The 72089-nt window shown below is 29.1% G+C and overlaps 1 protein-coding gene across 1 annotated transcript; it reads right to left on the minus strand.

Moving 5' to 3' along the window:
* Window positions 1-30044: 30044 nt before the first annotated feature.
* On the minus strand, window positions 30045-56766 carry LOC107439505 (G-protein-signaling modulator pins). The gene is made up of 13 exons (XM_016052134.4): window positions 56485-56766; window positions 54257-54490; window positions 52848-52983; window positions 50387-50529; window positions 49486-49609; window positions 47445-47560; window positions 44651-44915; window positions 42368-42482; window positions 40532-40611; window positions 38205-38345; window positions 36988-37237; window positions 32502-32758; window positions 30045-30921 (listed from the first exon to the last, which is right to left on the minus strand). Exons 2-13 carry the CDS (start codon window positions 54478-54480, stop codon window positions 30601-30603), a joined length of 2172 nt encoding a protein of 723 aa, XP_015907620.1. The 5' UTR covers window positions 54481-54490; window positions 56485-56766; the 3' UTR covers window positions 30045-30600.
* Window positions 56767-72089: the final 15323 nt, after the last annotated feature.

Raw genomic sequence — 72089 nt, forward strand, 5'->3', positions numbered from 1 at the left:
AAAGCGGTCTGCTAATCCAATTAACCTTGAAGTTAACTGTTAGGAAACCTTCTCTACCTTTATGAGTTAGAAACCGCTTACAACAGGTATGTTACAAAGTCGTGAATGCAACTATGCGATTTTGTATTCATTTTCAACTATCGTGGTTTCAAAATCGTAAAAAGGAAATTTAACTGCACTTGTGAGTTTGAGTGTTTTAGTCAATGGACATTAGAGTCAGGTTGTGGTTGAGTTATATCTTGTCAAGTAAACCATTAAATATGGTTTAATCAGATTTTCTAGTGGTGCCATCTCTCGTGAGAGATGGAAAATACTATACTTTTTCGCACTAAGTAGCTCTGTAGTGCTACCATTCATGCGTGACTGAGTGCTTTATATTCCAATAGTCCAAGGTCCCCAACTGAGTTGTACAGAACACAGAAGACTCTTCCTGTGTTGAGGTAATGGAAAAAATATTGTGACAATACTGGAATTTGAAGCTCCGTTCAGTTAGTCATGAAGTTGACACATTAGCCATCTCGACTAAAGTATCTACCAAACTGCAAGGAACTAAGTGGCATCATAAGATGCTTACCACATACTTATTACAGTAAGATTATTCGGCACATTGTTAGTAAGATTATTAGGCATTCACTTGATGTTGTGTTAGGCATCCAGCGATGGAAAATAAAACTCCAAACCTGTAATCCTTAAAAACAAGAAATCATTAGCTTCCAGCTTTTGTAGAACGTGTTCTTGATTCTCATTGGCTGTGGATCAAGTTGCTGTGAAAAAAATTTGGTTTCTTTAACCCTTTTAGGCGAAAATATTCAGTAAACAGTTTTTATCATAGTTAACAGTTTGAATACCATCTTTGTTAAAGATATGAGACTGTTTTGGTTGAATATGGTAAAATAACAATTAAGTAAATTGTTATTTAACTAATTTTCCAAGAAAGTTGTAACAGTTAAGAACATAAAGTAAAAACATACTTATGTTTTCGAAGCTACTTTGCCGAATTGTAACAAAATATTTAACCAGACATCGGCAAATTTTGTCCACCACCTACAAATCAGCTAAAATATTAAAGATAACTTTTCTATAGCTTAATTGGAAGGTTTTTAGAATCCTGTGACTTGATAATGATGTTTATTGTAAAATGTGAAGATTTCTTTTACACGTGCAATTTTTTGAAATTCATCAATTTAATACAGAATTTTAAAAAAAAAAGAAAAAACTTAAATCAATTTTATGTCAAGAACTTTAAAATGGCTCAAATTAACTTAATACAGAGGTACTTTTGCCCGATAAATAAAGCAAAATGTAATTTAGAATTACTAGATCAAAGTTGTCTCAAAAAACTACTTTGACTCAACATTTTAACTAGCTCTTTCTTTGAAATGGTCAAGACTTTAAATGAGAACATTATGAAATGAGTACAATGCTTGCTTATTGTTAACCCTAGATTTGACCCTTCCATAATTGATACTACTCTTGCCAAACTCACTAGTCCCAATCGCTCCTCTTCTTCTAATCCCTACAGCGAGCTTGTTACTTTACCATTTTTCTCCTCGGTTGTCAACTAATTTGTTGACATAATTACCCATTTTGGTTTCAAAGTTATTTTCAAGCCTATTTAAAAGTCCCTGAAAGATCACATAGGTATTGAAAACCACTAGGAAATTTGCTACATACCTTATCATTTCAACCTTAGCTACATCGAACATATCAGTCGTACTTTGAAATTTGGATTGAAAGATTTGTCCGTCATCAAAAAATAGATAAATCAGCTATTACTGCACCTTGTTGGAACCTAGGGCATCAATTTTATTCCCATAATGCCAAATTCCTTCTCTCCTTGTAACATCAGCTCATCATGATGCTCTGAAATCCTGTATCATTCATATGAGTGTTACAAGATACCAGGATGCCAGGAAATCTTATTGAAAATCATACCCATAACATATGGAAATGCTTCCTGCTTCGATTTGCCTTTCTCGATGATCACATTTTTTCTCTAATTCTGTTTTATACCTTTATTTGTTTGCCGTTTTTTCGTCAAGAACAATGAATTTTCTGCTTTAAATTGGTTTTAATTTCCTCATTCATGTCTGGCAAGTGCTCGAAACAAGTTGAAATTTTCTACCTTCTTAATTTAAAAAGCGAATGAAATTTTTGCATTTCTGATGCATAATTCTTTTTCTGAAGTCACACACTTTTGAGAAAAAAAATTTATATAGAAGGCCTGTCACTAATATTTCCTATTTTACTAGCCTTAACAAAAACTGCAAAAGTATGGGTCAATATGGGTATAGCTTGCGGCATTTGTAGCAATGCACTTAGTTGTTCCTTCACAATTTTGACAACAATAGGTGCTTAAAAAGAGTTTTAATTTATTTGATATGAAATCATGTATAAAAAGTACATAATCGAATTGGAAGAAGAAAAAAAGGAATTTATTATAAGTGATAGCAAACCACTGAAGCATTGGCAATCTTTTTTTTCTATTATATTCCTGATTTTTCCAAAAAAATTCAAATGAAGCGTAAAATTTGAATTGGTATATTATTTTCAAAAATTTCAAAAATAGTCAGAAATATTTTTATTTTAAAAGATAACACATCTGTTTTATTACAAAATATGCTAATATTTTTTCTTTTGTTCCAGACAAATCTTGGTGAAGTCGGAAATTTTTCTGTCAAGCGAAATACGTTAAGAAATAAAACTGAAATTCAAATATCTTTACTTTTGCGAGCTTAATCGTCGTATAATTTTTTAATGGGTTTTTAAGATTCAAAATCAATTTTTGTTTACCGTGAGCTCATAGCTCTTTATTAATCAGGGCTTATGCTTATGTTCAATTCTTATTTTTTTTACAAGATTCTAATGCAAATATTTTCAAAAATTTTCCTAAAAGATTTTTAGCGACATCAGCTTATTCCGTATTTAAACTGTATTCTAAACTATAAATTTTCCATTAGTCGCTAAAAGCATTAAAGAGAGAAAACGTATATCAGGGTTTCGTACTCTACTCTAAATGCGTCAACAAACATTAATAGTAATAAACAAATCCTTTTACATTTTTCTTATTTAAAGAAACTACTTCATCGTTAAACTCTGAAAAATCTAACAAGAAAAAAAAAACTATTCTAGTAAAATAAACCATCGAAGACGCGGTGGTGATTCTTAAAATGAAAAATAAAAAATGAAAACGGAAAAAAAAAACTTATGTAGCACGTAATGCGGCTCCTTTTAAATCCATTCCAAATCCAAAATCCATTTTAGGTAAGTAAATTTCGTTGCGGATCCCGAGAAATCTGGAACCAATAACAATACCAGAAACAGGAAAAAATGAATAAAAAAATAAAAGAATCGCTACCAGTCGAAAAGTAAAGTACGAAATAACATATAATAAAAAATAAATTCCAGCCTTTAAGCAATAAGCAGAGAGGCGGATCTTTCCGTTTTACGTCTATATCCGCATAAAACGGAATAGAAAAAAAAGGGGGGATAGGAGGGGTGCATTACGAAGGAATTTGCCCTCGTATTACATGCGCAGTTATTTAATGGATGTACTTTAAGGGGTCTTTTAGGGAAGGTGGAGTCTGTCGTGGGGGTGGGATAAAATGCTATGTGTCTTTTTAGCCTATCACTCACATGTTTGCGTTCTTCGGAATGGAAACACAAGTGGACGAATAAATGGTCCGAGGATTTATGGGGCCGGGGCGCAGGATTTTCTTTTTATTTTGTCATTTGGGGACTGAGTACAAATTGTTATGAATAAATAATCTACCTTAATGGAATGGGAAAAAATTTCGACTTGAGAAAAAAAGCATCCCTTTTCAAAATGCGTTCTTCTTTCGAATGAAAGTTATTTTTTAATCGTTTGCAATCTCTGTTGATTTAAATATTTACTGGAGTATTAATCCTCATTTTTGGCTTATTTTAGTTTAATAGTAAAAACTGACTTTATTATTTTTGATAATGGTATTTAAAATATTTTCTGCTTAATCTACATTTGTAGTTTAGAATATTTCAAAAATTTCCTTCCTTATTTTTAAAATTTGTATTTACATCCGTTAGTGACAATCAGAGCAGCTAATGTCTGTTCTGTCTTACTGATGGGAAGTTTATTGGATATGGATTTATTCGAAATATATATATATATCTTTATATATATCTTGATATAAATCTTAAATCGAACTATACTTTTATGTTCTTTAGGTTTCTCTAATTTCTGAATATAAAAACATAGGGTCAAAACAACCAGAATACAGTGAAATTTATCGTGTTTAAAATTTATCATGCTCTGGCTCTGTGGGAACAACAAGAAGCTCGATAATTTTTGCCGACTTGCTTTTATACTGATTTTGGTAAAATTAACAATAAAATATCGTTTAATAATAGGTTAGAAAATTCACTAAATGTGGTAAAATTTGGTAATTTTATCACGATATCTTAGAGTAGGTCTGTCTAAAAATAATTTATCTGGTTAAATTTACTTCTTATTTTTGCATTTTTTACTAAATGGGTAGTAATAAGAACTATAATTTTGAAAACTAAAACTTTAACATAGAAAAGCAAAAATTACCAAGAAAATGGTTTAAATATGGTATGTTTTGATTTTTATTACCAGAAATATATAGGTTTTTTTAATAGGAATGTCATTACCGTACAGTGCGGTAGTTTTACCAGATTTTTTTTCTCCATGTACTAACTAGTAAAATAAATTAAAATATCATAATTTAGATTTTTTTTTTCTTTGAGTTTTCTCAAAAACTATCTGCGTATAAATTAAAAAGTAATTTCTGGTGTTCTTTCTTCTTTCTAAATCTTGTTTAGAAAGAGTAAAATTATTTAAATAAATACATGATTGATATTCAGTACCCCAAGAGGTATAGATTTGTCACGAGAACATGAAAGACTTTGTTACCCAACAGATTTAACGTGCACCAGTAACTATCTACTACACGGGAGTCTTCGGCCGACTGGAATCAAACTCCTGTTCTCACAAACACGAGTTCAACGCCCTGCCAACTAGGCTAACCCGACCCTGTGGAGCCTTTTATTGATATAATGGCAATGGCAAACAAATCAAAAAATTGAAGTAGTAATTTTTAAAAAACACAATTCAAAAACTTAAATATTCCTGCATAAATTATAGATTGAAACAAAGCAATACATATATTTCATTATTATTCCAAGAGTACGTAATTTGAAAATAAATCATACTTCCGCTGATAATAGTTTTCGATAAAGTAAATCACAGGGTAAAAAGAATATCTTCACATTTTACATGAAGTAATTCAAAAACAAATGTTTACTTATTTAAATTATATCATATCTGCTACAAAAAATCTCGGATTCCGCAATTTTGTTAAGATCGCTTTGTCTTCTATCTAAGAACGCTTCGCTCGCGCATCTTAATTTCTTAATTTCTTCTAAATTTAGAAATAATATGAAATTTGTTAAAAAAAATCAAAATAAAAATTATATGCATATGTTTATGTACCTAAAATGGAAATTCAAATCGAAAAACGCTATTTTTTCAGTTTAATATTTTTTTAAAATTTTTCCTGTAGTGTTTAAGTTATTAAATTCACCCTATAGTAGAATATTTTCTTTTGAAATAAACTAAATTGATTAAATTTCAATTTTTTATTTGTTTTTAATTATTCCGCAAAATAATAAAAAATAATTATTAATAATATTTCTTTACTTATTATAGGACAGTTTCATGATGTATTTCGCAACATGAAGTAAAATACCCTAGACTCAAAGAATCAAATATTTGTGTAGCACAAAATATCCCAAAAAATTACTTGAATCGTGTTGCTAACAGTTCTTCTAATTTTTCATTGCAGCTAAAAACTCCGACCAAGGAGAGTTTAATTATTTTTTTATTTAAATATTAATTAAATTTAATTTTTTTTATTTGTTTTTAATTATTATATAAAATAATAAATAATAATAATTAGCAGTATTTTTTTTGCATATTATAGGATATTTTCATGATGTATTTCGCAACACTTCACTCATGAAGCAAAATACCCTACACTCGAAGAATAAAATATTTATATAAAATTGCTCGAAAAATTATTTGAATTGAATTGCTGATCATTCTTATAATTTTTATTTGAAATTAAAAACTCCAACCAACGAGGGCATATCCAATTGTATTTTTAGAAAAACAATCAGTTTATAAAGACATTCAAACAAAAGCAGAAAAAAAACATAAAATACAATATTTTAAGTAAGAAAATTATTCCAAATGCTGTCCAAATTATTGTAAACTGGGTCTCAAGAAGTGAAAATGATTTTTGTGCACATTTAGCGTTACTGCACTTTTATAAGATTAATCAAACTCATCAACCAAATAACTATTCCCTTAATTTTAAAAAAAAAATCAGAACACTTCAAGTACTGCCAATATTACAGTAGGAAAATACTTTTATAAATAGTAAATATTTACTTTTGCGCTATAATGATTTCACTTCAATAAAATTCAAGTTTCTCACAACATTTAAATTTAAAGAAAAAAAAACTCTTCGAGATCCTTTAACATGTTTTTGGAAGCTCTGTTGCCAAAGAAAATGAAAAAAAAGTCACAGTTTGAGTTCTTTACACTTGAAGCAAAACGATTACTTTAAACTGTATACATAATCTTGCTGTGAAAAATTATCTAGGCTTTAAAACGAGCGAAGAACTTAACATTTTTAAAGTCATTAAACTTTTTAAAAATCGCCAATTCGGTGACATTTTTCCATCTAGAAGAACATTATTAATCACTACCTTATTTTCAGTTTTTGTACATTTTAATTAGCCCTGATATTGCAGGAGTACATTTTTAATTATTTAAAAATTAGACCACAAACGCTTTTTATTTCCACAAAACTGTGGTTATCTCCATAATGACGTTTTTCGCCATTTTCAAAATAAGCATTGACAACGCTAGCTTCAGAAAGGCAAAACTTGTCCTAATAATTATAACTAACTGTCGTAAACTCACAGCAGTTATGAAAATAGCATATTATACTCAAAAAAACCTTATTTCACATGACCGCGAAGTCTTCGAAAAACACCCTTAAAATGGTTTTCCTGCATAGTTAGTGCTACTACAAGGAAAGTTTTTTACAGGGAAATTAAACTCAACAACTGACTAAAAATGTTTAAACTGATAAAAGAATAAGAAAAGAAAAAAAAGTCAAACCCCTTAAGTGCCTGAAAAATACTCTTCTGGAATTTGAGGTCGTAAAAATTGGTTTCGTGATTTAGTTTTAAAACAAATAAAAAGTACTTCACAAGTGTACTGATTTAGTAAATTCTGAAAATGAATTGCGGCCATTGATATGACAAAATTCTAATTAATTTAACTGTATAAGATCTACGTAAAAGTAGGTAAATTTCTTCAATTGTTTGCGGTTCTATTTTTTTACATAAATAAGAAATCTATGATAATAAAATGAGTACATACATAATTTTTTGCGTGTGTCTGTCCTCGCTTCTAAACCATTTGCGCTAGCGTCACGAAATTCCAACAGTGGTGCAAGGGGCTATTTCAGCCCCTATCCTAAAATTTGTTCAAAAAGTTTACACTTTAAAAAATTACACTGTGTGGTGTGATCATGGGATCACCACAATGTTTACTTTTCATACTGGGCTGTCTCCAACAGGAGCGCCCTCTTCATTGCCTTTGCAGGATCTCTAGGGCTCGACTCATAGCTCGTCTTTAGAGATTCTTGCAACCGCTAGAGAGAGGACGCTATCTTTTGGAGATAGACCAGTATTCCTCGTGGATCTCGAGTAAGTCGTTGCTTTTTAGGAGCAGGAGAATTTTTGTTTCCCCCCCCCCCCGTGTGCTCTAGAGTTTAATCTTTGATTTTTACCGTTATAAGTTTCTGCTACCTTATCTTCTAATTATTTATTTGATGCATCATGTAATTCTACAAGAAAACAATTATTATTTCAATATGTTAAATTAAATTCCTATCTACCCCCTGGAGCACACAGGGAGGATCCAGCATCCACATGGTGGATTCAGTTTCTTGTGTATTGGTGAGCTGCATACTGGAAGTGAACATGTTCTTAGAACCAAAATAAAATAAAAGATGGATGAACTTTTGTCTACGAAAACCTGTGTTTTTCTTTTCTCAAAAAAGATGTACCAGCCATCGGCGTGATTTAGGAAGGTGATGTATCAAATCTATCACAAGCAGTTAGCGGATGATCTGCACCTCATGTCCCTTCCTTCAACCACACCCCCGACACACTGTATACGATAATTTTACCAGAATTTTTACCCGTGTATTTATTTCATCAGGAGAGACGTTTTGAAAAATAATTCTTCGTATTGATTTAGCATTTTTGAGTTAAACATAATTCTGTCTTCTCAAAAACTTAAAAGATTATATGATATATGTTTTCCAGCTCTATTTAATCAAACAGGAGCTTTAATTATTTTTTTCCCGTTATATCAAATAAACTCAATAATGAACGTAGATAGAACACAGTTAGAATAATCATTCTAAAATGATGGTAAAATAACCGACAGCAGTCTGTCCATCTACTTAACCGGAAAGTTTACGGTTAAGAACATTTTTTTTATCTTTACGGTTTTGAAACCGTTTACAACTAGTATGATTATAAAATAATTAAAATAAAACTATATGATTTTTTAACCATTCACAACTAGTATGGTTTCAAAACCGTGAAGGATAATTTAACTGATAAATCATTCACAACTAGTATGATTATAAAACCATTAATATAAAACTATGTGATTTTTTAACCATTCACAGCTAGCATGGTTTCAAAACCGTAAAAAAGAATTTAACTGATAATTGAACTAGAGTTTTTTTTAGATAATGGGCATTAGAGAGGGCAGTACACAAACTGGGGAGTGCAGGACACTGGAAACTCTTCATGTGTAGGAAGAAATATTGTTGGCACTCGAACGCCAGCTCTGTCGGTCACGAGACCGACAGATTAGCCCTCTCAACTATAATATGTAATCAGCTGCAAGGAACTAACTGCCTTCATTAGATATGCTTAGTTGTTGTGATAAAATTCTGGTTGTTTAACTGTATTCGATGAAAACAGTTAATAACCTGTTTTCCTCACAATTAACAGTTTGAATACCATCTCATCTACGGTTATCTAACTTTTTGCTTGAATATAGTAAAACAGCAATTAAATAAATTGCCATTTATACATTTTTCTAAGATATTTATAACGGTCTATGTGAAGGTTACGTCACGGAATTAGTATTTCTAAAGTTATCGAAAACCACGAGTTTATATTGCTCATAGTTACTCCTTTGAAGCGAGTTTTGAAATAATAATAAATTAAATTCTACAATAGTTGAATTGAAAAATAATTGTACTAGATGTAAGACGAATTTAAGAATTTCAAGATAAACTTCTTAAATTTGCCTTACATGAAATATTACTGGTTCTAAGATTACATGAAATACCACTTTCATACCAGTTTTAGGCAAAATTGGAGATCAGAAATTTTTTAAATAGACACATTACCTCCTTTTAAAATCCTATATGTAAATGATACACTCTGAATAAGTCTGCAATATCTATTGTACAATTTAAATGCAATGAAAATAGTTTGGCATACGCATGGGAAAAAAATTCTGGTAAAATTACCACACTGAATTATAATGGAATTTCTGGTTGTCAGTCGTAACCTTTTACAAAAGAAATAACGCAAAATTCTACAAAAACTAATTCACCATTTTTATTATTCTTTTTCATCCATCGTTTTTAAAAACCAAAACAAAAAAAATGTCATATCTATAATATCAAGCTTTTAGCTCGCAACATCAGAAAATGCGTGTTATTACATCACGTGACCCTGACACTGGTAAAGCAGGGGAAAAAATAATTCTGATTAATAAACCCAAAATATATTGATTACAAATCCTTCATTTTGTAATTTTTCCATTTATATGGTGACGGTTTACTGGAAATTTTAATTTTTAAAATTATAGTTTTTTTTATCACTCATTGAGTGAAAATTGCATAACTGAAGTGTAAATTTAACCGAATAAACGATTTTTATACAATGCTCTAAAGCACCATCATAAAATTACCAAATATTACCACATTAACCAAATTTTATCTCTTGTTATAAAACTATATATTGTTGTTAATTTAGCAGAAGTCATTTCCAAAGAGCTTCGGTAAAAATTTGCTGAGCTTTTTGTTGTACAAATAGAGCCAAAAACATGATAAATTTTACCATATTTTGATACTTTGTTCCATACTTTATTTTCTCGGTGTGAAGAAATTTTTATATTCTAAACACCAATTAACCATTTTATGTCCAGTGCTAACTATTTTTAAACTGATTTCAGTTTTTTATTGTTATTTATTCATTAGTGTCTACTTTCGTAATTTTATTGTCTACTATTCAAAAACATTGCCTTCAATAACACAATCTTTTTAGAATAAGATAGCTGTTATTATATATGTTTTAATATAAGTAATTTTATAGCTGTAGACTGATTAAATACAATTTATTAGTAAACTAAATCTTCTCAATTGCCTTGTTTACAATTCGAAAGTACCAGCACTTTCTTAAGTTCGTTTCAAATATTTTTTTCATTAAAGCGCATTTCTTATATTTCAAAATTATGATTTAAAAAGTGATGTACTTTGCAAAATCCAAAAATGCATAAAGCTCAATACTTTACCTAACACACTTCGAACATCATGTTGTTAATTCCAACCAATCACTTTACATCAGTAAACGGCTAAAATACAATCCACTCATATAAGTCAAACATCACCACTTTCTAGTCTTTGACTCAAAATATTAACACTTTCGTAAAGTTTTTTCAAATCATTATTTTCTTTAATTAGTACATTCCATATTCTTTAAAATCAATATTTGAATTGTAATGTAATTGGAAGGGAGTTGCCGTAGATAGGAGGAGCTGGCGTGTGTCAGCTGTTGAGACAGCCAAGGCCAGCAAGAGGCTGTTATGCTGACAAAGAAGAAGAAGAAGAATATACTATGCATAAACTACAATCTCTTACTTCATGTTTCTAATATCATATCGTGAACAGCCAATAATTTTACATCTGTTGTCAGATAAAATTTAATCAATCCCTAAAACCTTCTCAACTTATTTGATTTACCTTTGATTTCGATAAATTATATCTGAACTTAGTTGCTCTTTATTCAAACGTGTCCACTCTTTCTTGAAATTTGTTTCGCATCCTTTTTTTTGTTGTTCAGTTAGCATGTTTCCAATTTTTAAAATCAAAATGAAAAATTTAATAGTGATACGTTTCTATACTTATCAAAAACTTAATTTTAAACGTATTTCCAATACCATATTGTGATCCTGATGTAATCATTTTATATCCGTAGATGGATAAAATATAATGGATTCGTAGATTAATTCCTCGCAACTTATTTTCTTTTGATTCAATAATGTCACTTTTTAACAACACATTTTTAAAAGTTTGTGTCAAGTCGTTTATTTTTCAATTAGCACATTTCCAATTCTTTGAAATAGGAGTTTAAAATGTTTTGCGTAAAACACAATCTTTCACCACGTAAATTATAAGCCATATTGAGAAGTTTAACCAATCAGTTTATATCCGCATAAAATATCATCGATTCGTAAACTAATCCCTATCAACATATTTGCCTTTGATACAAAAGTGTCAGCACACACTTAAGACCAGTTTGAAATCATTTTTTTTTCACAACCAATTAGCACATTCCCAATTCTTTAAAATCAAAATTTAAAAGGCTTTGCGTGGAACCGAAGCTGTTACCACGTAATTCAAATGTCATATTGAGAAGTTTTACCAATCATTTTATATCTGTAGGTAGATAAAATATCATCGATTCGTAAACTAATCGCTATCAACATATTTGCCTTTGATACAAGAGTGTCAGCACACACTTAAGACCAGTTTTAAATCTTTTTTTTTTCGCAACCAATTAGCACATTCCCAATTCTTTAAAATCACAATTTAAAACGCTTTGCGTGGAACCGAAGCTTCTACCACGTAATTCAAATGTCATATTGAGAAGTTTTACCAATCATTTTATATCCGTAGATAGATAAAATATCATCGATTCGTAAACTAATCGCTATCAACATATTTGCTTTTGATACAAAAGTGTCAGCACACACTTAAGACCAGTTTCAAATAATTTTTTTCACAACCAATTAGCACATTCCCATTTCTTTAAAATCACAATTTAAAATGCTTTGTGTAAAACAGAATCTTTTACCACGTAATTCAAATGCCATATTGAGAAGTTTAACCAATCATTTTATATCCGTATATAGATAAAATATCATCGATTCGTAAACTAATCCCTCTCAACATATTTGCCTTTGATTCATTATTTTTTCAATCAGCACATATTTATTTAAGAATGAAAAACTAAAATAAAAAAAAAATCAAATTTAAAATCTGATGTTCTTTCCATAAAACCGATACACATAAAGTTCAATCTTTTACCGTGCATTTCTAATACCATATCGTGAATTCCAATCAATCATTTTATATCTTCAGATAGCTAAAATGTAATCCATTCGTAAACTAATCCCTCTCAACTTTCTTGTCTTCGATTCAAAAGTGGATCAACATTTAAATCTTTATACTCCCTCCCTTTCCGACTTTATGCAACATGCATGAGTAAGCGCGTGCATACACAACAGAGATCATAGGGATGTAAAAAAGAGATGTTGGCCTTCCCCTTAAACTTCTTAAACCACTCTTGACGTTTTGCCTGTGTCCATAAAACGTCCATTATACATCCAAGGGCCGTCTAAAAGGAAAAAAATTCCTAAAGCTTTTGTCCTTTTAGTCCTTAAGTCCGACGTTTTTACGATCTGATCTATGCTGTAATGGGTTAAAGAAAGGGAACGGGAAATGCTTGAGGAAAAAAAAATGGCGGAAAGAGAAAAGCGTGTTTTAAATTTATCGCAACTTTGGAAATGTGTAAGAGTATTTGCATTGATTTTCTTCCGTTCTTTTCTGGATATTTTTTCTTCCCCTTCTACATTGCAGATTTACTACATAAAAACCTTACTTTTTAGAGCGTTAAGGCGGATTTGGTATGAAACTATGAAGTTTGAGTTGATATGCCGGGATGATATTTTAGCTTTTAGAATGAACGCTAGACGAGGTGGGATTTTTTTATGCCATGCTATAGGAGATTTGTTCTCTTAAGAGGTTAGCAATAAGGCGAAAGAGTTTTTAGGCCTTTAAAAGGGAAATGCAGATTTGTTTGCTTTAAAATATGAAAAATGGCATATTCAGTTTACTGACAATAACGTATGTGGTATAAACATAAGGTTTTGTTAAAACAAAGTATTGTAACTTCTTCGCGTGGTTAAAAATTGTTTTTTTACTTTCTTTTTAAAGAATTGTAATTTCTATTAAATAATTTATAAGTCAAGCAAAGTGATCTGATAAGCTTTAGCTCCATTAAAGTGTTATCAATATACTACAGACTAGCAAAACATTCGAAATATATGCTGTCAGTGTTATCTATGACTTTAAAACGTGGTAAAAAGTCTTGTATATTTTAGAACTTACTTCCATTTTTTTGAATGCCTGATTTCTTGAAAGAGTGGTGCAAATTGTTGATTATAAATAAATAATCATCACCATAGTAATAATTACCACGGAATTTCTTGAGGTCGTACAATTTACGCTACTTAACCACTAGCTGGGTGCCACACGAAACTTTCGGGTCGAAAATTGTAAACTGGTCCCCAAGTTTTTAAAGTATCAATACGAAGAGCAAGTATGAATACTCCAAGAAAAACTTATTTTGTAAAAGAGATTTGCAATCTCATGTCTGTGATGGAAAAAACTTAAGTACTTACATATTATCCATTTTTGTCAACATCGCGCCAGTTATTTTGGTATCCTTCATGTTTATTTTAATATAGTAATTGAGTATAAAATATTAAAAAAATACAATTATAACCTATCGCGAAAAATGAGATATTATTTAAATTTAAACAAATTTCAAATTTATTTTCAGCTTGACGAAAATAGATGATGTTGTTGTTGTTGTAGTTCATTTACGTCGCACTAGAGCTGCACAATGGGCTATTGGCGACGGTCCGGGAAACATCCCTGTGGATGATCTGAAGACATGCTATCACAATTTTGATCCTCTGCAGAGGGGAGGGCACCCCTGCTTCGGTAGCCCGACGACCTGCACGCGAAGTCGAGCACTTTACGGTAGAACAGTTTAACGAGGACCCATACTGTACACCCTCGGTCCCTACGCAGACTGATCCAAGTGGTCACCCACCCGCGCACTGTCCGCAACCAGTGATGCTTGACTTCGGTGGTCTGCTGGGAACCGTGTCTTAACGATCAGTCCACTGCGGGACCAAAAAATAGATGAAAGGATAATACGTAAGTACCAAAACTTTTAATGTTCAAAATCATATTTTTCATATACGTTTTATTTTCATTTTTTCTACATATTTCCTTTTAATAAAATTCCCCTAGGGTCAAATAAATAATTGGCGGATTCGGCTTGGGATAAGGACGAAGGAATGGATAATGGAAATTGTAGAATTGGAATGAATTGCATTGGCTAGCATTGCATTCAAAGGAATTGGAAATGCAAGGACTTGGAATTGCTAATGACGATGCATGATAACTTTTGCCTAGCTTCGTTTAACACAGATAAGTACCTTATCAACTTCTAAATTATATGTTTTGTAAATTCTGAACGATATAAGTTAAACGATAGGTATATAACAGTTTTTGCAATGGCGTTGAGCAGGGAAAAAAAGCGGTCTTGATCAGTTAATACATATACTTAATAAACTCGGAGAACAATAACTTGGATTACATTTGAGATACGCATGAATTACATATTTGAAATGTTAAAAATAGTTATAAAGCAAGTGTCTTTATTGCAATTAAAAGAAACTGCCGATTGGAATGTGTATCCTTATGCAAAATTATAGGATTATCACAAACTGCTTCAAAATCATCCGAAAACGTAAGAAGCTGAAGCTGATTACCACAATTGGCAAAATTTCTCTCTAATTTTGTTTCTCCTTGCTCATCAAATTCATGCTAACTTTATCGAGCCACGTTTCGTTTTTGTGAAAGCCAAAGAACTCTCTAAACTATGTAAAAAAAAATGCATAAATTATTAACTCTATAACTATAAAAGAGCAGTATGTACTATTTTTAGTTAGTTTTCAAAATTTTCTACTAAAAATAATTTTTGTTTCAAAATTAACAACTAATTTGGTTAGGATATATCATTAATAACTAGATAAAAACGCCCAGCATTTCTATCAGAGTTTTAAAAGAATAGTATGGGTTCTCAAAAATATAGTATGGGTTTTTAATATAATTTACGTTATAATTGATACTTTGAATTGTTAAGATAAATTTTTATTGCAAGTTTAATTTTTATTGCACTTTTATTACAAACATCATGATTTGAAACATAGTTCAAATTTATTAAGTTCCTATTAAAGTTGCAGCAAATAAGAATAATATTACAGAGCAATGCAGAACACTTTTTAATGCTTTCTATTTAAAAATCAATCATTTCTATTATGAATTGCTAGAAATTACTAGAAAATTTATAGTATTATAGAAAATTTAAGTAATGCATAATTTAAGTAATTAATGACTTTTTCATTAATTCCATGGTATGAAAGTGAATAAGATGGTTTAATTATCATGAAAAAAGGTTCGAATAGCTTTATAAGCCTTTATAAATCTTCAAGAGCACTATCTGACCTTTCAAATTTTACCACAGCAAAAATCCTTTGACGAAATATTCATTTTCAGAGATCCGTCTTTTGTATTCGTGATGTTTTATAGAAAAAAAGAACAAAAAAGTTCTAAATATTGTATGAGAAGAGGAATTCCAGACTTCCTGATGCATTTACGGAACTCAGGGTATTCTTTATCCCGTTATTCCAAAAATAAAGAAAAGAAAGAAAGATTTTTCCCTTTGTGTGGCCTCCTAAAAAGGCTTTTTGATCCTCTAGGGAATTTCAATTTAAAATTTAGGGATTTTGGCAGATCGTAAATCAACCCTGGTTGTCGGCGAGACCAGATTTTAGAGAACACTGGCGCGTTTTGTTGGTCGAAATCCCTTTTACGCTATTGGCTGCAAAGGAAAGCATTATATTGAAGTCATCAAAACTCTCGCTGGGGATTTTGAATGCAATGCGTTGAAGAGAAGAGGGGAAAAAAAGAGATCACCAAAAAGCTCGCTTTCATAGGAAAAAGAAAAATTTTCATTTTTAAAAATGATTGAAGTTGAGCCAAAATGAAAAATTGATTTTCAGTATGACTTAATGCAGATATTGATCCAAACTGCATTAAAGTATTGAGATTTTTAGTATTGCAACCGGTGAAAAATAACATTTTCAAATACTAGAGACTTATAAGGTTCCAAAATTGTAACTTCAGTTTCATTCATCTTCAAGCTGTAAAAAAAAAATTACAACGGAAGTTTTTATACATAAAATCATAACTCATCGAAAACATGAGTTACTCTTCGGAAACTGATGTTATCCAGTATTGTGTAGTTGCACATCAAACCATTACAATCCTTTTTAGCATTAACTTTGATGTATTTCTTGCTGTATTTCATACACTAAAAACAAATATGAATGGTAGAGTCATTTTACTTAATTTAATTTGTCATTTAGATATCTATAGAATTACTTAGTGAATCAGCGTCATCCACATTTTCTACATTCAAATACGTCACAGGTTTACCATTAAAAAATATATATAATGTGTCAACATTGTAAAAAAGAATTATAATTTTCAAAAAATACAATGTAATGGGAAAAAGTCAGGTTCAAGGCACAAATTCTTTTTCTCGTATATTTTTGTTAATTTTATGAAAATAAATTTTTGAACGAAATCAATTAGTGTCAGATAAATAATGATAAAAATATATTGATGTTCATAAAAAAATTAATCAAAGCGATTTTTATTAGTAAATTCAATATAGTTAGAATATTATTGAAATTATAGAATTAAACCATTATATAGACTAGCTATACAAACGTACAACACCTCTATTACTATAAACTACTTTTATTCTAGTATATCTGATTTTATTTAAATGCTAAAATAAAATTTTTCTTTGATACTTTACTCAGTTCTTCAATTCAAAATTTTCATAAAAGCATTTTTAAATTTCTTTCAAAAATAAATTGTATGGTTCATTTAAACTAGCTTAAAACCCGTACTTCGATAATCAATGAATCGATATTAAGAATTAAATCCTTGATTCATTCCGATTCGTTATCATTATTTACGATTTTATTATAATTTTATTTTATTTTGCCACTAGGCAATTATGAACTAAATTCAAAAACATAATCAATCAATCAGCTAAGTTATACCTTTTATTTAATGTCTTGACTACGATACAAAGTTTAATTCATTAAGAAGAGAAAAATGCAAGCTACATTTATTTATTCATAAACCTCAAGTGATTTAATTGACTTTTTAAACAAATACGCATGTAAGTTCTAATTTTGATGCTAAAAAATTTCAGTTTTTTTTAAATATTTTTTAATTAATTTTTTCTCTTTGTTGAACTCGAAATGTTTTAATCTCATATTTATATTGTAGATTTTGTAAAGCAGGTACAGTTTAAAAAGTTTCTTTTAAACTCATTAGCAATTTATAGGCGTACCAGAAAAATCCACTAGCGCAATTTATGCCTATTTATGTCTTCATATAAATGCCTTCGACATAAAATTTAATTCATTAACTGATTCATTAGAGAAAACAAAACAAGCTAAATTCATACATAAGTGACTTAAATGATATTTTAAACAAATAAGATTTCGAATTGTAAATGTTGAAACGAAATAACTTCAATCATTTAAGTTCATTTTTTGAAACTTACTCATTCTTTTTGTTGAATCTAAAAAGTTTTAAAAGAAAATGTATATTGTAGATTAAGTAACACAAGTTCAATTCAAAATATTGTCCTTAAACCCAGTACCAGATTTGCAAGAGAACTAGAAAAAAAAGTTCACCAACCAAATTTGTTCTTTTATTTAATATCTTGACAAAGATATCTGCGATATAAGGTTTAATTCTTTAATCAATTCAACACAAAAACACCCAACAAGCTAAATTCATTCATAAACAAAGAGTGAAAACGACACCAAGAAGCTGATTACCAGACATTCAGTTGCACCGACCGAATAGATCCGAAAAACGAACATAAGCTTATCGGAACGATTCCCGGTTACCCAGAAACTAGTTATTTGCGGACAAAAAGAAACAAATAAATGGAAACAACTTCGACCCACAGCACCGAAAACCTTTCTCTCGTTATGGAGGACAAACCTCGTTATAGCATCATTACCGAAACAGCCTGTTTCAGAAACTGATCGTTTGGTACGTGGTCCACTAAGTTCTTTTAGGACATCGATGTAATGGCGGCAATCTTTTTTAGTTGCAATGACCAGAGAGAGACAGCTATTACCAAGTAGAGAAGACACAGCGGATGCTTTTAGTATATAGTGTTAAGCAGATTTATAGCGAGAGTACAATTCTTTGGGGAAACGTTTATTCACCGAAAGGTGGCGCCAGCATTGGGAAAAGACAGGAAAGGAAGAATATCCTGACAATGACTTTTATTTCAGAGCTTTTATTGGAAGAGCTCTTTCTTTCTTTTTTGGTAGAAGAAACTTTCAACTTTTAACAGTGAGAATGAGAAACAAAAAGAAAGAAAATCAAACTATAATTTTATTTTACCTTGATGAAATAAAAAATTTTTCTATTAAAGCTATTATTGTGAGAAATTATAAAATGTTGTAATTTTGCTTTTATGGTATGGAGTAAAAACTGCATAGAATTTAAAAAATAACTTTGTGCCAGTACATTTTAAATGTTAATACTACTCTTTCATTCATATATTTCCTAAAAAAAACAGGAAATAAATATTTAATTCCTCTTTTGAATTTAAGAAAACGGCATATGAAATCTGTAGTTCTAAACAGCGATGAGAGTTAAAAATTAAATTATCCAGTTGGAACTCACTTGGTCTAAGCTAAAAAAAAAAAAAAAAAAAAAAANAAAAAAAAAAAAAAAAAAAAAAAAAAAAAAAGTGGGAAAATATTACATTCCAGCATTAATGTTACAAATTTTTTTTTCAATTTATATAATTTTTAGTTTATAATTAGGAAAGTTTAAAAAATAATTTAGAATGGCCTTTAAAAAACTGTATATCATTTTTTTAACAGGGTGCGTGACAAAATTATTGAACAAAAAATAAGCACCTTTTAAACACTTTTCAAGCACTCAAAAAATATTTTTAAGCACTTTAAAAAAATATCATAATTAGGCAGGGTTGGAAAGTTTTTGACAATTAACGGTTTAACTTGTTTTAACAGTCATGTCAAAAAAAAAAACCTTATGGCATTGTTTTTGACATTTGTCAAAAATCATGAAATTTTGAATCATATAAAACGAATGGCGTTTTCATACGCTACAGACTGACAATACGCCGAAATAGAGTGGGGCTGAATTAATTGAGAAAACGTTGAATAGAACAATGTGAACTCGTGTCATTTTGCATAATTCTTTCGAAAATCAGCATGGTAAAGGAAGAATCTCATTTTGAAAAAGGACAAATTAAGTACTTTTTAAAAACACCCCAATGAAAAAAAGCACCTTTAAGGGCTTTTAAAAAACGAAAATCGAAAATAAGCACCTTTAAGCACTTTTTAAAAACGCTGCGCACTCTGTTTAAGTTAGGCATTGGGTTGGGTTTTATTTGATTAATTTTAGAAGATTATTTTTTCTTATTATATTTATTTCCTAACTAAAAAGCTTTAAGACTCAACTAAATCATGTTACACATTTCCTAAAGCACAAATTTCCATTAAAACAAGCACGAAATCTAAGTAATCTCTGCGTTCAACAATCAAATTTAATTATTAAGCATTAGAATTACTTTTTGGAAATTCAACCGTCAACTAGTCGTTCACATTCCAAAAGAATCAGTGAGGATATTAGGGTTGTGAAGTTCAGAAATCTATTGCACATCTGAGCAGAAATGACTAATTCAAAAAAACTTACATTTTAAAAATCCTATTGATTTCTTTTCACGTGTACTCATTGACACTCGAAAAACAATGCTTCATTTGTCACAAACCATAAACTGGAATTTCGTGCGCAGTAAAAATAAAGAAAACGCCTTGATTATTTTTTGATCAAATGATTGATTTTTCACGTATTAAGATGCTATCTTAATTATTCAAAGGATGAACTTTACATTTGCGCAGATGATATTAGACACAAAAAGGCGTTTTTTTTTTCTAAATTGACATTTTTTTCCTCTGATGGAACTGTTTATGGGGAAAGCCTTAATCTGGTAAATATAGACCCAATAGTTACGGCAAAAGGACGGTAGGTTCTTGAACTATTTTGAATAATTAAGAAATTTTTCTCACACTTATAAAATTTGTTTATTCAAAGATAATAAAAATATTTTTTTTAATAATTGTTTATTTTGATAATGATCAAAAATTTTGAATTAGAAGGTAGAGAAATTTTTTTATCTTTTAACTATACAATTTTAAATGACAATGTCCGTAATTTGAACGGAATCTGTCAAATAGTTCTTGAGAAATGAAAATTCAAAAGTATGGCTCTTTTGATACTATTCAGTATAGAAAACTTAAATGAGACCAAACTTTTGATCACATTCTTGGCTAAACTATTTTTGCTGTATTTTCTAGATAGTTCCCTTATACTTTGAGGGACAAAATTTCAATTGCATCATATGAAAAGCATGCTTAATCAGAGAAAGTATATTTTTTTGTCAGATTTCGTGACTTGAAGTATTGTATGCCCACATAATTAAGGTTAATCCTTTGAATGATTAAGAACGCATCTTAGTACGAAAAATTCCGACAATTAAACCAAAAACTAATATGTTCTTTTTATGCCTGTTCTGTTTATAATTGTATATGTTCTGTTATATATGTTCTGTTTATAATTGTATGCCTATTGTATACTTGAAGTATAATCATTTCTTGCTTACATAACCATTAGTGCATGTCCATTGTCGATTTTGCCAGTGTATGTTGTTGTTGTCATCGGCTATTAAAGCAGAGGGGAAGCGATAGTTCTTGTTTTCTAGTGGCGCCATCTATGGCCAAGGAAACTTCTGCAACACCCGTACGTCACACCCGTTTATAGAGCGGACCCATTCATACATCCACAGATCATAATTTTGACCTGAACCAGAGAACGATCAATCTCAAATTCAAAACCTCCAGAGGTATATTTTTCTATGGGAATATGGAGGACTTTATGACCCAACAGATTTAACGTGCATCAGTCACCACTTACTACACGGGAAGTCTTCGGAAGACTGGATGCCAACTCCCGTTCTAACAAACAAGAGTCCTGCAAACCAGGCTATCTCGGCCCACCGGTGTAATTGAATGATACAAATCAAAAATGTCTGACTTACGCCAAAACGTTTTTGTGGATTCAAATCAGCTTAGAAAATCGGAATGCAGGAAGACTCTCATAGCCATTACATGCATACAAAAGTAATTATTAAAAGAAAAATAATACCAATGTAATAAGGTAATTTGCTATTCTATTTCAAAATTCTACGTTTTAGAAATAGAAAAGGTAGGTACTTTTTCATGTGGCAATAGAGCTGCAAAATGGGCTATTGGCGACGGACTGGGAAACATCCCTGAGGATGATCCGAAGACATGCCATCACAATTTTGATTCTCTGCAGAGGGGATAACTCCCCTGCTTTGGAAGCCCGACGACCTGCGTAGAGTCAATCACTTTACGATAGAACAGTTCAACGAGGATCGACACCGCGTACCTTTGGTCTCTAAGCAGGCTGATCAAAGTGATCACCCACCCGCTTATTGACCGCAGTCAGTGGTGCTTGACTTCGGTGTTCTACTGGAACTTTCAGTGCGTGTTCTACTGGAACTTTACTTTCAGTGCGTTGCGGGAGAGATTAAAATGGAGAAAATAATTTTGTCAGAATTATAAACAGAAAATCTAGGGTGCATCACTTCCGAAAGATGTGGTAGGAGGGAAATTTTAGATCGTGATAACCAAACTGATGCACACCCTACGTTTTTATTCTTAGAACCAACAAAAATAAAATTTTCTCCTTTTAGTCATCTTGAAATCACCTTTATAATTCTGTGTTTGTTGTTTTTCTTTATGACGCAAATTGGCCGTAATTTCGACTAGGCGATAAATTTATTTTGCTTGCACCATTCAGGAAGTTATTGTAACTTATAGTTGCATCAGGCACCTGTTAAAAGTTAGTCCGAAAGTTCATGATATTTCAATTGAAGATATAAATTCTATTTAAAAATACCAATTTTGCTATTAGAACTTGTATTGTCATACAGCACAGAGCTCCAGTTTAAAAAGCAGCATTTATCCCCGTTGGCGATAAAAAACTGTTAACAACAGGAAACGAACAACTTGCAGGAAACAGGAGGAGGACAGGAAACGAACGAAACTTGCAATGTCAACAGTCACGGAGCTGTAGTAGATATGAGTATTCTAGCTAGTAAGAAAATGATAGAAATATCGAATGCAAGAATCCGGCCTCACAAACGTGAAAGCTAGTTTATAAAAACGTAGTAATAATTAAATATTTGACACAAGAATTTTAAAAATAGTCAATTTTTATAGCCGTTTACTATTTTTATTTCATTTCATAGCAGTCGTTTTTATACAGCCAATCTAATCGTCTCAATAAATATTTGAAAATTAAGTTCCTTAAAGTTAGTATATTTAACTAAATTTTGTCCCATATTTTATTTTATTTTATAACCGTCGTTGAAAGCCGACCCAATCCATTGGGTTTATGACTATCAATGTTCTACTCCGAAGCCTTGTAAATTTGAACCTAGTCTAGAAGACAAGAGAACTACTGGATCAAGTATAGGAAGAAATTGTGCCTTAGTTCAGGACTTTTTAATGTAACTAACCCGCATTTGCGTTATATGGAGAGGAAAACCATTGTCACATATTTATGCAGTCTAACCCCGCTACAGTGAACGTTCAAGGGTCCGAAATTTCGGGTTCACAATAACCGGGAGTTCACTATATCCGTTAAGCAGGCAATTTAACTAATGGTTCCCGAACTTCTTCCTTTTATTACACATTATGCAAATAAATGACTGAAAAATATTATCTAGTAGTAAAAAATTTGTTATTTTTCATTACTCTTCGTCTTGCGTACAAGAAAAAATTAATAATCTTCAGCTAATGAGCAATCTTCAATATCAGATATGGAAACACTTCCCGACTCTCAGATAATTTTTCCTGAATTTCTTTTATTCCGCTTTTTAAACCTATGTAACCTGCCATTCAAGCACATAAAAGTAGTCTCATAAAATCGTTTTGAAAATTTATCGACATTTGTCCAGATACTGGAAGATTGCGGCTTCTTCGAATGGTGAACCACTTCAGTGATGCTTCTTCAACATCCTTGTGATCTGCTCTTCTCAACTTTTTTCTGCCATCTAAATTTTTTTCATGAACAGAAATTATTAATTGCCTATTTTTCCATATGTTACGAACTACAGATTTGGATAGCTTACACTCCCTGCAAATGTCAGCTTGATTGCATCCATTTTCAATATTTCTGATTATGCGCATTTTATCATCAATGGAAAAACGTTTTACGTTTACTGCTCGGCATAGTTAAATTTAAGACACTTGTTTGCAGGATGTTCTTAACTGAACTGAGATCAAAAAGGAGTTGAAATGAGGGCCTTATCAACACATATTAGTGACCAACCCTTTGACCAATTATGAATAATTACTCATTCCATCTGACAGAAAGTGCATATTGATCCCACTGACACCTTACAGGTGCATCATCTGCCTGGGTTGGAAACATCTGACTTGGTTTGTTTAGGGATGGGAGAGTGAGATAAAAGTAAACAAGAAAAAATGTTTATCGCCACATTCCCCTCTATAGATGGTTTTAAAAGTCGGTATATGTATCTATTTTGAAGAAGAAATTTCAAAATTACTACCAAAAAAATGAAGAAAAAAATCAGTCGAAGACAGAAAAGAATTCATTATATCCAACTTCCTTACTTTTTTGGTTCACTATATCCACAAAAAATAACATTACACTTGTATAGCAAGGCACGGGACCGAACATTTCGTTCATCCGGGAGTTCACTATAAACCGTGTTCACTATAGTATTATTTTTATTGATGAATTAACTTTTATAGCTATATGTAACTTCTCTAATATGAAATATTTTTCAAATATAATTTAATCCAAGAAAGAAAAAAAAGACTTGCAAAAGGTGGTTTTTAAATGAAAAGGATCTATCAATATCAGTTACAGACTCATTAGGCTTGAGGAAAAAGCCTCTACTAAGTTATTAGGCCCCCAACTACTAACTGAAAATTTTCCTGTCTAAATTCTAAGAAGGTGCAAAATTTTAATACATATTTTAAAAATTTCAGCCTTGGTATATAAAAGTAGAAAATAGGACGTAAACGTGAAAGCATTGGCAGCTATAATTAACTAATTTAAAAAAAAAGGAACAGTATTTCTCAAATTCTTTATTTGTGATCTTGACTTAGACTTGAGATAAGAAGCACCAAAAACATTACAGAAATATACTTCATACAATTAAATCAAACAAGTCAAAACAATTTTTATTATAGCTTTTTCTTCTAAAAAAAATTAATTTTTTTGGACCACAAAGTTTGAGCATGAGAACGTTGAAATAAATACACTTAGTTATAACCTTCCAACAAGAAGGAAAAACAACGTTAGAGATATTATATTTCAAATCCTTTCATCACTATTCATTCTCAGTCAAATTTATACAACAACAAAAAAGCTAATATAAAAATAAACTGTATATAAAGCAAAATGTATTTACACATGAAAGAAAAAAAGATACAAAACAAAATTGTGCATATTATATTGTACACTATAAAATGATAAAAGCTGCTATCAGATATGAAAGCAAATTTCAAAAGTAAAATGAATGAATATATATATACACACATACAGTTAACACAAACCTTGAAACCTGGGGCCTTTGAGTTTTATCTAATTTTATATTAAATAGATCATTTCACTTATCTATTAAATATGGCAATTTTAGTTTGGAATAGATAAATTTTAAAATAATTTTTAGAATACAAATACTTAAAAACACAAAATATGCACTTAAGTATTTATTATTTGCAGAAAAGAATTTAATTTTTCTGCAGTTTCAGAATCAGTAGCCAACAAATTAATAAATTTTAATTCCTTTACTTTTTGAAATTTCAACCTCTTAGCAGATAATTTAATTAAACAAATAATGCAAAAATAAATAATTATTGCTTCGATATATAAATTTTTTTTAAACTGAAAATTTTGTTGTTTACACCCACTAAGGATGGTTTATAGAGAATCTAGATTTATAGAATTGCATTATATAGATCTCTCTATACTATATAATTACACAGCCGCCAACTTGTTCAAAAAAAATAGGAACACAAAGCATGATAAGCCAATCAAAAGCAATTATTTTACAAAGTGAAAAGCAAAATATCAAAACATCAATTGATAATCCATACACGTTTCATATTTAACATAATTTTTTGAGCTAACAGCTTTAATTAAATTACTTACTAATGACGAATATCACACCTTTAGAGTAACTAATTCAAGAAAATTCAATTCTGTATTTTAAAGTCGCGTGAATACGATTCGCGATGTCGCATTTTAAAATGCGTGAATACGAATCGCGATGTTGGATTTTAAAATTACACGAATATGAATCGCGATGTTGGATTTTAAATTAAATTGAATATAAATCGCGATATTGGATTTCAAATACAAATATTGCGATATTGAATATTTAATTCGCGTAAATATGAATCAAAATGCATAATTTTTAGATCGCGTAAATACGAATCGCAATGCGTAGTTTTTAAATAACGCATAAATGCGAAAATCGATGCTTGATATAACTGCATGTATACGAATCGCAATATTGGATTTTAAACTCGCGTGAATACGAATATCGATATTGGATTTTAAAAACGCGCAAACAAAAATTAAGATATTGGATTTTTAAATTGAGTGAATGGGAATCGCGATGTACGATTTTAAAATCGCGTAAATAAGAATCGCGATATTAGCAGATTCCGAACTAAAGGAATCAAATTGGCGGAAGTATGACATGTATGTGAATATCTCGTTAACGAGATTTAGCATAAGTTTCAAAATTTCGTCTGATTATAAGTTTTAGATTCGAGGAAGTCTACTAACCAATGGTATTGAGATATGCGGAATTCTGCGATATTCGCGGGGAAATAACATACCCTGCTTCTAATTTTTAGATCTGCCCTGGGATGAAAGAAAATCGGCATAAGGAGTGGAAAAGGCCGAAAAATCAAATATTTTAACCTAAAATCGTATTTTCGGAACAAGGCTAAATAATCGGAACAGTTAGCAGCTGTATGTATGTATGTATATATATATATATATATATATATATATATATATGATCCTCATCATGATGTTATATTATTTCATAACTTTCAGACTTTGGCAATTAAAAAATCACTAATAAACATATATGTCCCTTTTTGAAATAATTAATGACCGTTAAAACGTAGCTTCATATAAATAATATAGACTAAATTCATTTGCAAAATTAGAATTAAATAAGATCTCAGAAATATATTCACAGTTAAAACATACCAGTTTAAAACAAATAAAATGCTGTTGACAAAAAAAAATAATGGGCATTTATTTGGGGTCAAATGCCATAAGACGTTACGAGGTTACAAGAAAGTGATTTACCTCATAGCTGATAAATTTCCTTAAATCATCCATCACTTCTCATACTTAATTTATTGAAGCAAAAGTTACCACCGTGAAATACTTTTTTACATTACTTAACCGAAAAGTAAACTTAAAACATCCAACATAAAGTAACATACAAGTTCATTTACCAACTTAAACTAATTATGATTAAAAAACTAATTATTAATAAAAGCAAGTCACAAAATTAAAATTATTTTTACAGGATGGCTATCAATAAGCTAAAATGTAAATTCAGAAACTACTTAGTTCAACAATTTTACACAAACCTTCAAATTAGCTAGATATTCAGATTTAGTTGACGGCATCTTTGATATGTTTATCACCAATGGCCATGAGTTGGCTAAGATAAAAATCAGACTTCTGCAAAACTCGTTGAAAAATGATAAACAAAAGAAGTTCAAAAAAATTCCAACATAATCTGCAGTCAACAGCCAAATTTCAACTGAATGTTGTTAACACTTCAAAAGTTATCAAGGTTTATTTTTCGTATAGTTCACTAATTGTCACCCTGTATCTTATGGTGCTAATTATTGTTAGCAAAGTCTTAAAGTAACAGTAATTCGTCCTTAGTATAGGGTATTTAAAAAATTAAATAATTGATACAATTAATATTAAGGTACTGTGATTCATACATCATTGCTTGTTTATAGCCAATGCCCATGAGATGGCTAAGGTAAAAATCAAACTTCTACAAAACTGGCTGAGAAATCGTAAGATCGATGATTTTCAGAATTGCCATATTTTGTCATTCTTGCTGAAGAATGATAAACAATACAAGTCAAACCGCAAATTTCAACTGAATGTTGTTAGCAGTTTAAAAGTTATCAAGGTTTATTTTTCATACAGTTCAATAATTGTCCCCTGTATCGTATGGTGCTAATTATTGCTTGAAACTCAAGCAAAGTCTTAAAATAATAATTCCATCTTTGTATAAGGTGCTTACAAAACTAAATAATTGGCATATTCAATATTAAAGTATATTTAAAGTACCGTGATTCATACAACGTATCCTAATCCTGGAAGTTCTAATCCGATCTCAAGACTAGAATCTGGTCTGACTCAGATAAATCATATATTATTTGCAATGTTGGAGAAAGAAAACAAAAAAAAAAAAAAACTAAAAGCTCCAACCCAAAAATTTATGAACTAAAAAAAATTTATGCTTACTAAACAGTCAATGAAACTAAAATTATATACAAAGTTATATACATAATTCAATGCAGCAACCTTAAATGATAAAAAGAAACTTTAAAAAAAAACATCATAACTCATATTAAGTAATCACGCATAGGCATGTGATTTAATGCAATCTACAAATTATAGATTCCAGATAAAATAATGTGAACAATGCCATATTATTTATGTATCGTCACTGTTTCCTTTCCTTTATGAATCGAAACTAAATATATTTTCAAAAACAATGATTACAGAGAGCTTTCTTTATTAACGTAAACCATTAAGAAATTTTCAGTTTCTTTTTTAATAAGAATTCCATAAGCATTTGTTTTATTAAACAAATAAAGAGACCACAAAATCATTAATCTAATTTTAAAGTATACATAAATATGTAGGTGAAACTCATGTTTATAAAAATATTCATACCGACATATAAATATTTTCAAGTGCATTCAAAAATTATTACTTTCGAAATCAGTGTCATTTTTAAAAGAAACAAATTTCTTTGTTCAACTATTTTCGGTTTCGTATAGATACAATGACAAAAAAGAACACACTGCTCCTTCTATAATAATTTGGCAGTTTTCATATATATTTGCCATCCCTTATTATAATTTTTTAAAAATAAAACGTAAACATTAAATTTAGCGAAAATTGAGCAACAATAATATGATACCACATATAATCAATCACACCTTTGAAAAAAGTGTTTGAATTAACAAATGATATGAGACAGGAAGAAAAGTACTTAAGTTTGAGCTAAAATATATGAAACAATATACAAAGCTTTATTATTTTTTAACCCTCTGTGATCCTAGTTAGACTCACACTGGCATTATAAATTTGATGTTGTGATCCTAAGCTGGGTTTGTGTCCAACATAGATATCGCAATATTAATTAATTTTATGAAATTGGTTTAGCTATTTATTCCTGTTTTATTTAAAGCATACTGTATCAGTCTAAAAAATAACTGACCTAGAAGAAAAAAATCCTTTTTTTTAAAAAAAATGGACTTCAAAGGGTTAAAAAAAATTAAAATGCAAATTAAAATATAAAACTGGCCTTTTGTCATTTTAAAATGACTAATGGAACATTAATGTGAATGAAATAAATGAAAAATATGATGCTACATGAAACAATGAAATCACAAATTAAGTTTTTTTTTAAAAATAAAAAGTACTTTTGTTTGCAGGAAACATTTTTAACGTATAAGCAAGAATAATTTTTGAAAAGATTTATGAAGGAAACAATGATATAAAAAGAATGAATTAATGTTTAAAGAGAAAATTCAAATCTCAATTATTAACTGAGAACTAAATTAAATTCATTGCACGAGGATAAATGGTCCTTTGAGAATAGCAAAAAATTCCTTAAAATAAATATTATAAAAAAAGACAAAAACTTAAAAGGTTAAAAATGATATTAATTTTGACAATTGGTATATAAACGAATTTAATAATGACATTATTATAACTCATTTAAATTAGATCATAATTTAGAAGGTAAACTACGTGTGGGCAGGATGATTTACAATAAAATATCCAATTTAAATATAATAATTAAAATCATTTCTAAAAAACTTATACAATTACGAAAAATTATTTATCAATTAATTAAAAATACTACTTTATAAAATTTAAGAAGAATATTAAAGCTCTTAAAAATAACCATTTAATGGATTGACTCTGAAAAATAAAATTGCGGCAATCAAATAGTTTTCTTTTTTTTTTTTTTTTAAAGTTACAACAAAAGACAAATTTGTCACGAATTATCTAAAATAGTATTTTAAGTGAATCACAATATTTTAGATTTAAAGTCCTATTTTAGATTAAACCTTCATTATAATTAATGCATGCATTATCGAAATTTATAGAAGGAAAAGCCTAGTCTTTTAAAATCTTGTTTCCAATTAATATAAATACAAAAAAAAAAATCTTATTTTTTTTAAGTAAAATTTTACACATGCTAGTGACAGTTTTCATTTCAGAATTCAAACTAACTTTTTCATTTTTTCCATAATCAGTGATTAAAATTAACCATATAACCACAATAATTAGCATTCCCAAAATAAAAAAATTTAATTTCTTAAAAAATACAGAATGCAGCAACAATTCCATTCGCTTCGTGCAATAAATTTTACTGAAACTATTTATGCACCATGAAAATGAAAGAAAAAGCGTAAGTATAGGATGCATTAAATTATAATCACATTTATTGTTAACCTATCTAAAATCAAAAATGATATTTAAAAATATTAAAAAATAAATAGCAATGGCTGCATACACTTTTAGACAATATTCGGGCATTCCAGCAAAACAAGATATCAAGTATCCATAACTTAAAAATACCCATTTTGTAAGTCCATTTAAAATATGCCACAGATAAATATTCTTTGGTTTACAGCACACTGATAACTCATTAATTATCAGGCTTAAAACAGCACACTTGCTCGTGCCCTGCAAACTACAATACCATTTCACTTTCCATCACAGTTGCAGCGACTGAAGCTGATTCAAAATGTGCTGGTCCAAAAAGTCAATAAGCTAGAGGAAAAAATCAACGTTTAAAAGATCCCTTGGCAGATTTGAAGCTTGACCGTAGAGAGCTTGTCTTGGATGATGATCCAGAGCTTTTACCACTAGAACTAGTGCTAGGAATGGCTTTATCAACTTTCTCCTTGGGAGGTTTGGAGGGCATGGCTGTTCGTTGATCCTCAATGCGACCACCCTGCAGTCGCACTATGAGACTGAAGAAGTCCTCATCGGGGACAGTGGGAGCTGTGTGGCTGTTAGTGCCATTGCAATGTGTCATGGAATACAGGTGAGGTCTGTACATGGGATCTGGCATACTGCTTCGTTGGTCTTCCAATCTACTGTCCTAAAAAGTAAAGAATTCAATTTGTTGAAGACAATTTGTTATGTCTTGATCAAGAATGCTGAACAAAGAAAGCTAAATATGTTGATCTTCAAAGCAAAATGTTTTTAAATGATAGGCATTAAATAATTTTGGAAAAAATAATTGCACAATAAACTTTTTCAACAAGTTTTTTTAGCTTTTTTGTTAATGTTTCTTAACTTTAATGTTAAATGTCAGTAACAACTGAGCAAATATGGAAAATATTAAGCGTTTGTTTTGTAAACACACTTTATGAAGCTCCGCCCCTCCCAAAAAACAGTGCTGTTCCTTTTTATGATAGTATTTTTAAATATCTATCAAAATGAAAACTGCACATATTTTTGGATTTAAAAAGATATTCTTAATATATATATATAGGTTGGTTGGTTCTAATGCCACTTGCCACATGGGCTAGCCTGCTTGGTGAAACCGAGCAAATTTAAGGCAGAGTGTGCGATTCTTGTTTTTCAGTGGCGCCATCTATAGCCAAGAATTCGACTTCTGCCACGTAATACGTCACACCTGTTTATTAGGCGGACCCATTCGTACATCCATTCATTCATCCACAGATTGTAATTTTGACCTGAATCAGAGAACGATCAATCTCCAATCCAGTACCCCCAGAGGTTTTGATTTGTTATGGGAGCAAGGAGGACTTTGCGAATTGACAAAATTTTAACGTGCATCAGTCACCAACTACACGGGGAGTCTTCGGCCGGCAGAGTTCGAACGCACGAACATGGCCCAGCGCCCTACCAACCAAGGTATCCCGGCCATATATATATACTCCATTTAAAATAAAATTAATCGTTGTCTTACATCTTAAGAAATCCTTGCGACTCGTTTAGATCAAAGCTAATTTTTAAAATAAAAAGAATTCATACAAATGATACAATGATTAAATTTTACAATAAACTTTTCAAATTATAAATAAAGTCAGTTCATACAATAATTAAATGATAATTAAGACATGACGGCTTAGTGTTCATTGTGAAGACTGGGTTCATTGCCATGACTGGGGTTTGATCCCCAGTAGTGGCTTGAAGCCCGCTCAGCCTTAGATTGATGGATATCAGCTTGTCTGGAAAGTAAGTGCTGACCTCATTGCCAAAATCAACGAATTGGTAACAAAATTGTGGAAACTTAACCATCATGACCCTCCTGGCCCACAACAGGCTGTTACAGAAATGCTTTATTTTACATATAGTTATTAACTTTTGGTTCAGTAATAATAGGTGCACTATCATACTAACCAAATAACCAATAATCATCATAAGCAACAGATCAATTACATTCCAATAACATAAATCACACAAATTTTAGACAACATATTTAAGAACAATCAACAACATTATCTATAATGAGTTGATAATAAATAAAGAGTAAAAAGTTCAAAAATAGCAGGATTAATTATAATAAAAATGTATATATAAACATGAAGAATGATTGTAATTTAAAACATTAAAAAATATATAAAAATGTTCAGAACAAAAATTTAGCAGATAAAACTGCTACAAAAGTTTTAAGAATAGTGATTTGAAATTATATAAAATTTTACTTACTTGGCATCTCATAAGCATCTCAAAGAAATCATCATCCAGCACAGCAGAAGCATCATTAGAAGGTCGATGAAGCCCTTGGCCAGGAGGAATTGTATTATTATTATTATTGAAGTTATTATTGTTTCTAATAACTTCATTATTTAATGAAAAGTAATTGAGTCCTGGAAGACGAGGCAAACTAGCTCTTTGTTCATCTAGTCTCCGACTCTGCATTCCGGCAATAAGGTCGAATAAGTCATCGTGTACTTTATTGTTTTCTAAGAAAAAAGAGTTCAAAATATGTATCTTATATAAAAAAAAAAGAGAAACATGTTTGGCAAAATTATAATGCAACCCTTAAAACCTAAAAGGTTCCATAAAGGGTTAATTCTGTAAAAAAAAAAAAAATTACAAAAATAAACAAAAGTTTTGAGCATTTAAAGTCAAGAGGAGGATTAAAAATATGACAAAGTATACACTCCAAAAAAACTTTCATTAAAATAATTATCCCAATTTGGAACTCTTAGTTCCAGATGTCAAATTTGGTAGGTTCCTCTAGTACTAAGTACTTTATTGGTAGGTTACTCTAAGTACTTTATTGTTTTCTAAGAAAAAAGAGTTCAAAATATGTATCTTATAAAAAAAAAAGAGAAACATGTTTGGCAAAATTATAATGCAACCCTTAAAACCTAAAANAAAAAAAAAAAAAAAAAAAAAAAAAAAAAAAAAAAAAAAAAAAAAAAAAAAATTATTACAAAAATAAACAAAAGTTTTGAGCATTTAAAGTCAAGACGAAGATTAAAAATAAGACAAAGTATACACTCCAAAAAAACTTTCATTAAAATAATTATCCCAATTTGGAACTCTAGTTCCAGATGTCAAATTTTTAATAAAATTACATCAATAAAATTTACTTGTTAGGCTAATGAACCCTAAAGCAGTAAGTACTCAGAACTGAGATATGCATCAAACTAATGGAAAAAAAATCTTTAAAAAAAATTTTTTTTTTTAAAGAAAACAAACTACAATTATTACAACGTAGTTCTACAGTGGATCAAACAAACATTAAGCAACATTAAACTTGAGAAAATATGAAAAATTAAAATATATAATGCCATTTCAATTAATTTTACCAATTAGCAAGAAAAGGTATAATTCTTATTCCTACAAAATATTTCTATTGTAATATAATGCCATATTTTAGGAATAATTTGAGATTCTTTTTATAAACATAAATGATAATCTAGAAACAATCCAGCCAAACCTCGATCTCTCAGTTTCGCATCTTTTTTTCCCTATGTGTATCGTCTTGTTTTAACGGTCTCATCACAAATGCTATTATTAAAATATAATCAATACCCGTTTAGATTATTATTAAAACTAGTGAATTCTCATGTATATCATTCAGAAATCTGCAAACATTAAAAATTATAAAAACTATTTAGTATTAACTGAAAATAGTAACTTCTAATACTAATGATGAAGAAGAAAATAAGGATTTGTTACAGGTTGGGTAAAATGCCTCTAGCAGCACATTTGAGCTTTATGCATCAGTTGATAAAAATATTGAAATTTACGATGTTGTTGGTAGAAGAAATGCTTGCAAAAGATGAAGAAATGCGAAATCATGCCCATGAAGAAGACAAAACAGAACCGCAACTAATAAAACAATGGGCAACTTTCTCAGGGTGGCCTCTTTCCGGACAAAACCAAAATCTCTGAGTAAAGTATCACAAATTGTAACAATTTAACTTAATATAATTTTTCAAATAATTTGTAAGTTTATGCGCACGCATTAATGATTTGTATCTTAATATAGTAGAAAAGAAAATTAAATCAAAACTGTCAATTTTTCAAACTAAATTTGGTCATGGTTTTAATCCTAAAGTTTTCTCATATTAAATTTAAAAAATATTGATGATTTCTATTAAAATCTTTTGTTATGCATTTTATTACAGGCTTCAGATAAAGAGAAATTGGGTTTTAAGAACAATTATTGTTTCAATGTTTTAAGATGTTAAGAGAATTGAAAATATTAATTAGAACCTTGTTCAAAATTAGAAATGAATTATTTATTCGAAGAGCAATGGAGACAATGAAAATAAAAGAAATGTAAGACTGGATAAAGATTAAAAGATATAATTGGTTAGATAAAAGTGCCTATTAATAGACCAGGGTTTCCGCTACGGTAGCTTTTTTCGCAAAATGCGAAAAGACCCCTCAAAAATGCTAAAATTCAACAAAGCATTTTCGCATTTTTGCTAAAGGATTTTACTAAATTCCATTTAAAAAAAAAGCTTCCGCGAAAAACCATGACGCTAACATCCATGAAAAAAAAACTTGATCAAACAAGAAGGATTGATCAGACAAGATTTTATATACCAATGATGTGTCTGAACAGTACCCATTAATAACTTCTGTTATAGAGTATTGTGCAACAATACCAATACCTGTTGACTGTGAAAGGGGCTTTAGCTGCCTTAATTTGATTAAAACTAATATTCGAAACAGGTTGTTAATCAACCATGTAAACAATTTGTTAATGATTAATATTGAGGGCCCTGAAAGTGCATTTAACTTTCAAGAAGCATTTGTAAAATGGGCAAACATGAAAGAAAGGAAGATTGTTAATTATAAACCAAAATGTTTTGATAAATAATAAATGTGTCTTTTTTTTGTTATAGGTATTCTTTTTGATATTCTTGTACATTAAGCTATTCTTTGTCAGATAACTTACAGTACTTGTTTGATATAAAGTAATTTTATAAGCCTAATGGCATTTTAGCATTTTGCTAAAACTTTTTTTCAGATTTTAGCTTTTTTGCTAATGAATTTTTAGACTCAGCTTAAACCCTGTAATAGGCTGAAACACTTATTCATAGTTGTAAAATAATATTCATTAAAATGAATATAACTAACAATACTGCTGATTGCTGATATTCAAAAGAATTCCAGAGATGATGATCCCTAAAATTTCAGGGTTTCCGGTAGTATTTTCAAATTCCCTGGGAATTCTAGTTTTTTATATCTGGTGTGAGTTGTCATCCTGCATTCTGTATTCACATGAGCGTACAGAAAATAAATAGCAATGTTACAAACGTTGAAAAATTATTTTTTGCATTGAGATAAGAAAAAGGTATTTAAAATAAAATTTTTAAATATTCAGGGACATAACAGCATCATAACCATTTTGGACCAGAAAATTTTTTTGGACCAAGTAAACTTGGTTTTTGGAGAAAATATTTTTTATATTCTGAGTAGCACAATCAATTATTACATGTTAAAACAAATTTAAACGTATAACCACATTTATCAGAGCTTAGAAAAAAAATGAATTAATATATAAAATAAACATATTAGAAATTCCAACTAAGATTGAAAAAATTTACTATATGGGTTTCCCGTCAAAAGAAATTTAAAAATAGGCTAACCACAAAAACTACACCCGCACTGAGTGCATTATAATGCCCCCTTGATGATGATGCTCTGTTGTGAGAGTTCTATTTTCATTCTTTATTTCGTAAATAATTTCGATCATGCAATGCTTTTGACATTAGTTAAATAGTTCCTGCTACATGGATTTGTGTCATATAAATTGTTAATTGGGTTTGTGTCATATAATTTGTATTAATTAACATTTTTTTCAAATATATATACATATAAACTGACCTAAATATTGCTTCTTAAAACCATGTGGTTTTCTGATCGTTTTGCCGGCAATTCATTTTTCAACTATTTAAACATGGTTTTTCAAATTCCGCTATTTTAATATGTTGTTATTACGACAAGGGGATTTCTAATTGGAATTATCATTTCCTAATGCTTTGATTTAGAGCCAATTCCAAAATAAATAAACGCATTTGATGACCATTTTTATTGGCAAGTAATTATCATTTCCCCAGCTATTTTAACGCGATTTTCCAAATCTCAACATTTTTATTACGATAAGACGGAAAATTTTTTATTAATTATTTTTTAACAAACTCTCTCTATTTTTTTTAATGACAATTTCATCCCAAATGATGATTTTATCTACACCATTCTGCATTGTTTTTCAGGCCATTTTCACTGAGAATTTTTAAATATCAATATTTTTAATTAATATTTAATACAATGGTATTCATTATGAGAAGCCAATTTTGGATTTGAGTAACAACTACTTTTCAATGATTCATTAGAAAACCACTTTTTGACGTGGTTGAGTTTACTGTTATTCCATGTTATTTTAAGGTCATTCTTTCAAACATTTCCATGAAGATATTATTACAACAAGCGTATTTTGAATTCTGATGATGTATATTATAAATCACAAATCCACAGTTCACAAACTTTAAACTATGAATGAACTATAAACTATAAAACTTTGCTTATTGAAAAACATTTTTAAAATTTGTATCTATATTTTTCACTGTATAAAAATAACAAACTTTTTTTTTCAATACAGTGCAGCTGTTAATCATTTTCATACACAAGTAAATATCTTGGAGTCAATGTATAAAATGCTTACCTTTATCAATATTAGTTGCTTTATTGCCTTGATTAACAGGAGCAGGAAGGTTGAGGGGAAAATTACTTAAGAGTTGGTTATTTATTTTAGAAGAGGAAGCTTCTAAATTATTAGGAAAATTGCCAAGAAATTGGTTATTTTCCTTGTTTTCTGATGTCACCAAAGTACACCTCTGATCGTCCATTCGTTTACTTTGGAAGCGGCTCAAAAGATCAAAGAAAGAATCTTCATCCATAGAACCTTCTAAGTCCTGAAAAAATATCATTGTCAAAAGTGCAAAAAATATTTAGAAAAAATTTTTTTATGCAAACAGTACATGTGTGCAGTGATAATTAACATTGATGGAATTTTTGTTATAGAGAACTTATAATTATATATAAATACTCACATTCTATAACAAAAGAGCAATAAAACAAATTTTAAAATCTTAAATAAGTCACATTTACTACAATTTTGATTTAAAATACATAAATACTGTTTTCGCACATAGAGTATAGGTGAAACAATATACATGTAAAAAAAAAGGGAAATGGAGTGCAATAGTTTTTTAATGTCATCAATAACACCGGATATTGGTTTTATTAGTAAGCCGTCGAGAAGAGAAATAATGGGACATTGTAGATATGTGATTAAAAAAAAAGCACATTTACATTCATATGAATTTGTTGCAAGATTTTTAAAAATAGCTGAAATTTTTTTTTGTAAGGAAAAAAATAGCTTACCAATGGTCTCCCATACATAACTTAATAAACAAAGGTGAAAAGATGTTCATTTTTTTCCTTTTCAGTATCAATACAAGAAATGGACAGAAATGTTTTTCCTTTTGCTCTTTTTCATACATGCTCACTTAAACAATAGATTTCTATTTTAAAAAAAACTGCCCCAACAGTGAGAGGATAATAATTTTTAGCTCATTATAAACATACAATTTTTAAATCTTTATCAGCATTTCCACAGTGAATGGAAAATTTGTTGTAATATCAAACGCATCAAAACATGCTATGCTTGTTACGAGCTTTTACTGTACTTCAATGTAATCCTAAATGCAAAACAAAAAATTTTACCAGACATTATCGTACCCTGATTCAAACAAAGTTTTTGTTTAAAGATGAAAACTTGAGAAATGACTTTTAAATGAGTTATTTGTAAATTCAACAAGCTTAGTCATTCATTTATATTATTTAAAAAAATTTCAGTAGTAAATAATGTCAATTTACCTTTGAATCATTAACAGGACTTATTTTTGCATCTTTTGAGGCTTCCTGTCGCTCATTACTTGTTTCTGATTTTATCAAAACCTTTGGTTGAGTCTTTTCAGAAACAGCATTTAATTTCTTTTCTTTTTCTTCAACAGAAGACTGTAAAAAAAAAATTTATACTTTAAAATGCTTTGTCCACTTATTTTATTGTGGAGACATTTATTCCAATTTTATGAACCATTGGCGGCAAAGTGAAAATTTCTGATACATTTGCATTTTAGTGATAAAAGATTGATTATTGCATAGATTATTTTAAATAAGAGCTTGATTTGTTATCAAGTATCAATAAAGTTAAACAAATATGGCCATATTAAATAAAATAGTGAGCAGCATCTTCTATAATAGAAATGAAGAAATGCATTTTAAACATGAAGAAATTTATGTAAATTAATAATGGTTGAACAGAGGGGCAAAACCCTTCAGTCTTAATGCTGAGAATTTAAAATAAGTAGTGACTAAATTGTTCCGAAAAGATACCTGGGAGCATGCTAAGAAATGCATGATTGGCAATTTGTGGATAGATAAAATAGTCAAAAACAGAGTCAACCACAATATTAAAACGTTGGAAAAAAATTGCTTAAAAAAAAAGGGGGGGGGGGTTTGTGAACCTATTTGTTTTACCTATTTTTAAAATTACCAAAATGAGATATCTTTCTGCTTAGGATAGATTGACTCAAGCCAAAGTTTTTGAAAAATTTAAATCATTAGGTTAAAAATACAAGAGAAGAACAAGCTGGTTTCAGAAGTGATGCACCCAGAAAAATTTATTTTAAAGATCATTATTGAACAAAGTAAAGAATTTAATTATTAACATTGTACATGAAATTTTTTGACTATCAAAACAAATTGAAAATAAATAAAAATAAAACCAAAAGTATAAGAATAAATGTCAAGATTCAGCATGAAATTAAGATTAAAAGTTATGAAATAGCAAGGTTGCTACTGGGGTAAGACTTCAAAAATAGTTGCTACAGATATAAATAACATATCCAAAATAGTTATGAGAATAATTTTAATTACTAGCTAAAAACAATGAAAACAGGAAAAAAATTATAAACAAATTTTATTTTACTTTTTTAAAGTGTTAAATTCTATACATTTTATATTAATATGCAGCTATCAAAAAGAAACTAAAACAGGTCTGAAGATTGTCATTTCCCAAAATAATCTATGGATTTAACTCACTTCAGTGGTGTGAAACACATTGTAATAGCATTGATCAAATGGAGTGAAAGAAAAAAAATTTTACATGAGGATAGATATATGGATAATGGACATTGCAAAAAAGAACATAAGAACAAGGAATGGACAAAGCGAAAAAGAAAGGAATTCTTATTGGTACAGCAAGTAGTGAGATAAAATTGTGAATAGATTTTTTAAGTGGCAAATTGGTAAAAAAAGTCATCAATCTTTTCCATTCGGAAGAAAAAGAGCAGCCTTTTGCCTATATATTAACAAAATTAGTTGCCATAGTAGCTTTTTTTTCTCAAAATAATTACTCTACTCATCTTTTTAGTTGCAAATGTCAGCCCTTAGTCGAAATAGAAGTCGAAAAATTTACATACTTTGCAATCGCTGATATTCCTATCAACAATTGCAGAAATAAAATCAAGAATTACTAAAGCACAAAATTGTTTCAAAAGTTTGGCGATCAAATAATTTGATTCTGAAATCTAACATTAATATTTTTAATTCAATGTTAAGGAGTGCACTATTACATGGGTCAGGAACATGGAAGCTAACTAAACTACAGAATAAAAACTAAACAGTTGGCAAAACAGATGTTTAAGAAATGGTTTAATATAAATGTAATCATTCCTAATTCAGACCTCCACAGTAAAATCAAACAGGAACCAATCACCTTTCATATAAAAAGAAAAAGATGGAAATGGATAGGTCACTTTTTCAGAATGCAGAATACCAGCAATAGCCTTAATGTAGGCATCAGAAAAGGTGTGAAAATAAGGCAAACCTATGGCAACATGGAGAAGACAATGAGAAGAAGAACAAAAGCAGAAGGGATGGACGAGCTTGTCAGAGGTGAGATGCTTTTCTGATGACAAAGTGGGCTGGTGCAGGAGTTAAGGGCCTTATGAGCCACGGGGCAGGAAGAAGGCTAAGTAAGTATTTATATTTGAAACTGTTAGATTAAAAAAAAAAATAATCTCCTTCTGCTGAATAAATGGACATAAAATGTTTTTATATAGGAAATGTGATCATTACTTTTTATAAAAATGCTATTTAAAATGTTGTTTCACTTATTCTTAAAAGTAAAAAAAAATTACCTTTGCCACTTTTGCATCTGGAGTGAGTTTTAGTATATCCATGTGTTCCATACTAATACGGCGCATCCTTCCACTAGAATCTATAACAATAAGAAAAATTTAAATCTGAAATTTAAAAAATAAGGGTATAGTGCAGGGATGGGGAAACTACGGCCCGCGGGCCAACTGTGGCCCGCTAGAGGGTTTTATCCGGCCCGCAGACAGAATTTTAACTTGCCGATCCGTGGCGAATATAAACATACATTATACGTCCATTTTCTTGTCTACTTTGTTTAAAGCTATTTTTGTTCTTTCTTTTTTAACAAAGTACTGATGACCTTTTTACTTTCTCTATTTTTGTTCGGCAAGACATAAATTGATGGAAATAGTTAGCACAGACAGCTTCAATTGGTAAAATGTTGAAAGCAGAAGTTCCTTATAAAATAGCCATAGATTAGCTCCAACTAGTGTTTGTCTTTCTCGAGGAGCTGACATATGGAATCTAATATAGGTGAATTGTACTTCACATGAGGCAGACTACACATTTTTAAGTTCCAACGAGCGAATTTTTCTGCCGGGGGGAGTTCTAGCATTATTTACTGCGTATGGAAAGATTGCACACATACAACGTCATAGTAAATAATGGTGAAATTATTAAATGTATAAAATGGCTACTGCTTTTTTGAGTTATTTGTAAAATTTTTTAACCCCAAAATGGCAACTAAAAAACGCAAAGTTGATGTAGTGTGCCATGCGTTCAAGGATGAATTGACTTTATTTTATTTCGGAAGTTAGAATTTTTATTTTAGAAGTTTTTACTAGGCCCACCAAACTTTTTTTTTCTAGAGTTATGGCCCACAACCAAAAAAGTTTGCCCATCCCTGGTATAGTGTATTCTATAATGCACAAACAATAGAAAGAATGAGTTGTGAAATTCCAAAACTTGCACACTAACAGCACTTTAGGGGGGGGGGGAAACTAGGTTATACATTTCCTTTATTATTATTCTTTCCTTTATCTATATTCCTTTATTATCTATTCCTTATTATGGTTACATATTTTCTTTTCGCTAAAATTTTCACTAGCTTAACTCATTTTTTAAAGAAAAAAATTACTTATTACTCTTTGTTATTAGGTGCATAATAACACTTTCCCATTCCAAAATTTTCACTGAATAGTAATCAATTAGTCTTGCACTTGATTATTTAAATAATTGTGATAACTCCTCATAACCATTAAAATAACAGAAGCTCTAACTTTGGATGTTTCTTTCCTCAAGATTGAGCTTACTTTTTTTTCATTCAAGTCATTCTTCAAGAGAAATATTTAAATAACCTAGTATTCATATCAAAATTAACTTTTAATATCTCATAAGCAGCATAGATCAGTTGTAAAAGTTATTATTAAAATAGAAGAAAAATTTTTAAGAAAACAAACATTTGTTTGTGGAGCCTCATCAGCCATATAATAACAGCAGAATATTTAAAATGAAAAAGGATTTAAGAAAATTAATTTGTTAATTTTATTACTTGTCATTTTATTTTTTGTTTCAAGTGAGAACCTGCTTGGAAAAAAAATCTTTCAAAAATCTTACATGAAAAAAAAAAATCTTTCAAGCAGTACACAAGTAATGAATACTTTTTTCCCCTGTTAAAGAATGTTTTATTATTAACTGAAAATAAGGATTTTAATTAAAAATCTATTAAATATATCTATTTCAATGTGAAAAATGCTAAAGTTGTATGGGAAATTCAAATAACTTCCAAATGAACAACAAAACTGACAATATAATTTGGAGAAAAAAAAATTATATGAGCTTTTCTTTTAAATGAATGATAATAAATGAAAAAGACTTACTGCTTGATAATGAGCTTTTGCTGCAAGAAAGGGCAGCAACATTCTGAGTAACAAGGGATTTTTGCAAGTCAGCTATGCAATGCTGTGCAGTTATTTCACCAGCATGGTCGCCAATCTATTATGATGAAAGGAAAAAATTAGCATATTAATACTTATAAATGGAAATGAAGAGCTGAAAATAAGTCAAATATTGTTTAACCTACTTTTTTTTAAATTTATTTAAAAAAATTCTGCTTCTATTTACTTAGCTTGACATCTGCTAGATGTTTCAATAAAAATCTGCTTATCATTATGTGTGACCATTTTTAATGTTTTCATATAGAAATCACTTTTAAAATTTAAAAAAAAAAAAAAAAAAAACATTGCTTTTCGAGCTTATAAATTTTTTTTCTTTTTTTAAATAACAAACTTGAATGGTTAAAAACATTACAAATATATTACTAATCTCAAAATTTAAAAAAAAAAAACAATTCCACATTAGTTCATTTTTATTGATAATAAACTGAATAAATTTACTAGTTCATAGTAAAAAGTAATAAAGCATTATTTACTACTTGAGATTTACGAAAAAAAGTATATTTTAAAAACTATACCAATTAAAAAGTAATTCAGGGTAACAAGTTTTCAGATGAACTCATTGTAAATTTTTAATAAAGTTTATATTAAACATGGCAACTAAATATGGTGAAAGAAAAGACAAATGCTAATATTGATTTGTTTACTTAATATTATTATTATTTGAAAATAATAATATTAAATCTGTTTACTCACACAACTTCACATTAGTACAAAGGCAAAAAATTTGACTTGTGCTAATAATGCAGAGAACCTTTTTCGTTAACATTTTTATCACACTTATAAACATTTCTTTTTCAGACCAGTGCTTCCCAACCTTTTCATGGCCGTGGATAGTTTGATAATTTTACTGTGGTCTGCTATGGGGAGGGAATTGATTGTTTATATTTAAGATTTTTGATTTATTAATTTTAATTTAATTGTATTTAAACATGTCTTCAAAATAAAATACAATTACATGTGGTGTATCCGTACGACTTTAGGTAACCCCTCTCAGCTCCCAATAATAAACCTCTCGTCCATGGAAAGTCGTACAAACCCGAGAGAAATAAAACCACAGTAAATAAAATTAAAATAACAGTGTGGTACCATTTGATTTACAGACCAGTACGAATCAGCAGCCTGAAAGTTGGAAACCATTGCTTAACCATAATTTTATCAGTCAAAAACATTTGATGAAAATTTATTTCACCTAAAAATTAGTCAGTTATATATAAATAGAAAATGTCTTTTAAATAATAGATGCAAGATTTATAAAAAGATTTCCACCCCTTATTTAATGTATTGTATAGATAATTATTTATGTTTTCTTATAAAATCAGTGCATAAGGTTTTTTCTAGACCATTGCTTATTTATCTTCATGAACTATGATGACATAATGGTTTGAATGATGTTTTATGGTAACTTTTTAAATAAGATTTGAATTAATACAAGAATTAAATTAGCTCCAGAAAACCAACTTATTAGTCTCTGGTCAAATTATTAGCTGCACTGTATTTTTTTTTAAATAATTACATGTTTTGCACAAGTTTATGTGCAATACTTTTATATTTAAGTATACATGTATTGGGTTTTCATTCAGGAGATTTTTTATATACTTCCCATTTGTATTTATTTTTAATGTACTGCATTGCTATGCTAACCAATCGATACACGAACGTAAACAAGTGCAAACCTGTTTCAGTCACGTGCGTCAGTTGAGGATGTGTTTCTGTCCCTCATGAGCTGTTTTTACTTGTTTCGTAGTCTTATACTACCTGACTTGTTTGTTTTGTGTGCAGTGTTGAAATAACCAATTGGAACATTTTCATCATGGGTAAAAAAGGCGATCTTTCATCAAGTAAAAAAGTTGAAGTAAAGGCCCTCCTGAATGCTAAAATATTTTAAAGTCGCGAAATATCACGAAAATGGAAGGTTTCTGAAGCTAGCGCATGGAGCATTGAGAAGAAAATTGAGTCAGGGTAGGAATTGAGCCCAAAACGAAAGTAAAGATGCAGCAGAATTTTACATTGCGTCTAATAAGTTGGCCAGGGTCTGTAGAAAAGTAGAAATTCTCACTAAAACTGTGAAAATTAAAACTTTGATGAGAGTTAAAATTCACAATATTAATAGTAAGTTAATTTAGTTTCTTAAAATAAAAATAATAATTTTAAAAAATAAAACAGCTATTTCTAAAAAAACGAAAAATGGCTGGCAAAATAAATTACCTCTTTAGAAATTTCAAGATGTCGATTAGCAAAGCATAATGCTTGCTCTTGATTTCCAATGGCAGAATGCGCATTTCCTAGACTCCAATAAGCTCTTCCTTCACCAATTTTATCATTCAGTTCCTGGGCAATTTTTAAGTGGCGTAAATGATATTCAATGGCAGTTGGATAGTCGTGAAGTAATGTATACGTATTTCCTAAACTATAATATGCTTGAGCTTCCACAGCTTTGTCTCTCAGCTCAATGGCTAAATTTAAAGTTTTCCTATTAAAAAAATAACAGAAATTAAAGAAAACACTACAATATAATTAAAAAAGTATATTACCCTACACATTTAACCTATCTTTAAGCCACATTCAAGGAGAAATCCAAGAAACAGAAAATTGTTTGTTAAATCCAGTTGCTTACTAAAACCAACTTTAAATCTAGTACAAAAAAATAATAACAAGAGTTGCTTACAGATAATCTTCATTAAGAAGAGAAAATACATTAATATTTTCAATAGAAAATATAATTCTATTGAATACAATAGAATCCACAAATCTATATAATAGGAATATCTGAAACAATAGGACACACATTATATAAGAACCTGTTTAATAGGCACAAAATGGGTTTAATAAGCACAGCTGAACAGGGTTTAATAAGCACAGAAAAATGCTTATTAAACCCAGTCACTAGCTAAAACTAAATTTAAAGCTAGAAAATTTAAGAAGAAAAAAAAAACTAGCATAAGTTGCTTTTAGATTATCTTTAATAAGAAGTGAAAATACATTATTTTCAATGGAAAATATATTTCTCTCTCTCTCTCTCTCTCTCCCTGTTGAATACAATAGGATCCACAAATCTAATAGGAACATCTTAAACAACAGGACCAAAGAACTCGGGAACATTTAAAAAAAAAGTAAAAACAAAATTAGATCATTTTTTGATGCAATAGACAACTACTAGACCATAGGTTTCCAACCATTTTTTGATCACGATCTACTTTGCAACATAAAAATTTTTTAAAGCCTTCGTTCAAATAACAATAATAGATTAATTTTTTTTTCCCATCATTTTAAATTTTTTAACATTTTTGCTATGGCATACTTCCGTGTTTCGAAGTCTTTAAGTTAATAAAAACATTCTTAATACCAAATATATATTTATACTGAAAACGTTTTTTATACTAATTATAATAAAATAACTCATTTGTAAGATTTTAAAGCGTTTGTAAAAAAATAAGTTCAACAAAACACTTTGCAATAAAAACTAAATATTACAGTGATATTTATAAATATTATTTTAATATGCATTATAAAAATTGTGAATAAATCAGGTCAACGTGTGTATTTTTTAGAAAAGCTAATACCATGTTAACCATGCTTCAAATTAAATCAGAGAGTTATAATTCGTAAATTAAATGAAAAATTCAAAAATAATTATTTGATAATATCCCTTAGAAATATTTAACAAAGGAGAAAACATGTAAAATATAGAGATAACGTAACTTAAAAAGACAATTAAAATTCTTTATCAATAATAAAACGAGTAAAAACAAATAAAAATTTTAAAGGAAGAATAAAATTAACTATAACTTAAATAATAAATTTATAACTACTTTAAGAAATGCTAAAAATAGCATGTTAATTAAGATAAACAATAAATCATCCTTATAGGCAAAATTTAAAGAAGCTATAGGAGTACAAAAAATTTAAATTCATACAAGCAAATTTCAATTTCATAGCGCAATTCAATTTTAAACTATAAAGTGGGTATTACAGTACTTTCTTGTCGTCATTAAAAAGCTTCTTTTAGACAAATAATTTTAATATATCTGCTTAAAAAATTAAGAATTTAACAACCTTCTAGAAATCTCTAATACCCCTTCTGCTTCAAATACCCATATTCTTGAAAAAGTTTTCACAATGTTCAACCCTTCAATTACTTCAATAATCACAGATCATTTTAGGTACAAAATAATAGTTAATTTATAACAGACATTAAGTTTAAAATATAATTAATAAACTTAAAATATTTTCTACAATAAGAGGTACAACTCACAGCAAAATTTAACTTTTATAGCAGGCAAATTTTGGAATTCACAAGTGCATAGTTATTCTTTTATTAAATAAAAATGAAATTCTACTGTGGAAGAAAGGTTTCATTTTCTTCAAAAAAAAAAAAAAAAAAATTCTCTCCAGCAGTAGCCTATGTTTGAGAGACCTGGTGTTTTGACATCAATAAATTTAGTTTTTCTTATTTCTTTGGAATGAAAAATTTAAAAAAAAATCCAAATGATCATTTAAAAATAAAATGTTTGTCAAAATTCAGGACAAACAAATAAAGTCAGAAATTTCAGTGTAAAAATCGGGACAATAAATACAGAATATTTTGTATAAAAAAAAAAATCAGGAATATTCAGACGACTATTTCTGATATTATATCATAATACCAAATGTATAATGTTGACACCAATTAAAGGACAGCATAAATAAGTATATAAATTTCCAGAAACAATGGGGATATGATTAATTTGTATATAGTCTGAAATGACGAAAAACATGTACTTGTTTATTTCATTTAAATATACTGAAACATAATTTACTTTATCTTGTGTTAGTAAGAATACATTATTAATATGAAATCTATGAAGTTTTATAAAATAAACTTGACTCTCTTGATTTAAAACCAAACTAATTTTCAAGAAATAAAGCGATTAATTTTAGCCAAAGCATAGTTTTTAAAACAGCATGTAATTAAACAAAGCATATAATTTGAAGATATTCCAGAAAACGCATAAATACTAACTTATAATGATCAGCAGCGATTTCAAATTCTCCTAAAAATATATGAGCATTTCCTAGATTATTGTGCGCTCTCCTTTCAGCAGCTAAATCACCAAACTCTTTAGCAATTTTCAGTCTCTGAAAAAAAATTTCCATGATTAAACTAAACATAGAACATATACCAGATTACTTAAGAAAACAGCAAACTAAAAAAATATGTAACTCACTCGACTTAAATGTACTAAAAGCACATCTTACCGTAAAAGAATAATGAAATATACAATTTTTAAATGCAGACTTACTTTGTTTGGAACAGAAAGTTTTAAAAGTTTCCAGTATAATTTTATGAAGGCTGAACAACTCATAATAGTTTCAACTCAATGAGTAGTAAATCTTTATAGTAGTTGCATTAAAAAAATAACCAGTATCAATTACATAAAATTCCCTCAAGCCAATATACAATTAAAATTTGTAATTGAGTTCAAGATGCTCACTTTCAATAAAATAATTTCAAAATAGGGTTTCAATAATCGACCGAATTTATAAAAGGAAGTTGGATGCAGATCTACTTTGAATAATCAAAATATTCAATTAGTTGAAATAACATTCATTTTTTTTAAAATCTATTTTCTTCAAAAAATTTTAAAACTGGAAGTTTCTTTTAAAAGCAGTATTATAAATTATTTATATTTTATTTTAATATGACCATTTAATAATAGCCCTTTAGTTAAATAGATATGAAGATATTTTAGTTCAAGATTCACTTACACAATACACGCAATAGTACTCCTTCGATCCTTTTCTAAACAAACCATTTAAACTAAGTATTCCGATTAATTAATAAATCTCATTTATTTATATTCCTTTGCAAGCCTGTAAGATTTTCATTTGTACTACAACAGGGTGTGTAGCCAGATTATTCAATAAAAAATAAGCACCTTTTCAGCACTTAAAAAATATTTTTAAGCACTTTAAAAAAATATCATAATTAGGCAGGGTAGGAACGTTTTTGACAATTGACAGTTTTATTTTGTTTTAACCGTCATGTCAAAAAAAAAAAAACTTTTGTTATTGTTTTAGACATTTGTCAAAAATCATGAAATTTTGAATCATGTAAAACGAATGGCGTTTTCATACGCTACGGACTGACAATACACCGAAATAGATTGGGGTTGAATTAATTGTGAAAAAGTTGAATAGAACAATATGAACTGTGTCCTTTTGCTTAATTCGTAGCGAAAATCAACATGGTAAAATCTCATTTTGAAAAAGGGAAAATTAATCACTTTTTAAAAACACCCAATGAAAAAAGCACCTTTAAGGGCTTTTAAAAAACGAAAATCAAAAATAAACACCTTTAAGCCCTTTTTAAAAACGCTACGCACCGTGTACAATATTTAAGTTTTTTTTAACCCAGATACATAACACACTTCCGTTACAAAAAAATAGAAGCCATTGTGAAATAACCAAACAAAAATAATGATAAAAAAAAGGACAGAGCAATGAAAACAACAACTTTCAGATTTTTTTAGAAAAACAATAGCAACAAATTTTACTAACAAATATAATTTTTTTGTAATTCAACAGAAAAACATCAATTCTCTGCAGTAGAAAGAAAGAGTTTTTTTTTCCATTTAGAGACCTCAAGTATAAATGAATAACGACAGCTTATTATTGAAATTAAAGGAAAAAAAAGTGTAAGTATAAATTTTTTTCTAGCTGCTTGCATGAGGATACTCCTTAGCAGTACAAATCTAGATTTTTTACTTGTTTTTATTTACTTCATGTTCTTGTATTAACACATTTTTTCTTGTCTAATTTGGTTCCATAAAATTTGCATTTTGTTATTTATCTATTTACCTTTTAAGCAAGTATTTTGCAGATGTTATAAACAAAAAATTATTATAATTTTTATTAAATATGAGTAAAAAAATATTAACAAGAATCCACTTTTGTTAATGCAGATATTTGGATGAAAAAGGTTTAAGTAATTGAGGTGTAAATAATTTATTTTGTTTTACAAAAAGTTCAATAAGAAAATTCCATGAAAAACTTAATAGTACCTCTTCGTGGTAAGTAATAGCCTCATTAAAATTTCCAAGCAGATAGTGTGTGTTACCCAAGTTTCCACATGCTCTTCCTTGTGCGCTTCTATCTTCTAGCTCTGTCATTATTTTTAAGCTCTGGCTGTAAAATTGAAGAATACAAATTAATGGACTTGATACAGCTAAATCAGCAAGAAGAATCTCTTTTCATTGATTAGTGCTGTAAAAATATATTAGAAGTTATCAGGTTTCTTTAATACACGAGCAAAAACTTTTATGTTAAAAGTTTTTGTTCTTGAGATTAAAGAAACTTGTATAACTGCTAAAAAAATACAATGCATAATATCGCAAATAACTGAAAAGTCAGTTACAGTAAAAGTTTTGTAGATACATATATCAATCAATTTATAAGAAATTTACAAAAACAAAGACAAATGGGCTTCTAGCTCTGTCATTTTTAAGCTGTGGCTACAAAATTGAAGAATACATATAAATGGGCTTTATACAGCTAAATCAACAACAAGAATCTCTTTCATCGATCAGTGCTGTAAAAATATATTACAACTTATCAGGGTTCTACAAAACAAAAAATTTTTAATTCAAGTTTTTTGTTCTTGTAATTAAAGAAACCTGTTTAATTGCTAAAAAAATTTTGAATGCAAAATATCACAAATAAATAATTAAAAAATCAGTTACAGTAATAAGAATAATAAATAAATTTAGATTTCAATTAAAAATTTACAAGATAACAAACACAATGAGAAGGAGATAAAACAGGTGGTTCCTTAATAAATAATTTCAGAAATATAAAATATTAATGATTTCAAACCATAAAGCGGGTGGAATTTATATCTTTAAATTATATCCATACGATTTTTCAAGAACATGTAGTTTTATATATATAGTGAATTTAACATACTCATAATTTTCAACTGCTTTCTGTAAGCAAGCCTTAACCTCTTCAGGAAATTCTCCTGGATCCTGGTGTCCCATACAAGCAAATCGTTTTCCTTTTGCATGATATACATTGCCTAAATTGTAAAGTGCCCTTCCTTCTCCCACCTGAAATAAGGCATTACTTTTATTACTAAGAATAAAATAAAAATATTCTATTAAATAGGTGTAATATATTTTGTCTAAGTATATGCGTTTTCATGCATACAAGAGAATCTACTATTTTTTCAAAAGAATGAATTACTTTAAAGTAATTACATAACAGTAAAGATGGAGTTTCATAAAAGCAGAATATTATTTTTATGCCCACACAGATAAGAAACTTCTCGAAATTTAACAGCATGCGTATAACTAATGTATTTTCTGTTGGGTGAGGAATTTCCTAATTGAGATTCTTGTTTTCGTAAAGTAAAATTATGAATCATGGCTTTTAAAGCATATGCTATCTTTTTTAATTATGGCTTTTAAAGCATATGCTATTTTTTTTTAATTATGGCTTTCAAAGAATATGCTATTTTTTAATTATAGCTTTCAAAGAATATACTTTTTTTTTAATTATAGCTTCAAAAGGATATGCTTTTTTTTTTCCTTTTTAAATTATGGCTTTACAAGCATATGCTATTTATTTTATTAAGGTTTTTAAAACATGAGCTATTTCTTTTAATTACCTAGTCTTAAAAAATTTTTACTACCAGCCATTTTGTTAAAAAAATCTTTTTTTAGTTTATCTATTTCTTAATTTAGCAAGAGGGACAATTAATCACAAATTTTCAACTCACTTAAGATTCTAAGACAGTTTAAGATAACCTTGAAAAAATAATCATATGGCACAGAATTCATTTTATTAATTTGTTGAAAACAAATCAAAATAATGGAATATTATTCTAAATAAATATGTTAAAAATTACAATATTAAAAAATTTATCTAGAAACAGGCTTACTTTTTAAAAATCAACAATACCCTGAAGAAGTATAAAAATATGTTTTAATGAAGAAGTTAATTTTCAAAATTAACAAATAATACATTTAAAATGGTAGGAAGGTACTCAATTTACGTCGCACTAGAGTTACACCATGGGCTATTGGCGACGGTCTGGGAAACATCCCTGAGGATGATTCGAAGACATGTCATTGTAATTTCGATCCTCTGCATGGGGGATGACTCTACCCGAGGACCTGTGCACGAAGTCAAGAACTTTACGGTAGAACAGTTTAACGTGGACCGATCTCGTGCAGCCTCGGTCCCTGCGCAGGCTGATCAAAGTGGTCATCCACCAGCTTACTGACCGCAACTAATAATGCCTGACTTTGGTGTTTTACTCGGAACAGTGTCCTTATAATCAGTTCACTGTGAGATACCCCTGTATCAGTGCACTGCATTTAAAATAACAGCAAAAAATAAGCATAACTTTTTAAAAACATGGGGAAGAAGAAAAAAGGGCTTTAATTTGATTTTTGTCCCTCAAAAATTTTTTAAAAAGAAAGGGGAAAAAAAACATGCTTTTTTAATAGTTAAATAGCTTCATATAAAGTAATAACAAGGCATGCCACAATAGATATAACAACACTAGTTGCTTCAGCAATATTTAATCAATAAGACAAATTTAAGAAGAAAAAAAATCACTAAGTTTCCTCTGTAATGTTCTTTTTCTTTTCCCTTTTTGGATCTTTTTAGACAAAACTGTCTCAAATAAAACAAACAGAAAAAAGTCCAACTAAAATAGTGTAAAAACTGAACTACAAAGGATTAACTGTTTAACCTTCCGTTAGTCGCGCGCACCTCACAGGTGCATCCCTACTGCATTTCCACCTCCTTTGCCGTCAATAGATTTTTCCGGGGGTCGAGCCTAATGTTATGTTCCTAACTTTGGATTACTCAAATGTCCGTGTAAAACCGACCTTAGAACATGTCGATGGAGAGTTGGAACCGCTCAAATCACCCCTCTGGTGCAGCGCGACCATTGACGCAAGTATTATGGATATAATATTTTTATGAATTAAATATATATATTTTATCTCATTTTCTGTCCTACTCAACGTAGCAGGTATAAATGGTCAAGTTATATACACAGAAAATGGTTACGGAGTAAAAAACCGCAGAACCTTCTTGCGTCAATTGGTTGAACATCTTGTGATGGAGGAAGAGATCCGACGCGGGAGCAAGAAAAATTTATCTTCGGTACTTCGCTAAATAAGTTTTTTTGATATTTATCTCTGTAAAGAGTCTTAAATTGGTAACAATTAACTATTTAAACTAGACTAAATTTCATTTGGCTTTCAAAAAATCAGAAACACCTCATAGGTGCAACGCGATTAACCATGTCGGAAACAAGTGCGCGACTAACGGAAGGTTAAAAAAACTAGAAATAAAACCAGAAAATGTAATTAATGAGATCATTCAGTCATCTTGAAGTTCAAACACTTACTTTATCTTTAAGTTTTCTTGAAATGGTTAAGTGCCTTTCACAGCACGTTACAGCTTCATCAAATTTTCCAATGACCTTCAAAGTGTTGCCTAAATTTCCACTAGCTTTTCCTTCTCCTAATTCATCTCCAATAGCTCTGAAACGATAAATTAACACTTTGAATAATTCAATGTGTTTTTATGAAAGTTTAAGCAAATATTAATTTATTTATTCAGAAAAGGAATAAAACAAATTCCATCTCAAAATAAATTATTGTACTACACAGGATATTGATTTTTTTTATTTTTATTTTGTATGAAACTAAAATATAAAAATGATTCTTCCTTTAAAAAAAATAATAACTTTTTAACTTTTTTGAATTATATTAAACTATATTAAAATTTAGAGAACAAATCCACAGGTGTCACTCTAAAAGTATTTTAAGACTGAATTTATTTTTTTGATCAATTAACACATTTAAATTTTCAGAAATTTATAGCTCTTCGACTCCAAAATGCACTTACTATAAGGACTCCTATATTAAATCAATTATCAAGTTTCTTCCCCTTCATTTTGTTAATTCATTTTTTACAGCAAACAAGATAAAAATAACAACTAACCATGTACATCTTTTTATATTAATCACTGAATAATAAACCACAAATTTTTTCTTTACTTATCTCTACTTATTTTTGACATCACCATTATTTATTTTTTGTCCTATCTCCATAATTTTTTTTTTTTTTAAAATAATCTCAATTTGACTTTGGCCAGCGTTTCAAAACGTTGGGGGGAAATAAAAACAAGAAAAATTTATATACAGCAATAGTACGAATATTGTTTAAGCAAGCAGGGATTGAATTTCAATCTCATTTTCATTACTGAGCTACATCATTACTTGATCATTTTGCAATAATTACAATTGACAATGTTAACATTAAAATGTAATTTTTATTTAACAAAAAAAATTTGCTTTGTTTTTAAGGAAAAACAAAAATTTTAACATTAAAAACAAATGGAAAAATATTAATTTATGAAACTTAATCTACTGATTTTCTCTCAAGACTGATTTCAATCCCCAGGACTGAAGAGTGGCACCCATGCAAATCAATTAAAAATATGATTAAACAACTGACACTTTTCTATGGGACATGAAACTAGTCAACAAAAAAAAAGACTTCTATTAAATTGGACTTATAAATAAAAAAATCTAAATTATGAATTGAACACTTGATATCTATGTAAAATACAATCAGTAGTTAATACTCGAAAAATAAACAGCTAAAAATAATTAGACAAATTTACATTGAAAAAATTAAAAATAAATACTGTAAAATAAAAAGGAGAGGATGATAGACATTAAATGGTTAAACAGTATGTATGATTTAATATTTGATGAGAGGAAAATTTAAAATTCTGTATTGTTTTACCTTGCTACAGTTAAATCACATCTGTGATAATCCATAGCTTTTGTATAATCTCCCAAGTAAAAATAAGCATTTCCTAGTTGACTATATATGGCGCTAAGAGTCTTTAAATCATCTGTTCCAACTCTGATAGCTGCTTCAAAGAACGCAACACCTCCACTAAAGTCACCATTTTTACACAAACGCTCCCCTTCAAGGGCTAGCTCTAAACAAGCATTTCTTTCCATGTTTTTGAAACTGAAAAGAAAAACATGACTTTAATGGTTTAATGATAAGTAAATTTAATAAATAATCTCCATAACGAAAAATACTTATGAACTCAGTATTAAGATTTCTCAATATAAAATATGATACTCTTTGTCTGTATTGGCACTACAGCCCACAGTTGGCCATAGCCTGCTGCACAATATTTCTCCAGACAACTCTGTCCCTGACCTTGATTTTCCAGTTGGAGATCTTTAAAGTTTTAAAATCATTCAAGATCATTTTTTTCTTATGTCTGTCTGTTGCAAATGGGCTTCCAAGGCAAGATCATTACTGCTCGGCTGTCAGGTGATCTCTCAATGTGAACTAGCCATGAAAACCTCTGTGCTTCGATAAATTTTACAATATTTCTAAGCTAAGAGCTCCCAGTTCATCATTAACTCTTATTCTCCAATAAGTACTAGTTAGCTGCATGAGGTCATAAATTTTTCTAAGAATTTTTGTTCAAAAATTCGTAAATTATTTATATCTTTTTTTGACAAAGTCCAAGTCTCGCAACCATATGTTGCCACGGGATTGATGACTGTTACGTAATTTTTTTATTTAATTGCTCTCACGATTAACATATATACATATTTTTTTAACAGAAACTATGATGAAAAATAGCTTTGGCCTCTTTTCTGGATTCTTCAATTAATTTCTTCTGAAATTGTATTTGAGGTGTTTATAATTGAGCTATCCCCGGTTTCAAATTTAAAGTTATCAACTATCAAATAGCACTGTAGTTGCTGGTAAGATTAGTTTTTTCCATATATTTTATTTTTTGCTGGTTAATTAAAAGGCGGGCTATGCCTGCTTCAATTAGTTTTTTTTTTTTTTTTTTGTTAGTGCAATTAAAGCATTTCAAATATGAAATTAACCCTACGCAAAATTAGACTACGAAGTTATGATTTTTACCGGTATTTTTCATTCAATCACACAAAAATACTTTTTTCTTTTCTTTTTTTTTTAATATAATTAAGACTCCAGCTCAAAGTGCTCTTACTGTTCAAAAATTGTAATCAAACAGAGAAAGAACTAAGAAATAGAACAGCTATTTTGAAAATAATAATAAATAATTTCAGAGTTTTTGTTGCTTACATTATCTGGACTTGTTATAATTCTAATAAATTATGTGACATATTTAAGGGAAATCACAGAAATAGAATAAAATAAACAAGATTTGTGCAGAAAATTCAGATTGATTTAATTTTCAAGATCAGGGGGAATATATATATATACTTATTTTTTTATTTTTCAATAGAAAAAATCGTTTGCCAATACAGGATTTGGTGAGCCTGAATTAGTATAAATATATAAGTTTATATTAAAGGATTTTTAAATGAAAAGTGAAATATAATGCATTCTACTAGTTGATAACCTTACATTTGACTCGAATAAATCAACGGTAGAAAAAGAAATAGCTCTAGTGACTAAATAAATTTACAAGTTAATAAAAGACTTCTTAATAATTTGTTTGAATACTTCAACACAAAATTTTTAATGTAAAAAAGCAGCTACATCCTCTAAAAGCAATTGTTTACTTAATGAAATTAATAGGACAGTATAAAATGATTAACGGTACATCAAAAGAAACCATTTGTATGATTAAAAATAAAATTAAATTATGTCCATTACTCTAAACATACTGTAAGAATTTTACTGCAATCAAGGAAATGTACCTAGTCATAATTTTTTTGTTTACATTATAATCAGAAACGATTTCGAATATGGAAAATAAGAAAAAATAATAGGAGTTTATGCAAATCTATATTGTTTTACATAATGAAACAAAACTATCACTAAAACGTTTAAGCGATTTTCTAATAAAAATAACAAATGCATAACCCTAGCAGATAATCTAAAATCGATTACAGAAATCGCAGTGAAGATTAAATAAATATACTTAGTATAAAGTAAAATATTTTATAAAGATTGTTTTGAATAATATAACACAAGAATCACAATCTGAAAAAGCCGTTACTTACTTCACTAGCAGATGTTTACTTTATGAAAACCACTCGATACAAGAAATCTATTAACTTGTAAAAGTAAACTGTAAACAAATTTCAAGATATCATTGTAAGAAACCATTTATATGAGTCAAATTAAAATCAAATAATGTCAATCGCTTCAAAATAAACTAAATAAGCCTGGCAGAGTGTTCGTTTTACTAACGATCTTTTTCAGTTGTGAAAACAAGATGGCTCAGCTCAGTCAGTTGGTTTCTGACGTCATTGGTGAAACCCCGCCTTTCAATGCTTACCTACGGGAGATAGAAAAATAAAAATTTATTGCTGGTTCTTTTTTCGTAACTAATATGAATTCAGCTATGTTACATAGTCCGGTTTGTTTTGCATCAACATATCCGTAATAATGAATATTTAAAACTGAATACTAAATCGGTGAGGACGTAATTTAAACCTCTAAAATATGTATCTTAATATTAAATAAACGCTGTAAAATCTTATATTTAATATCAAATAACAAGCATGTTGGAAAAAAAAAATTTTATTAAGCGTAAAACCAAAATTATTTTTTATTCTAAAATATTTTTTGTATATTATTGAAGATATGATTTTATTTTATTCTATCTATTCGTTTATATTTTTCTATGCTGTTAAAGAATGAAAAAATTTCCGTAAATAAAAAATACCTGACGTGCAATGCAACTGAATCTTAGAAAAAATATGAATCATGGAGAAATGACAGTCATATTTTTCAAACCTTATATTTAAATTCTAGATTTTAAATAAAATAATGACAGTTATTTGAATGAACTAAACCTTTTTAAATGTGTATAAATTATTGACAAAGATTATTTGATTGTAAGAAAAAAGCAATAAAAAAGGAAAGAATCATTAAAGTTGGTCATTAGATTGTAGCAAATCGTTAGATTTGCAGATAAGAAGAAACGTTGATTTGTTGGGATAATTAGTTCAATGATTTCTGAAATACTTTTGGAGGCGAATAATTTAAAAATTATCATAATAAAAAAAATTTCTTACTAAAAAATATCTTAAAAGTCGTTTCGGCGGCCGTTTAGGGAGTTCAACTTCACATTACATTTTATTTTTCTGTTCAAAAACAGTAAGACTTAACTTGATATTACGAAAGTGTATAGAAAAATGTACAAGGAGAACAATGGAGTAAGAAAATTTAACATTCAATACTTACTGTTAAATTTGTAGTATAAAAAATACCTCGCGGGCTGCTCTGCGGCTCTCAGAAATGCAACTAAGAAGTTGAAATTCGGCGTGCTGAAAGGACTATTTTTGCTTCTGATCTTAACTCAAGCTTTTTTTCGAAACACCGATTTCTTCGAAGTCTTTTTACCACGAATGATAATCGCTTTTTTTTTTTTTTTTTTTTTTTTTTTTTTTTTTTTTTTGCTTTACAAAACTGAAATAAAAAAAATTTAATAATAGGTTTGGAGTTTATTAATTCATAGATTTGAAGTTTTTTTTTTTTCCTTCCGAAAAAAATAAAAAAAACATACCATTGCTTTGCAGATCCCGCAGCTACTTAGTTGAAATCTCAGGACCATTTTTATTTATGAGTTTAACATTTGTTTTAGAAGTTTAGTTCCTTTTTTTTTCAAGATATTTTTTTTTTATTGCTCGAGATCTTTATTTTAAAAACTCAGTACAAAAAAAAAAAAGAGTGAGAAAAGAAAAATGGTGAGAAAGAGAGATTAAATATTGCCAGATATAAAACTTATCATTGAAGTTATAATTTTTATAAATATAAAAAAATTTAGTCAAGAGTAAGGAGAAAACCAGTTTCCATTTGAACTACTGCAAAGATAGGTCTCATTAACGAGTAAACTTACTTCATTAATTTTTTCTTATTATATCACACATTATATATTACTAATTTAAATTTTTATTTCAAGTAAAGTTGATTTTTGAAAAAAATTTAAGAAAAAAAAAAGACACGAGGTTGGTGAGCGGAATGAATAGGGACGATGCTTCCAAGTTAAGTAACAAATAAAATCAATTTTGATGAGGATTTCTTGCAAGGTAATTCCTACTTTGGATCAGCTCGATCTTATGAAGTTTTATAAATAGATCTTTGATTACATATCATTATGGATAGATTACAAATCTGACAAAGAAACTCTTCTTTTAAGGTATATAGTGCCAAAATTCAGTTTTATAATGAAATTAAAAATAAATTTCAATAACAACGTTTTCCAAGTTCTTTAATTTCTGCTGCAGGTAGGTTTCCTTTTTTGATGTCTATTTTTAGTTTATAACCGAATAAATTATAAGATTCAGCTTGCACTCTTTAACGATAATGTCTGAAAAATTTAAGCTTTCCATTTAATGTCTTTCTTTTTGTTCCCTCTTAATACATTGATATTTGTTTTATATTTTTTCAGAAAGAAAAATAATTGAATAAATATTTTATCCATGATATTTTTGTCACCAAGGATGCCCTTGCATTGAGTAAAATGATCGGATTAGTAAGAATTAAATAGTAGTCCCATGCTCCAGCATTTCTGGAAAATCAAAGAGAGGGAATTTTTTTGAAAAGATGTACTAACTAGCTAACTGCAGAGTTACTATTATTTTTTTTCCCTCGCTCTTTTTTTTTTCTTTTTCTTTTTTTTTAAGGACAGCTATTTTAAAATAAAAATGTTTTAAGTCTTTCTTCTTACATTGAATTTTTAAAAAAAGCGTACATAAAAAACGACAGAAGTTTCGCCGACATTATCACTTTTTCAATCGAGCTGTGATATGCTCATCCCATAAAACTGCAAGCAAATGTTATACTATCAAACAGCAATTTTCCAATATGATAAGTTTAGATATAAAAAATAAACTACATTTATAATCTGGTGAAATTCGCATAACAAATAAGACGTTTATGCATACGTGCACTGAAACAAATAGAATTCCTACTTATTACCATTTAACTGAAGAAAAAAAAATTTTCAATAGTCGTTTTACAGACGAGAGCTCTTTTCGTTTCCGAAGCGTAAAAGAATGTCCGCGTGACCCGAATTGTTACGGATGGAAAAATAGTCGATTTTTATCTCTGGTATATACGATGAAAATAAAAGCCTGTTGATATGAAAACAGCAATAGAAAGCTTATATTTTTAACCCCGACTAAGAGGCGATTGACAGACAAAAAAGAAATGGCGACAGAGTTAGGCGTAGGCCTCTCATTTGGTACCAACTGAGAAGAAAGAACTCTTTGAAGTTTCATAATGCATCCTTTATTCTTCTAATACAAAAAGAAAAGAAAAAAGATGATTTAATGGTATCATATTTGTCATCTAAAATTAAAAAGGGCTGAGTAATTTTTTTAAAGTGATGTTGTTAATGTGAATGTTTTATTTAGTTTGCAAAGTGAAAAAGAATTAGAAGAAGAAAAAGTCAACTAAGTGCGGAAGAGCCTTATCATAACTTTCTCATTCATGTTTTCTTAGCATTATCAACTTGAGATAAATCTGAATGACGAAATGGTGAATGAAATCAAAGTAGATGTAAGCGACTAATGCTGCTTAAAAACTATAGTAAATTAAGTGTTGATAACGTTTAAGTCGTTTGACTTAAAGTTTTTATTGCATTTTTTTTTTTTTAAATTCTTATAAATTTTTTTGCGACGATCGAAAATTAAAGTCTTCTCTATTTACTTAATTTATTATGTTATTGCCACTCCAAGACCCTTCGAGAAAATTTTAATTGTTTCGTTTTCGGTTACGGAAGAACAGTTTGATATCTCAAACACCTGTAACTTAAACAAAAAACGTTAATGAATAATATTGTATAAGTGAGAGAGAGAGAGAAAGAAAGGGCAACTGTGAAATTTTCCCCAGTGGAAAGCCTGTAGATTTCAAATAGTTTTCTTTTTTAGAAGACAGTAACATGATAGAACTTAATATTTTATTTTTATTTTGAGGAATTAACGCTCATACTATAATCAAATATATATTTTTTTTAATGATTTTTAAAATGAAGTAAAACATATCAAATTAGGAATTTCCAGTTATTTTTTTTATCAATGTAGGATAAAGGATATTATTGGGAAGAATAACAGCGAATAACAAATTTGTTGATTTCTGATATTAATCTTACCAGAAATATAATAACTAATTATTTCAAAATTTTAACGAAAATATGCTGGATATATTCTGGATGTGCTCAATTTTTTTTTATATAAAAATGAAAAAAAGGCAAGGCAAAAAAAGAACTTTTTTTATATTAAATGCCAGAATATTGTTAAATTTGTGAATTATTTAATTTGTAATAATAGCAAATTATACTGATGTACGTAAATACAATTTTTTTTTTAATTGTAACAAGCAAACAATTTGATACTATAATGTAATAACTTCCTCTGCGGAAGAAGTCGTATTACATTTTCTTCCAGTTTCGGCTGAGAAAACTTGGAGGTTTTCTTAGTTTTCCTTTCCATCTAGTGTAGATGATGGTCAATTTTACTCAAAATGTCTTGGTTAAAAAGGAGTCAGTCTCTATACTTGTCTTCTGGGATGAATTAAAAATTTTTCAAAATAAGGTGATGCATGTTTTTGCCTCATTGATTAGAATAAAATAAAATAAGAAAAAGATTATTTTTCTGAGCAGTCATTAGAGTTATTAAACGGGGCTACCAGAAAGCAGATTCTCGTGCATGCATTTGTTTTAAGAATAAAAATTAAATATTTTTTTTAAATAAATTTTTTAATTTTTATATTTAAAATAAATGCAGGTAAGAGTATTATTTTACTCTTTTTGTAAATATTAAAATATGCTTTTCTTTTTGTTCAAAATAATTATAATGCTATCGAATTTTCTAAATCACTTTATTGTGTAATAATTTAATTGGTTTAATGGCATAAATTTTAAAAAAAGTGCGAAGTTTTCTTCAATTTTAACGTTTTATCAAACAACCTTTTCTCTTCAGAGTTTGTAATGCTCGTAAAATAATTAAAAGTGCAAAAAAAAAAAAAAAAAAAAAAAAAAAAAAAAAAAAAAAAAAAAAAAAAAAAAAAAAAAANAAAAAAAAAAAAAAAAAGAAAGAAAGAAAGAAAGAAAACTAAAATTAATGCACGTAATTATCCAAAGTAATTCACATTATTTTAGTCAAATTAAAGTTAAGCCAAAACAGTTAAACTTATGCTCATTCGAGTTGCGAAATAATTTAAACGAAAACAATACCCGCAGTGATGGTCAAACATATGAACTGATAACATCTTCTTTTATCTAAATTAGTTTTTAATATCGTTAAAATTGTTAAAATTTCATATAAATCATCGTTAAAATTTCAAAAAATTGATTAAAAAAATGCAAGTGTAAATCTGTTAAAAATTAACAAAAAAAATAATTAATAGAACTTAATTTTAAGAGTTTTCTCGTCTCCCCACCCCCTTATCCTTATTCATTCTTTTCTGAAACGCATAAGATTAACATAAGAACCATAACTTTAAAAATTCTGTGCTTTATTTAACTCTTTATTTTACGATTTTTCATAGGAATAGGCCATATTTATTTATAATTCCGTTGGTGCGACTTAAAACCACGAGAACTTATAAATCTATAAATTTAATACCCTTTTAGTTTTAAATTTGAAAATATAACTTGAATTCAGTTTTTTCAACAAATGAAAGCATTTAACCCATTGACATATTATTTTTATTAAATATATTTTTCATACTTTTTCATTATTTTGCATTAATTTAGGTCAAAATAGGTGAAAAATAATTAATAGAACTTAATTTAGCATTTTAATAATTTATGGTTACGAAACGCAGCAATAAACACTTTTTTTTTTCTGCGCTAAAGGTAAAATCTTCAAAGCACGGTTCACTTCCAAACAATATTTTTTTTTTATTTTTTAATTTGAAACTATTTGCAGTTATTTAGATATAAGAGAAACAGTTATTCATCACTGAAATTTCCTTAATTTACAAAATAAACTATTGATGCAATTTTTAAGAGAAAAAAAATTCAAACTGCTTTTTTTAGATTTTTTATTTCAGTACAAATATAATTATGATAATATAACAGACTTTTTTTGTAACTAGTAGACTATTTTTTATTGTTAAAAAGTTTAAAAAAAATATTTTTGCTTGTAATTAGAGCGTAAGAAAAAAAAATTTATAAAAGAAACGCCGATGTTCCATCTGCGTCAAAGGGTTAATGAATGCCTGAAATACAGTAAAAAGCAAAGCAGAAAAATTTATCTAACTTTTTCCACCTCATTTAATAAAGAATCCACTTTATTTAATAACTTTTAAAGAGAAACGCGAAAAATAACTGAGTAATACGCACTACTTAAGAAATAATTTCCATTGGAGTTATGTGACCTACGCGATTCATAACGCGAGACGACTTATTACGTTGCCTCCTTCTATCATCCAGCATAATTATTTAAAACGAAAGCTCATTTGGAGTATCAAAACTCGCAGGAAAATAATTACGCCACTTCCTAATTAAAGAATTTTTTTACGCATCATTAATTACGTCATCAGTGAAGTGACTCCGTCAAAAGAAAATCATTACCTGCTTTGTTTCAGGTACACATTTCCCTTTAGGCAGTGAGTTTTGAGTTGTTATTATTATCAGACGATTTTGGTTACGGATGATTTTTCAGACGATATTTCAAAGCCACCCAAAACAAAAGCGTTATCTTTATCGACATTTCAAACTTTCTTTTGAAAGAAATTCGTAGACATTTAATAGATTATTTTAATGATCGGATTTTTAGTTTAAATACATTGTAACTGAAACGTATAGGTCTGAAAATGCGAGTGGTAATTTTTTAATTTATTTATTTTCAAGAACAAAGCATGATTTTTTCTGACGATATTTTAAACCACCCAAAAGGATTTTTTTTTTTTTTTAATCTTCATTTAAAATTTTCTTACAAATGGAACCCTTTGGACTTTTAATAAATTATTTTAGTGGTCTATGTTTTAGTTTGAATAAATTGTAAATGAGTCGTACATGTCTGAGACGCATGTAATTTAATGAGTTTTAATAGAGAACACATTTTTCATTTCCATTTTGTGACGTACCAAATATAATAATATGAATATCATATTCTATCAAATATAAACTATTTACTTTGATCTATAAAATTTTTATTTCATCTGAGTGATGGAAGAAATAGGCTTAAAAAGTGACTGATTTCATTTATTGCCAAACAAATATTTTATCAATGAATCGTAATTGAAATTCAACTGATTTCTAAATCGATTAACGTACATTTCTAATAATTTATGTTTACATTTCTGCTGTTTAAAGGAAAATAAGTCAAATTTTTGTAATAGCAGAAATTTAATATTTTTTAAATGTTATTTCATCTTAGTTGCGTGTTGGATTCCTCTTTGGTTAGATGACGGCGGAGGGCTGTGGTTGTGCTTTTCTTACCCTTATCAACTCTACACTGCTTTTAAGACGTCTGACATAGTTTAAAATGTTCTCAAAAACCTTTGAAATTTACTTAATTTTGCTTTGATTTCTGAAAATGCTGTATATTTTGAAAACTGAATTTCACATTTTTCTCACTGAAGCCTGTAATGACATCCGTCCATTTTTGTAGATAAATAACATTTGGTCTTGTTAGGATTAGATCTAAACATTTGAAAAAAATGATTAAAAAAAATAAAAATAGGTTTAAGAAATTGAACATGTTGAAATTTACATAGAATAATAAAACCTAGCTAACAATTTTCAGGTGCCATGGCGACCGGGATTCTTTAAATCCTAAATGTAACTAATAGGCAACTTCTTCAAGTTTAATTACTTTATATTGGACACAGTATTTCAGTGGATTAGTTAACTAATCAAAAAAAAAATAATAATGATTGATTGAATAATCGGATTCATGAAAACCTTATTAAGAAATTAATTTAATTTGTAATGCGAGGGGAATTTACATTTTTATTTCATGTGATGTAACCTAATTAATAATAATAAGATTTGTCATAAGAAGAGTAATTGAATAAATTTATTACCTTTATCTTTAGTGAGTTATGTTAAAATTACATTTTATTATTTTGTTTCAATGATTATTATTAAATAATTAAAGTAGGTCAATTTTAAAAATAAATCTGGCAAATTGAAGAACCGAAGAAAAAAACTGACAAATGAGCATCAGAAATACTTTTATCTTTAGACTTTCAAATAAATTTTTTAATATTCAAATTTACTATTTCTGAAATGTTATTTGAGAAAAATTATAATTTATTGGTCATTTGCGTTCTTTATTGTTCTCATAGATCATTTTATGAATTATAGTGCTGCTATCTAAGAGTTCATTTTGTAAGCATATTAAATCATGATTCATGAAAACGATTTTATAAAGTACTATAACGAAGTATTTATATATAGCTGATATTCAGTCATCTGAGACTCAAATAATGAATTATGGATTGTTTATACATTAAAAAAGCTGTGTTTTAAAAACCAAAAATTTTATATTGTTTATTTTGACTAATGAAAAAAAAAGTATTATAACTTATCTCATGAGTTGTAGTGCTGCCATCTATTAAGTGATTTTATGAGCAAATTTAAGAAATGAAGTACCAACTTAACAAGAAGACAGTATTTCAAATTAGAAAATAGAAATACTACCTTCTTAATTAGGACGATCGTATACTTCAGTTCCGTTTCTCTAATGATTTACATTTATATCTGAAAAACTTATTAGGAGGACCAGAGTTGGAGAATAAGAGAAAATCAGCTATGAAATATATAGAATTCTAAATGATTGTAAGATGTTTACAAGATACATACATATATTTCTCTTGAAAACCACTTGAATTCAATGCTTGGTAGAATAAAATGTTACACATTTCCTAATTACTATAAATCACTAAATGGCCCCGTAATATGTTCTCTATTATCTAAGTTTTTTACTAATTCGCAAATTTTGAAAATTTTTCATATTCTTTTTTAAGCTCTTCACATGTTCATAAGTCTTGAATTTTTTTTTTTTTTTAATTTCTCTTAAAATGTTCTTTTCCCGTAAATATTAAAAAATTTACTTATTTATTTTTCAAAATGGTATATTTATGGTTATTATTTTTCAAATGGTATACACACTTTGGTATATTTTTAAGCTTATTTCGTAAATCTGGAAAATTTAATTTTTTTCGATACAATAACAATATGTTCGCTTGACGTAATATGTTTTTCTTTTAAACTTCATAAATGTTCATAGAGCTTTTTTCTACAAATTTCACAGATTTTTTTTTCTTTCTAAAGCTCTTCCTCTTAAAAATCTAGTTTTTTTTTTTTTCCTTTTAAATTACAGAACTCATTATTTTTTAAAATTTTCATAAATTATGAATTTTTTTCAAAAAAAAAAGAAAAAAAAAGAAAACGAAAAAAAAGAGAGAAAATGTCCTTTGCACAAATCTTTCAATTTTTTTTTTTTTTTTTTTTTTTTTCTTTTTTTTTTTTTTTTTTTTTTTTTCATTTTGTTTTGCAACTCTTAGAGAGGCGTAAGAAATAGCCGCATTATTCCCGCTTAAACAAATTACGAAGCTTTTGACATTTTCCGAAGTACTTACTTCATCACTCTGTGTAAGTCACCCATGTAGTTTTTATACCAAATATGAGCATAGTTGCATTGAGAATTTTCTGAAATATATTTTTAAAATTCTTATGAAAAAGAAACACAATAAGGTATTCACATTGATGGTTTCACATTAATATTTAAGCGAGGGGGAAGAAAAAAAACACAAACTCAATTTAAACCCGACGAATCACAGTCAAGGAAGGCGCGTCTACAGAGTATCGAAACCAGATTAATTGCAGACTGAAATTTGAAGGTGTTTCAAGCATTATTCTTTTCTGCATCCTCTCACAAAAAATGTATTTTATATATCCGCTTTCCTTAATTGTGATTTTTCAGGTTTTGATAGAGTTTGATGATCATGACCCTTGACGTGTTCACAATTTTGTCTCCATTTTTGATAAGAATTCTAAAAAGATCTATACAATACAACCTCCATGAAAAGCCACCTTTATGTTGAGACCTCCGCTATTTACGATCATTTTTGGGAGCAAGAATTTTTTTCCCTGGACTTTGTGTTGAACAAAACCTTCAGAAGAGACTCTTCCAGTGACCAGGCAAAACTCTGCACCAAATGTGGAAACGATTTAATAAGGAAACGCTAAAAAACATCAAAACAAAAAATATTTGCAAAACAAATAAATAGGTTAAAATGTATTCAAAATATTTATGTAAGTTTCTTATTTAGGGAGCTCTTCCTGACGATCTCTGAATGAGATCTATAGCCTCATGATGCAGTCATATTGCACTAAAAGCGATTCTATCAATGATTTATTTATAGAGTTGAAAGTTAAATAAAAGAATAAAATTATTTTTTAAGAAATTAAACCTTACAACAAACAAACCTCTTCTCATTTTTTCTAAAGCTAACTAATTCTTATAATATACAATTAACTGCAAACTTAAACAAAAAATAATAATTGTTCATTTATTTAAAATAGTTCTATCATTGAAAATTAGTAAGTTAGTTTTTACTCATAATTATATCAGCAGAGATCATTTTTCTAAATTTTATTCAACGATCCGGTTTTCATGGCGCCAACACAAGTAGCATTACCGCACCGTGCCGCACCAAGGAAATGACACTGACTAAAATTAAAATAGCTTGCAGAAAATCATGTACCTTTGATAGCATTGTAAAGTCAATGGAAGTATCCTCTTAGACCAGTGTTTCCCAAAGTGTGGTACACGTACCCCCAGGGGTACGGGAACAGTTAAGCGGGGGTACGCGTTCTTATGCAAAATATCTTGCAACAAACAAAAATTTCAAAACATTTTATTTAAACACAAAGCTAGCCATGAAAATTTACGATTACGTATTTTTCTATTGGCTATTTTTTGCAGAGTTAACAGTTAATAATTAGAGGGGCCAACAGCCAGTTACGATTTTTAACTTCTGTGCAATTTTTTTTNTTTTTTTTTTTTTTTTTTTTTTTTTTTTTTTTTTTTTTTTTTTTTTTTTTTTTGTAAAAAATGCATTTATTTTTTTATTAGGGGTATACAGCGTTACGAAAAATTTGAAAACGGTACACAAAAGTCATAAGCTTGGGAAACACTGCCTTAGGACAACCAACCTCCATTAATAATGTATATACTTCAGTACAATAATGTTCAATTATAGTAATAAATGAAATTTCTGTTTAATAAAATGAAAAAATTTTACTTCCGCTAATAACCAGGTAATGTTTTATTTTTTCCTTTTGGTATGTAAATACGATAGACTTGGAGGAGGGGGTGAAACGATACAATTATCCAGTAGTGCAAATCAGATTTTACTTGTAACAGTTTCGCATGACCTCACTTCACGCAATAATGCCTTAGACTGCACTGTCTCATACCAAATCGTTTAGCTTCAGATAATGACAGAGTTTATTTTGATAATTAATTTGAAAACACATAAACATTAGTATCATTATATTCAATTGCTTCTTAAGCTGTAAAACAATTAGAAGACAATTAAAATTGTTCCTTTTGAAACATGTAAAGGAGAACATAACAAGTCATCAAAAGAATACCTATTTGAGAATTAGAGTACTTTTTATCATTACTAATTAACGACATCAAGGAAAGAGTTCTTTATTGTTTGATATTTCGCTACTACTTCTGAAATATCTGTTACATGAAACGTTACAATCGCAAGTTGACTAACCTTATTGGCGAGGTTAGTCAAATTTATATATAGTTTTATACATAGTTTTATGAATATCAGCTTTATATATGGAACCTATTGTTGAAAACAAAGTATACATACTAAGTTTAGCAACAATAAATAGTGCTAGTAAAAAGTATAAAATCGAGCAAAAAGTCGCCAAATATGTGAAACACCACGGTTTTGGCTGAATATACAAATTTCTTTTCTACTTGCAAATGTAGAGCCTAATTGCTCAGCATGACCATTTAATTTTAAATCCGCATATTATTTAAATTATGGTAAAATTGACATAATCATTGAAAAACAACTTGGAAAAAAGTATAAAAATCGATACTAAATACGTCAGTGTAAGGAATAAAGCATGCGAGAAAACGATTTGCTCCAGTATACGAAGCAAATCCAAGTAGCATAAAAGCAGATTTTTGTAGTTTGCACGTGCAATACAGTGACAAGAAGAACTCATTTAAAGGAAGGCAAACGGGCTTTAGCCGACTGAGTTAAGAGCTGAGTGGTTCTCAAATTGCAAGAAAAATGGTAAGGTCCAAGGCAGCAGTGAATAGTTAGCTCAGGAATCTTGAACGTTATGACAGTAAAAAGCGTATTGGAAGGCAAAACAATAAATAAATAATTCATCAAGACAAGATCTGGCAAATCTGGAAGCTTGCTTGTCACGGTAAGATGTCCTCTGTACTAATCTATATTATATAAAACGCTAATACGTACGTATGTATGTATGTATCAATAAAACCGATGATATTTCTTTTCTCGCGCTGGCAACAGTTTTCATTTTTAATTGATTGGATTCGGCGCGCAAGAGCACGTAGTGAGCAACCAGATAACAATAACCAGAGTGAGCATTATCAGGTTGTTCAATTCAGATTCATGCACTAAAAACATGACAATATTTAATTTAAACTCAATTAGGAATTAATTAATTAATTGAAGTGAGAATGCTTTAAAAGGCCGCTGTTGAATTGATATTTTTCTACTGGGAGCTACCTAAACGTCTAAAAAACGTTTAAGTGTTTGTATTGAATGCATTGAATTTTTTTATATTTCGCGTTTATTTATGCATTGAATTTTCACGCTTTAAAATGCAGAATATTAGTGAAGCAATATTTGATAATTTATTTTGCTAATATGTTTCTTATTTAGCTAATGTTTTGATTTTTTCACCATGTACAATCTAAATAGCTAATATACTTTTTTAAAAGCCAATAAGAACATTGGTAGAATTCTTCTACATAAGTACAATACTATGTCTTTGATGATAAAATACTATGTCTTTGATGATAATATATTATGTCTTTGTGGTAGAACATTGTGTTCATTGGCGAGCGAGCGCAGCGAGCCATGCTTCACGGCGTGAACCACATAGGATTGCGTAGCAATTCTCGGGGGTTGGCGAGCGTTAGCGAACAGGGGGCGGAGCCTCCTAGATAAAAATTAAATTCCGTTACCATGCAGTGGCTGCACAGTCAGAAATTATTTAAGTAATAATCCGCATATTATTCAAATTAAAAATATTAAAGGAAAACCTCCGTTTACTAGTTTACACAAAGATTTAGCATTTGTAAAGAAACATCTTAAGAAAGGTACGAATTGGAGCGATGTGGTCCATTCTGATGAAAAGAAGTTTGACTTGGATCGACCAGACAAATGGATATCGATAATTTAGGTACGAATTACGGACTGAGCCACAGTTATTATCCGAAAGTCAATTTGTCGGTAGTTACGGTTCGGGTGGCTCCGTTGTGGTTTGGGCCCTTTTCGAAGCAGGCGGTACAACTCCAATTATATTTATGTTAACTAAAATAAATTCAATTATGTATCAGGATATATAGCGGGAAATAATTTATTGCATGTTGCTCCTCTTATAACATCCGGGGAGTGAATGTTCCAGCAGGACAAAGCGGCAGTCCATATATCATATTCAACTAAATCCTGGATGAAGGCAAATGAGGTCAAATCCCTTGAAGGACCATCTCGTAGCTCACATCTGAATCCCGTAGAAAACCTTTGGGACATGTTAGTAAGGGACGTGTATACAGATCTGGATGACAATTCAAGAGCAAATCGGATTAGATTGATGCAGACAAGATATATTGGAACAATATTGACACTATCATTTTGCGAATTCTATCTGGTCCGTGAATACGAGATTGATAAACGCAATCGAAATCAAATTATTGATGTAATAATTTTGCCGACTTTTATACTGTCTTCCAACTTACTTTGTGTTGAAATCTAAAATGTTTCATAAAGTAATGTGTATAATGTATTTTTCTATTGATTTCACTTTGTTTTTAGTTTTATTATGCCAAAACCTTTCTTCGTACGTTTTTTCCACTTTCTTCGATGATTTTGTACTTTTTCTGTACGTATACGCTAATTACATATTATATATTATGAGATTTCAAATACAAATAGTTTATTTTTTAGCTTTTAGTTACACAATCCAGACATCCAGAGGGCTTTCTGTTTAATACAGCTTTATATATATACACACATAACTCTCATAGTTATTTAAAATCAAATTTCCCTTCTGGGAAGATTGAAGCATATTATCGCACAAACAAATTTGTTCCAACTTTGATAAGGGGTTTATTTGAAACATATCTTTTAATCCAGATGAAAAACTATTGTGTAATTTAAGTGTATTAATTTTTACTGTAATACGCTCGACTTAGCATCTTGCAAAGGCTGAAATAAATTTGATTGTAAATTTTTTATAACCAGCGTTAAGCAGTCGACCCAATTTTCAATCGTTGAAAGAATGTTCGTCTTTCAATGAGATGACCGAAATTCAAATCCTAGCAGTAGCTGGTTGTCACGAATTCTGCTCCCTGCTCGCACCAACCACAGAGCTGACGTAAAATATCCAAAGTAGTGGACAGTTCATGGTTCGAATCCCCCTGCCGTCTGGCTAACCGTGGAATGATCTTGGTTTTCATCTCCATGTAACATAAATGAGGGTTGGTTCCATCAAAATGTCCTCCACGAAGAACATGAATATTGCTAAATTTGGACCAATATTTTCCATATTGAGGGGAGAGTAAGACAAAATTGGGCTCCGGTTGATAATCGGCATTATTGGTTCCGCTAGACGGAATTTAAGGGTAGCAAAAAACTTTTCATATTAACCAATAAAACAACAAAACGACTACTACTGTCAAAATGGCATTTCGTACTTTGCTGCTGTCATTGATTTGTTTAAAAGTATTATCTCTAACTTACATGGGATCTTCTTTGTTTGCAAACTAAAAAGTTTTTTTATCCTCTCATATTCACAACTGAACCTCTAAGGAACATTCTCTTTGCTTGCGATATTTTCGCATGTGCATGTGAATGAGAAGAAGATGAGGGGTAAATATTTTCTCTCAAAAATTTCGCCAGTTAGGTTGTCATTTGCATGCGAAAAAATCACATCCAGTGAGATGGCCTCTAATACAGCCATAGAAAACCAAGAACGTGCTACAACAAAATGGAGCTCTCACCTTAGCTCATCTAATGGGAAAAATTCTTTCCCTTTTCTCCTGAGCCACCATCTAGGTAGCTGCCATTTATCCCGTTGTCAAATTGGTGGAAACTAAAGTAGACTTTTCTCCCCTTAGTTCCAGGAACAAATGTAGTGCCCCACTTATCCAGTTTGGGAAAAGTGATAAATTTGTTTCAATGAGGAAAGTCAAAATAGGAAATTTGTTTTTATTAGGCGCAATATTTTCTTCGTCTTAAGCAGGAAAAGCTTGTTTTTTGTGTTCGTAATAAACAACACAATTATAGTTTTTCCAGGAATCGTATTATCGTATTTACCGGTTGCCGTATTACCGTAATACCGTTATCATTATTTAGCATATCGATAAAATTCAAAAATTTGTTTCTTTCATTCTATTAACTAATTTGG

This window comes from Parasteatoda tepidariorum, chromosome 6, assembly GCF_043381705.1.
Source record: "Parasteatoda tepidariorum isolate YZ-2023 chromosome 6, CAS_Ptep_4.0, whole genome shotgun sequence".
Classification (NCBI taxonomy): domain Eukaryota; kingdom Metazoa; phylum Arthropoda; class Arachnida; order Araneae; family Theridiidae; genus Parasteatoda; species Parasteatoda tepidariorum.

Excerpts from the sequence above, each read along its gene's own strand:
- LOC107439505 (XM_016052134.4), bottom strand. The coding sequence starts at position 54,480 with ATGGAAAGAAATGCTTGTTTAGAGCTAGCCCTTGAAGGGGAGCGTTTG. Across the intron at positions 38,346-40,531 it reads CAGATGCAAAAGTGGCAAAG|TCTTCTGTTGAAGAAAAAGA; the intron begins GTAATTTTTTTT and ends TTTTTTTTACAG. Across the intron at positions 32,759-36,987 it reads AGCAACTAATATTGATAAAG|AAAACAATAAAGTACACGAT; the intron begins GTAAGCATTTTA and ends CTTTTTTCTTAG.